Below are 72,089 nucleotides of genomic sequence, written 5' to 3' on the forward strand. Positions count from 1 at the left end.
ACATCAACAGATTGGCTATTCGCAGTAGATCCCATCATGGAGACGATCATAACATCATAGGACTGTCATACCACTAAGAACCATGGCCCAGCCAAGTTGACACACAACCTTAACTTTCACACCTTGTAACGTGTGGTATTTTATGTGTACTGTTTTATTCTGAATACACATTTATCACACTATATCTTACTGGGGCATTTTGGTATTTTAAATATTCATCATGTATCTATTTATGCTTTTTTTTGCTAATTTGTGATATATATATGTCATAAATATCACAAAAATATGTGTGTGTGTGTGTATATATATATATATATATATTTTTTTTTTTCCCCAATGTTTAAACACTCACTACTAAATGAAAGTTTGGCAGTTTAAACCCACAAGCCATTATGGGGAGAAAAGACCTGGCCTTCTGCACCCATAAAGATTACAGCCTAGGCCACCTTTGGGGCATTTCTATCCTGTCTTATAAGTTGCTATAAGTCTCAATTGACTGGAGGACACATAAAAAAACAAAAATTCTTTACTGGTAGATATTTTATTGTCTCCAACAGAACATTGTCTGACATTCTTGCTTTGGACATGTCATCAGGAAATACCAGTTTCTGGAGTTGGACATTATATTTGGTGAATTAGAGGACTACCTGGAATGAGGGAAGCCCTTCATGAGATGGAATAACACTGTGGCTACAACAATGGATGCAAACATCCCAAAGATTATGAGGATAGCACAGGGCCAGGCAATGTTTTGTTCTGTTTTCTGTAAGGTCACCGTATGTTGTATTCAAATCAATGGCATATAACAACAACATTTTGAGATGGACTTCATTCATGTCAGATGACTCTGTTGGGGTTCCTCCTCACTGTTGTGTGTGTCAATAATTTGTTTCTTTTACTGCTGAGTATTATCTCATGTATGGGTTTATTACAATTTGCTTAAAAATGTACCCATAGAAGGACATTTTAGATTGTTACCAGTTTTTACCTGTTACAAATAATGTTTCTGTGAACATTTTTTTTCTTTCTTTTTTTAATTGTGATTCAGGTGAAAGTTTACAGAGAGAACTAGGTTTTCATTAAACGGTTAATACTCAGATTGTTTTGTGACTTTGGTTGACAACACTGCAAAGTGTCAGCACTTTTCTTCACCCTAGGTTTTCTGTTTCCATTTGCCAGTTTTCCCATCCCTTCCTGCCTTCTCATCTTTGATTTTGGGCTAGTGTGCCTGTCAGTCTTAAATACATGATTAAACTATGAATTACATCCTTCAAGTGGGCCGTTCTGGCCCTCAGAGACCTGTTGAAGCTTTGGCTGAAGGACAAACCTCAGGAGCGACTCCAGTGCTAAGTTAAGAGGGTGTCCAGGGGCCATACTCAGGGCGTTTCTCCAGTCTCTGTGAGACCAGCAAGCCTGTGCTGTTTTTGTGCACATGTGTGAATTTGAATTTTATTCTACATTTTTCTCCTACTCTTTCTGAGACTTTTTATTGTGATGCCTGTCAGACAGTTGGTGGTGTGAACCGGGTACTTTCTAGTATTTCTCAGCTTAGTCTGGTGGAGGTTGTACTAATTGCGTTCCATTAGTCCTTTGGACTAATCTTTTCCTTGTGTCTTTGGTCTTCTTCATTCTCCATTGCTCCAGTCAGGATGGGTTCTGTAAATGTATCTTAGATTTTCACTCTCATGTTTTTAAGACCCTAGTCTCTACTCACCACAGTTAGTGTAAAACATTCTCTTTATAGACTGTTATGCCAATTGAGCTACATGTCCCCTGAGATCATGGTTTTCTGCCTCAGCAGAGTAGTTCAGTCTCTCAGGGCATTTGGATGTCTGTGAAGCTTCTATGGCTTTCCCCTTGTCAAGTGGCGAGGACTTCCCCAGTATACTGTCTTACACTTCACCAAAGTTACCACTTGTCTACTAACTTGTGTAAGGGTTCTTGTATGACCATAGGTTTCATTTCTCTGGGGTAAATATCTAAGTGTGAGTAGTTTTAATTTTGACAAATTCCTATTTATTGATTTGTACTTTCCAGCAATGTATTTGCATGTACCAATAATTCAGGAGATTTCATTGTTGAGTGGTACTCATTTTCTTGGATAAACCACAATTTATTTATTAATTCTCAAGTAGATGAACACTTGGATTGATTCTAGTTTTTGACTATTACAAATAAAGCTGCAATGCACATTTGTACACACATCTTCATAAGGAAAAATACTGTCATGTCTCTGGTTAGATATATATGAACGGAATGGCTAAATTTCATGGTAAACCTGTGATTAGCCTTCTAAGACCCTCATCTTTAAAACAAATTCTTTTTTAAAGTATTTATGTCATTTTAATTACCCACTAGCAGTATATGAATGGTCTAGTTCCTCCACACGCTTACCAACTACCTGGCATTCTAATAGATGTGAAGAGGTATGTCATTAATGTTTTAACTTGAAATTTATTAATTAAGAAAGATGCTCAGCATTTTCATATACTTACTTGCCAGCTGCATATTTTCTTTGGATAAGTTCTTGTTTGTTTATTTTTATGACTATTTTTGTAGACTGTTTCTTTCTTTTTTTTTTCAGTTTTGAGAACTCTGTGTTTATTATAGAAACAGCTCATTTATTAGATGTATTATTGGAAAATATTTTCTCCCAAAATATAACTTGTTTTTACACAAGTGTCTTTTGAAAAGCAGAAGTTTTAAAATTTGATGTGGTCAAACTCTTCATGTATTTTGCTTTTCCTGTTTGTCTTAGACGTCTGTGCTGGTATAACAGAAATGCCACAAGTGGATGCCTTTAACACACAGAAGTTTATTTCTCACCATTTACCCTTTGGCTTCACGTGAATTCCGGGTCATCTCACAGTTTAGGAAGCTAGAAATTCAAATTTGGGATGCCAGCTCCAGGGGAAGCTTTTCTTTCTCTGTTGGCTCTGGGGGAAGGTCCTTTTCATCAACTTTCCCCTGATCTAAGGACTTCTCAGCCTGGACCCTGGGTCCAAAGGACGTGCTCCATTAGTGGAGGTTTTTTCTTGGTGACATGAGGTCCTACTCCTTTCTGCTCCTTTTACTCTTTTATATCTTAAAAGAGATTTACTCAAAATACATCCTAATCCTGTAGATTGAGTCCTTTCTCATTAACATAGCTGTCTCTCACACTGCCTCATTAACATCTTAGAGGTTAGGATTTACAACACATGGAATAATCACATCAGATCACAAAATGTTGGACAAGGACACTACACTGGGAATCCTGGCCAAGCCAAGTTGAATCATATTTTGGGTGGACACAATTTAATCCATTACCAGCGTTTTATCTATGAAATCTCCAAATGTGTTTATATAGTAAAAGCAAACCCATTTAAAATTAAAACACACATTTTTTTTTAATTGACCACTAACCTGAAAGGAAATTCACAAATGCTACGTTAACTTTTTAATATACAGCTCTATTGTAGACTCTATTAGATTTTATACACAAAAAAAATCCTGTCCTTTATTAATAAAAAGAGCTTTACCTCTTTCTTTCCAATCTGAATGCTTTCTATTTGTTTATTTATTGCCTTATTGTGTTTTCTAGAATATCTGCTAAAATGACAGATTTGGTAAGGGTAGATTTCCAAGTTGTGTTCCTGGTCTTTCTGAGAATTTATTCAGTCTTTTTTACCCTGTGTGATGGTAGCTGTTGGTTAATCATGGGTGCCCTCTATCAGTTTGAGGAAGTTCCGTGTCAATATTGTTACTACTTGTGGTTAGGTGCCCACTGAGTCATTTCTAATTCATAGCAGCCCTGTGTACAACACAATGAAACACTGCCCAGTACTGCACTATTCTCTTAATCATTGTTATGCTTGAGCCTATCCTTGGAGCCACTGTATCAGTCCATGTCTTGATGGCCTTCATTTTTTACTGAACCCTGACTTTGTTGTTGTTGTTGTTAGGTGCCTTTGAGTTGGTTCTGACTCATAGAGACCCTATGTACAACAGAAAAAAACACCGCCTGGTCTTGCACCATCCTCACAATAGTTGTTATGCTTGAGCCCATTGTTGTAGCCACTGTGTCAATCCATCTCATTGAGGGCCTTCCATTTTTTCCATTGACCCTCTAGTTTACCAAGCATGATGTCCTTCTCCAGGGACTGATCCTTCCTGAAAACATGTCCAAAGTATATTAGATGAAGCTTCACAATGTTTGCTTGCAAGGAGCCTTCTGCTTGTACTTCTTCAAGACAAATTTGTTCGTTCTTGTGGTAGTGCAAGGTATATTCAATATTTTCCCGCAATACCACAATTTAAAGCAATCAAAGGCATCGATTTGTCTTTGGTCTTCCTTATTTATTGTCCAGCTTTCACATGTATAAGAGGTGATTGAAAACAGAATGGATTGGGCCATACACACCTTAGTACTTAGTGTGACATCTTAGCTTTTCAACACTTTAAAGAGATCTTTTGCCTCCGATTTGCTCAATGCAAAGCATCCTTTGATTTCTTGACTGTTGTTTCCATGCGTGTTGATTGTGAATCCAAGTAAAATGAAATCCTTGACAACTTCAATCTTTTTTCTGTTTATCATGATGTTGCTTATTGGTCCAGTTAAAAGGATTTTTATTTTCTTTATGTTGAAGTGTGGTTCATATAGAAGGCTGTGGTCTTTGCTCTCTATCAAGGAGGGTTTCGTGTCCTCTTCATTTTCAGCAAGCAAGATTGTGCCATCTGCATAATTCACATTGTTAATGTGTCTTTCTCCCATCCTAAGGCCCTGTTCTCCTTCATGTAATCCAGCCTCTTGGATTATTTGCTCATCATATAGATTGAAAAAGTATGGTGAAAGGATACAACCTTGAAACACACTTTTCCTCACTTTAAACCATTCAGTATACCCTTTTTCTGTTCCAACTACTGCCTCTTGGTCTAAGTACATGTTTCTTATGAGAACAATTAAGTGTTCTGGAATTTTTTATTTGTCTCAATGTTATTCATTATTTTTTATGATCCACACAGTCTAATGCCTTTGTGTCATCAATAATACACAGGTAAACATCTTTCTGTTATTCTCTACTTTCATGGATAATCCATCTTATATAAGCAATGATATTCCTCATCCCATGTTCTCTTCTGAAGCCAGGTTGAAAATCTGACAATTCTTGTTGATGCACTTCTGTGACCACTTTTGAATGATCTTCAGCAAAATTTTATTTGTGTGTGATATTAGCGATTCTGTTAGATAATTTCCACAATCTGTTGGATCACATTTAACAATAATTTGGTTAAAATTTTATCACAATATTTGGACTTTGAAAATGCTTTTCGACATCTGTCTATGTTGCTTTGTTTGCATTTCTAATAAGTGTTAATGGTGAATGTCATTACCTGGTTTTTAAAAATCAACCATGCATTCTTAGAGCACGCCTAATTTGGTTTACATGTTTCAAGAAACAATTTAAATTTTTTAAATGTTTTTCACATATGTGCTCTGTTGTTCCCTCTTTTCTAAGGCTTTTGTCTACCTTTGATATCAGAGTAAGGCTATCTTGGTATAGAAAATGGAAATATATCCTCCTCTTCAGTGTTCTAGAAAAGTTTGTGGAGAACTAAACATATAATAGAATTTCCCTATCAAGCCATTTGGACTTGATTGGGGATCGTATTTTAAATTTAAATTTCCATTTTGATATTCCTTTTATCAGTGATTTTTTTTTTCTTATGTGTTTTCCAGTCTCTATATACATGGAAACATCATACCCCTCCTTGTATGGTCCTGACCTAAAACCCAGATTGATTTTTTTTTTAAGTAGGAAACATTAGTGTATTTAGAATTTATTTTTTCTCATTACTTTTTTTTTGAGTATTAAAAGAATAAAAATAAGAAAATATGCATGGAAAATTTGGAAGGAATATGGAGCAACGATGTCCAGAAATTATAACAAATATGTAAAATGCTACATATCACAGCTCACTCACTACAAAATGCACCATAATCCAAATTTGGGATTATCTCTTCTTGCTTCTTCCAAGTAGAAGAATCAAAACGATGAATTCAAACTATAATATACTGCACACTCATATCAACCAAATTTGAGAAAATTCTGCCAAGCCAAAATAAGGTAAGAAACCTAACTCATCATACAATAGACCTCTTATGCAAGGATACATAAACAATTAGATAATGACTGCTAGAGAAGAGTAATTATTACTTCCTAGAGAGATAACGATAACAATCTATGAGACAAAAGTATGCAATTAGGAACTAATATCGATCCAGTAGAGAAAAAGAAGAAAAAACCTGGAAACTTCCATGGTTGATATCAATAAATTTATCTTAATTAGTATATCCACTGATACAGAGAAAATGGGTTGATCTAGGCAAACCAGACACCTACCTGATCCAGGTGAATATAATACCTTTATTTTGTTACTGCTTACATTACTATTATAATATAAAATAATAAAAATAATAACAAAGTAAACAGACTGTAATGGATCATATATGAAAGCAAAGACACTGATGATGAAAGTGAGGGGTTTCAAGGTTTAGAAAGTAGATATTTGAGGAAATCCAGAAGACTGAGTACTTCAACTCATTCCACAGCACTGAGCCTTCTTGAAATTAGGATTAGTCACCGGAGCAGATGATGAGCACCAAAACAGGTGTGTTCATGCACACATACACACACACACAAACACTTGTTTGTGTCTATCACATCATCCCTATCCCAATCAGCATATTCACTCTTCTTCTTTTTATTTTAATCTATCACACCCCAACACATTCTAATATGCTGCACAATGTCTTCATTATTATACATATAACGCATCTGTCCTGCAAAAGGAAGGCATCATTTTCTGTTGTCTTATTTATTAATTTATTTATAGCTTTTGTTAGACTGGAAACCTTGGTAGTGTAGTGGATAAGAGCTATGGCTCCTAACCAAAAGGTTACTAGCTTGAATCCACCAGGCGCTGCTTGGAAATTCCACGGGGCAGTTCTATTCTGTTGCATAGTGCCACTGAGTCAGAATCAACCCGATGGCAATGGGTTTGGTTTTTCTTGGTTTTCTTTTTAGACTAACTGGTAGAAGGCGATATAGAAATATATGCTGAATTTTTCTGAGCTTTGGTGCTGCTATCTCCTCCAGAGGCACACAGAAAAAAGTTGACATCTTATAATGTAATTTATGTTAATCATATGGTATAGTGAACTTAGGGAAAATATATTGCATAGTTGTCCCAAAGTCCTATGTAAGGCATATTTCATGTCTTTATTCCTCAGACTATAGATCAAGGGATTCAACACAGGCAGAACTAAACTGTAAAATATGGAAGCCACTTTATCAGTGTCAAAGGAATGACTGGTCTTAGGCTGGTGGTGCATAAAGATCAAAGTCCCATAGAACATACCACCACTGTCAGGTGGGACCCACAAGTGGATAAAGCCTTGTGCCTGCCCTCAGCTGAGTTCATCCTGAAAATGGCTACAGAAATGAGCAGGTAAGAAACAAGAACTATTAGGAGGGATGAAATTAAATCAAAAGATTTGCTAAGATGAGAATGATGAATTCCATTTCATGAGTGTTTGGATAAAGCAAAGATAATAAGGGAATGTTGCCACGGTAAAAATGACTAATGACTTTGCAGTTTTTACCAGGTTCTCAGGTATTGCCTGGTGTGGCCATGGTCACATGAAAGGGATGAAGGTGAAAGCAGAAGCCTTATTTGGTTGGCCAAGCAAAGGAGTATACTGGGACTCAAGTTGCCAAACAATAGCTGAAAAAACTTTTATTAGGGCAAATATTGAGGATGGGCCTGGCGGGAAGGAGCAAGATCATTGATTGGTCTGGCCCAAAGAAGCATTTCTGGCGTGGTTTTGTTATCTGCCCTTACTCAGTCCAAAAGGAGAGTCTCTCAAACCAGATTTTAGGCTTGGACCCCTTGTTCTGAAAGTCTTCCACCATTCTTGGGCCATTAAAGTTTGGTTCTGTCCAGAGGGAGAAAAGTTCTGAGTTCAACCAGAGAATGGGTTGATGGTGCTGCTCATGTCAGGTGGGTGAGGTCTGGTCTTAACTTCTTCTGTGGTATGTGACCTCAGCCTCTCATTTTGTTTTTTACTTTGGGCCGGAAGATGGCCAATTCCCTAACAATTATCTGAAGAATCCAGTTAGAAGGGGAGGTGGTTCATGCTATCCTACTTACAAGGAGCTTGGGGGTTGGTAACGGTGCCCAGAGGCTGTTGGCCTCATAGGCACCAAAGATAAATTAAAAATCTTTATGGTGACCAGAAGAGGAACAAATGTGCTGTAGAGATAGGGAATTGCCACCAGCACCCAACACATCCTTTAAGATATGATGACTGCGTGGAGCAGAGGGTTACAAGTGGCCACATAGGGGTCTTAGGACATTGCTGACAGAATGAAAACTTCATTAGTTATGAACATAATAAAACTAGCTAGCTGTGGGGCACAAAATAATAGGAGATTGTGTTTTCTTCCACAACAAAATTTACTAACATTTAGGTCCCCAGCTGTTGAGATCAGTGATGGCCAGGTTCCCGAAAAAAAAGTACACGGACATTTGTAGATTAGAACCTGTCTTGGTGAGGATAATCGTGCCCTACTTTCCCACCACTGAGATCATGTAGATGATGAGGAATAGCCCAAACCCGGGGAGGTCTGTAATTCCCATCAGAATGAATTCATTCAGCACTGTTAGACTGTGTTTGTCCATCTAGGTCTTTCAGGAAACCTATTCTGGATAGAGACATCAGCATAGTCAATAGTTTTTAAGTAGTATCATATGTTAGATATTTAGTATACAAAGCTAGTATGAAAAACATAAATTCAAACTTTTCTTTTTAGGATATTTGAATGTATGCCCACCTCCTACAATTTTTGCACATACATATACATATATTATATACTAATAGATGAAACATAAATGAATAAACAGTTAAACGTTCAGGTGTTAGGTACATGGATATTTATTGTTGTTGTTAGCTGCATTCGAGTCAGTTCCAACCCATAGCTACCCTATGCACAACAGAATGGAACACTGCCTGGTCCTGCACCATCCTCACAATTGTTGCTATGCTTGAACGCATTTTTGAGGTCACTGTGTCAGTTCATCCTGTTGAGGGTCTTCCTGTTTTTCTCTGAACCTCTACTTTACAAATCACGATGACTGATCCCTCCTGATAACAGGTCCAAATTATGTGAGACGTAGTGCCTCCGTCCTTGCTTTTAAGGTACATTCTGGTTATACTTCTTCCAAGACAGATCTGTTCGTTTTTTTTGGCAGTCCGTGATATATTCAGTCTTCTTCTCCAAAACCACAATGCAAAGGCATCGATTCTTCTTCCGTCTTCCTTATTCATTGTCCAGCTTTGGCATGCATATGATGCAATTGAAAACACCATGATTTGGGTCAGACAGACATTAGTCTTCAAGGTGATATCATTGCTTTTCCACAGTGTAAAGAGGCCTTTTGCAGCCAATTTGCCCAACACAATTGTCTTTTGATTTCTTGACTGCTGTTTCCGTGACTTGATTTTGGATCCAAGTAAAATGAAATCTTTGATAATCTCAACCTTTTCTCCATTTATTATGATGTTGCTTATCAGTCTAGTTGTGAGGATTTTTGTTTTCTTTATGTTGAGGTGTAATCTATACTGAAGACTATGGTCTCTGATCTTCATCAATAAGTGCTTCAAGTCCTCTTCACATTCAGCAAGGAAGGTTGTGTCATCTGCATGTTGCAAGTTGTTCATAAGTCTTCCTCCAATCCTGATGCCCCGTTCTTCTTCATATAGTCCAGATTCTCAGATTATTTGCTCAGCATAGAGATTGAATAGTTATGGTGAAAGGATATAACACTGATGCTCGTTTCCTGACTTTAAACCATGCAGTATTCTGTTGTACTGTTTGAACGACTGCCTCATGATCCTTGCACAGATTCCTCATGAGCACAATTAAGCGTTCTGAAATTGCCATTTTCTGCAATGTTATCTATAATTTGGTATGATCCACACGATCGAATGCCTTAGCATAGTCAATAAAACACATGTTAACATCTTTCTGGTATTCTCTGCTTTCAGCCAGGATCCATCTAACATCAGGAATATCTCTGGCTCCTAGTCCTCTTCTAAATCTGGCTTGGATTTCTGGCAGTTTCTTGTCTATATACTGTTGTAGCTGTTTTTGAATGATCTTCAGCAAAATTTTTCTTACATGTGATATTAATGATATTGTTGGGTAGTTTCTGCTTTCAGTTGGATCACCTTTCTTGGGAATAGGCATAAAAAAGGACCTCTTCCAGTTGGTTGGCCAGGAGGCTGTCTTCCAAATTTCTTGGCATAGATGAGTGAGTACTTGAAGCACTACATCCATTTGGTATTTTGTCAATTCCTGGAGCCTTGTTTTTCAGCAGCGCTTTCAGTAAAGCTTGGACTTCTTCCTTCAGCACCATCGGATCCTGATCAGATGTTACCTCCTGAAATGGTTGAACGTTGACCAGTTCTTTTGGTATAGTGACTCTGTGTGTTCCTTCCATCTTTTTTTGATGTTTCCTGGTCATGTAATATATTTCCTGTAGAGCTTTAGTATTGCAACTTGAGGCTTGAATTTTTTCTTCAGTTCTTTCAGCTTGAGAAATTCTGAGCATGTTCTTCCCTTTTGGATTTCCATTTCCAGGTCTTTGCACATGTCATCATAATACTTTACTTTGTCTTCTCCAGCTACCCCTTGAAGTCTTCTGTTCAGCTCTTTTGCTTCATCATTTCTTCCTTTTGCTTTAGCTACTCAACGTTCAAGAGTAAGTTTCATAGTCTCATCTGACATCTATTTATGTCTTTTCTTTCCCTCCTGTCTTTTTAGTGACCCCTTGCTTGCTTTATTTATGATGCCCTTGGTGTTATTCCATAACTCATCTGGCCTTTGGTAATTTGTACTGAAGGTGTCAAATCTATTCTTCCTATATTCTCTAGATTCAGGTGGGATATACTCAAGGTCACATTTTGGCCTTGTCCTGACTGATGATATTGAGCTTTTTGCCCTCTCTTTCCACAGATGTATTAGATTTGGTTCCTGTACATTCCATCCGGCGATGTCCATGTGTATAGTTGCCATTTATGTTGATGAAAAATGTTACTTTCAATGAAGAAGTCATTGGGCTTGCAAAATTTTCGCATGTGATCTCTGGCATCGTTTCAATCACCAAGGCCATACTTTCCAACTACCATTCCTTCTTCTTTGTTTCCAACTTTTACATTCCAATCACCCGTAATTATCAGTGCATCCCGATTGCAAGTTTGATCAAGGTCAGACTGCAGAAGTTGGTAAAAATCTTCAATTTTACATCTTCGGCCTTAGCGGTTGGTTCATAAATTTGAATAATAGTTGTATTAACTGTTTTTCCTTGTAGGCAGATGGGTATTATCCTATCACTGACAGAGTTGTAGGGCAGGATGGATCTGGAAATGTTCTTTTTGGAGATGAATGCAAGGCCATTCCTTTTCAAGTTGTCATTCCCGGCATAGTAGACCATATGACTGTCTGATTCAAAATAGCCAATACCAGTCCAATTCAGCTCACTAATGCCTAGGATATCGATGCTTATGTGTTCCATTTCGTTTTTGATGATTTCCAATTTCCCTGGGTTCACACTTCATATATTCCACATTCCTATTATTAATGGATGCTTGCAGCTGTTTCTTCAATTTTTTCAGTCCTGACACACCAGCAAATGAAAGTCCCAAAAGCTTGATTCCAGCCACGTGATTAAGGTTGACTCTACTCTGAGGAGTCACCTCTTCCCAGCTGTATTTTGTGTGCCTTCTCACCTGAGGCACTCATCTTCCAGCACTATATTAGACAATGTTCCACTGCTATTCATAAGGTTTTCACTGGCTAATTCTTTCCAGAAATAGAACACTGGGTCCTTCTTCCTCATCTGCCTTAGTCTGGAAACTCAGCTGAAACCTGTCCGCCATGGATGACCCTGCTGGTATTTGAATACCAGTGGCATAGTTACCAGCATCACAGCAAGACACAAGACCCCACAGTATGACAAATTGTACTCTTCTTAAAACTTTTGTCTTTTCTGTATACCTAAAAAAATACATGGATGCATTTTGAGCCCTCTTCTTTGAAAGATTGTCTTATGAATACTCGTGATTATAGATGGTCCAGAATGGAACAGCCAACATACTGGACAGATTTTGGATAGCTATTATCATGAATTGAATTGTGTCCCCTCAAAATATCCGTCAACTTGGCTAGGTCATGATTCCCAGTATTGTATGAAAAAAAAAAAAATGATTATCTACCATTTCATCATCTGATGTGATTTCTCTGTATTGTAAATCCTATTGCTATTATGTAATAAGTTGAATTAAAAAAAGAAAACAAGATTGATTAGCAGCAGCTACAGTGATGAGATCTACAAGATTAGTGTCTTAAGCCAATCTCTTTGGTAATGTAAAAGAGAGAAGTGGGCAGAGAGATACAGGGACCTCATACCAACAGGAAAGCAGCCCCAGGAGCAGAGCAAGTCCTTTGGACCTGAGGTTCCTGGGCTGAGATGCTCTCCGACCAAGAGTAGACTGAGGACAAGGACATTGCTCCAGAGCTGATAGAAAGAGAAAGTCTTCCCCTGAAGCCGGTACTCTGAATTTGGACTTTTAGCCTACAGGACTGTGAGAGAATATATTTCTCTTTGTTAAAGCCATTCATTTGTCTTATTTCTGTTATAGCAGCACTAAACAACCAAGCCTGATATGTAATTTCATACGTACATGTAGATATACAGATAGAAAGAGAGAGAGAGATAGTTGATCACAACGGGGTTTATTTGTCTTTATACATGAAAACATCCCTAAAGCTATATTTATATAGATAAAGCCTCTGCTATACCTCCATTTGTAATGTATACAAAGTGGTACTTTGGGCAAATAACATAAATTACTTGAATCTGTTTATTCCCACCTGAAAAATCATATTCCAACACTTTCTGGCAGCGTTATTAGGAAGTGTAATGAGAAGTAAATGCTCGAATGTGTTTATGATACATAAAAATAACAGTAGTGTGTCCCTAGTATTGTTTGTCTCCCTCTCTACCTACCTACCTACATGTCTGTCTGTGTCTCTCTCTCTCCATCTGTGTATCTATCCATCATGTATATGTGTATCATCACCATCATCTATCTTTTTTTGGACGTTGACAGTAATTACTTAAAATGATTTTTTTGATTTTGTTAATTGTTTTCATCTTCAAGATATTTATAGTTAAATTCTTCTAGTCTTGATTTAAGTTCTTTGTCACCATTTTCATGATGAATAGGTTCATCATGCCACTATCCTTGTAACTGATCCAGCCCCACATTCTGTGACACCAGTTCTATGACTAAAGTGTCCAAAAGTGCCATTCCCTAGCTTACTTTCTTTGTTGTCCTACTTAAAATATTTTCTCCTTCAACTGAAACAAATCAGATACACATATTTTTTTTCTCGTACAGAAGCTTAGGATATATGAAGAAATCTGAACAAATAGTGAAATGTCGATCTCATAAAGACACTCCATTATTAAAAAAAAATCCTCTACATTTTATGAAAAAAAAAGTTTCAAATGTCACTATATGACACAATAGCATAGGAGAAAGGGGAAACATGCTGATGATGACATATATGTAAATTAATGGAAGTTAGTAAAATCTGCCTGAACATGAAGCATCTTCCATTAAACATTGGAACTTCCATGTGACAGGGTATTTCACAAATGGATTTAAGTATAATTTTTAAAAATTGCATCTGAATATACCACAGATATTTTAAAAATACAATAGGCCTATCATCTATCTATCTGTCTGTTTGTCTATCTATCTATCTCTCATCTATCTATCATCTATCTATCTGGCATATGTCTATTCCTGAACCCTATGAGCAGAGCAGTCTCTGAGTAAACTGTTAGCAAATAAATGCAGAAATTAAATTTCATAGCATTAATGATAAAAAAAATTTTTTTTTTTTTTAATGATAAAAGTGAATACGTGAAGTCCACATTTATCTCATATAAAACATATTAGGAATAATGGTGGAAAGCGGACAGAATTGAATAAAAACTAGGGCCTTGAAAACGTCACTAAAACACTCTCAATATTAGTAAAACACAGTATTGCATAGAAATTGTTACCTTTACCTGTATTGAATCTGTTTGACATCCCATGTGATTCTTAGCATAGCATAGTGGGAGTAATTTATAGCTTTCTCTCAGTGTTTAAGGCTCTCCCTGAGGAGATACCAAGCAATGTGTTATATCTAAAGCACTTGAAAACTTAACATATTTAATATGTCTGTTAATTTTCTAAAAAAAAAATTGTATTCACCAGTGATCAAGCTTCTTTTAGGTAAATTCATTCTTTTATTCTCAGTTAACTTTCAATTTTTCCCACCCAGTGATCTGGATAAAAATATTTTACCTTTAGGACAGATCACTCAATATTCCCCCATTTCCATAACGTTGTCATATGGAATAGTTAGTAAATTTCATATTATTATATACTGTTTCTTTGTGTTTTTTGTATATTTTCACTTTTTTATTATTATTATGCTTTAGGTGAAAGTTTACGCTTAAGTTAGTTTCTCATACAAAATTTATACACATATTGTTATGTGACCCTAGTTGCTATAAATATGATGAGAATGCACACTCTCCCTTTCCACCCCAGATTTCCCGTGTCCATTCCACCATGTCTTATCCCTTTCTGCCTTCTCATCTCGCCTCTGGACAGGAGCTGCCCATTTAGTCTCGTGTAAGTTTTTTTTTTTTTTTTTATCTACGTGAACTAAGAAGCACACTCTTTTACGAGTATTGTTTTACGTTTTAGTCCAGTCTGATCTGTCTGAAGTGTTGGCTTCAGGAATAGTTTTAGTTCTGGGTTAACAGGGAGCTTGGGGCCATGTCTTCTGGGGTTCCTCTACTCTCAGTCAGACCATTAAGTCTGGTCTTTTTTCATGAATTTGAGTTCTGCACCTCATTTTTCTTCTACCCCGTCAGGAACTCTCTGCTGTGTTCCCCACCAGGGCGGTCTTTCGCAGTAGCTGGACACTGTCTAGTTCTTCTGGTCTCAGGCCGATGGAGTCTGTGCTTTATGTGGCCCATTTTGTCTCTTAGGCTAATATTTTCCTTGTGTCTTTGGTGTTCTTCATTCTCCTTTGCTCCAGGTTGGTTGGGACCAACTGATGCATCTTCAATAGGCATTTGTAAGTTTTTAAGACCTGAGATGCCGCTCACCAAAGTGGGATGCAGGACATTTTCTTAATAATTTTTGTTATGCCTGTTGACTTAGAAGTCCCCCTAAACCACGGTCCTTAGACACCCACGCCTGCTATTCTGTCCCTTTAAGTGTTTGCTTGTGTTCAGGAAACTTCTTAGTGTCTGGTTTAGTACAGTTGTGTTGACTTCCCCCGTATTGTGTGTTGTCCTTCCCTTCATCTATGATAATTCCTGTCTACTACATACTGAATTCTTCTGTCCCTCTCCCCCCACCCTTGGAACCATGAAAGAATGTTTTCTTCTGTGTTTAAACCTTGAGTTCTTATAAAAGTGGTCTCATACAAGATTTGTCCTTTTACACCTGATTAATTTCACTCAGCATAATGCCTTCCAGATCCATCCATGTTGTACGATATTTCAAGGATTCATCATTGTTCTTTATTTTTGTGTAGTATTCCATGGAAACCCTGGTGGTGTTGTATGAATATAGAATAATTTCTTAATCCATTCATCGTTGATGGGCACCAAGGTTGTTTCCATCTTTTTGCTATGGTAAACAGTGCTGCAGTGAACTGCAATGGGTGTGCATATGTCTATTCTTCTGATGGCTCTTATTTCTCTAGAATATATTTTGAAGATCGTAATTGCTGGTGGGTTATGATACTTCTATATCTAGATTTTTAAGGAGGCACCAAATCCATTCCCAGTCTCTCCACAACCTCTCCAACACTTATAATTTTGTGTTTTTTGGATTAATACTACCCTTGTTGGGGTGAAAGATATCATTGTAGTGTTGATTTGTGAGCATTTCCTCATGTATCTGTTAGCCACCTGAATATTTTCTTTGGTGAAGTGCTTGCTCATATCTTTTGTCCATTTTTTAAATTGGGTTATTTACCTTTTTGTTGTTGAAGTTTTGCATTATCTTCCAGGTTTTAGAGATTAGACCCTGTTCAGATATATCATACCACAATTTTTTTTTTTTTTTCAATCTGTAGGATCTTTTTACTCTTTTAGTGAAGTCTTTAGATGAGCTTAAGGTTTTATTTTTAGGAGCTCCCAGTTATGTAGTTTCTCTTCTAGTGTTTGTGCACTGTTAGCAATGTTTCATATACTGTTTATGCCATTTATTAGGGCCGCTAGAATTGTCCCCATTTTTTTTATTCATGATCTTTATCATTTTAGATTTTTATTTAGGTCTTTGATTTATTTTGAGTTTTTTTTTTTTTTTTACTTGATGTGAGGTATGGACCTTGTTTCATTTTTTTTGAAGGAGGATATCCAGTTATGCCAGCACCATTTGTTTAAGAAGCTCTCTTTTCTCCATTTAATACACTTTGGGCCCTTGTGAAATATCAGCTGCTCATGGTGGATAAATTTATGTCTGGATTCTCAATTCTGTTCTATCGTTCTATGTATCTGTTGTTGTACCAGTACTAGGATGTTTTGACTACAGTGGCAGTACAATAGGTTTTAAAATCACTTAGTGTGAGTCCTCCCACTTTGTTCTTCTTCTCCAGTATTACCTTACTTATTCAGGCCCTCTTCCCTTTCCACATGAAGTTGTGATTTGTTTCTCCATCTCAGTAAAAAATGCCATTGGAATTTGAATGGATTTCATTTAATCTGTAGATCACTTTGGGTAGAATTGATATTTTCACAACGTTGAGTCTTCTTATTCATGAGCAAGGTATATTTTTCTACCTATGTAGATCTTTTTTTGCAATAGTGTCTTGTAAGTTTCTTAGTATAGGTCTTTTATATCTATGGTTAGATTTATTCCTAAAGTATTTTATCTTCTTGGGGGCTATTGGAAATGGTATTGATTTGGTGACTTCCTCTTCAAAGTTTTCTTTGTTGGTGTCAGGAATCCAAGTGGTTTTTGCATGTTTATCTCATATCTTGACACTTCACTTAAATCTTCTTTTAGTTCCAGTAGTATTCTTGTCGATTTCTTTGGGGTTTTCTGTGTATAAGATCGTATCATCTGAAAATAGGAATATTTTTACTTCATCCTTTCCAATCTGGATGCCCTTTATTTCTTTTTCTTGCCTAATTGCTCTGGCTAGGACCTCCAACACAATGTTGAATAAGCATGGTGATAAAGTGCCTCCTTGTCTGGTTCCTGTTCTCAAGAGGAATGCTTTCACACTCTCTCCTTTTAGGATGATGTTAGCTGTTATTATGTTGAGGAATATCCTTTCTATCCCTATTTTGTAGAGAGTTTTTTATTATGAATGGATGTTGGACTTTGTCTAATGCCTTTTCAGCATCAATTGATAAGATTATTTGATTCTTATCTTTTGTTTTATTTTTGTTATGGATTACATTGACTGTTGTTCTAATGCTGTTTTAATGTTCTAATCCCTGCATACCTAATATGAATCCCACTTGGTAATGGTGAATTATTTTTTTGATACATTGTTAAATTCCATTAGCTAGAATTTTGTTGAGAATTTTTGCATATATGTTCATGAGGGATATTGGTCTGTAATTTTCTTTTTTTGTAGAGTCTTTACCTGGTTTTGGTACCAGGTTTGTGCTAACTTCATAGAACAGGTTTGCGAGTGCTCCATCCTTCTCTATTCTCCCCAATACCTTTAGCAGTATTGGTGATAACTCCTCACTGAAATTTTGGTAGCACTCTCCAGAGAAGCCGTCAGAGCTAGGACTTTTTTTTGGTCAGGAGGTTTTTTAATTGCCTCTTCCATCTCTTCTTTTGTTATAGGCTTATTTAATTTTTCTACCTCTGTTTGTGTTAGATTTTTTTTGGTTTGTGTTAGTTTAGGTAGATAGTGTTTTCCTAGAAATTTGTCCATTTCCCCTAGATTTTTGGTGGCACAGTTTTTCATGGTTTTCTGATATAATTCTTTTAATTTCAGTTGCCTGTATTTTAATATCTTCATCTCATTTCTTATTTGAGTTGTTTGTTTCCTCTTCTGTTGCTCTTTTGGCAGTTTGGCCAATGGCTTATCGGTTCTCTTGATGTTTTCGAAGAACCAGATTTTGTTCTTGTTAACTCTTCCAATTGTTCTTCTATTCTATTTTTCATTTATTTCTGCTCCAATTTTTATTATTTCCTTTTTTTTGGTTTACATGGTCTCCTTTTGGTGATCTCTTTCTATCTGTTAATATTGTACGGTTAATATTTTGTTTTTGTCCTTTTTTTCTCTTTTTAGTTGTATGCACTTATTGCTATCAATTGACCTCTAAGCACTGCTTTCGCTGTGGACCAAGATTCTGGTAGGATGTGTTTTCATTCTCATTTGATTCTGTGAATTTCTTTATTCCTTCCTTAATTTATTCTGTAGCTCAGTAGTTTTTAGCAAGGTGTTGTTCAGTTTCCATGCATTTGATTTTTTTTTCCTTGCTTTTTCTGTTATTGATTTCTACTTTTATGGCTTTATGGTCAGAAAAGATGCTTTGTAATACTTAAATGTTTTGGATTTTGTTAAGGCTTGCTTTGTGGCCTAATACGTGCTGTATTCTGGAGAATGTTCCATGTGTGTTGAAAAAGAAAATATACTTGGCTGCTGTCGGGTGGAATGTTCTCTATATGTCTATGAGATCAAGTTGGTTGATTATGGCACTTAGATCTTCTCTGTCTTTATTGAGCTTTTTCTGGGTGTTCTGTCCTTCACCACTATTATTGTGGAGCTGTCTATTTCTCTTTCAATGCTGCTAGAGTTTGTTTTATGTGTTCTGGAGCCCTGTTGTTGAGTGCATAACTATTTATTATGGTTATGTCCTCCTTGTGTATTGACCCTTTAATCATTATATAGTATCCTTCCTTATCCTTTGTGGTGGATTTTGCTTCAAAATCTATTTTGTCAAAAATTAATGGTGCCACTCCTCCTCTTTTTTGATTATTGTTTGATTGATTTGTTTTTCTTATTCTTTGAATTTTAGTTTGAGTCTTTGTATCTAAGGTGTGTCTCTTGTAGGCAGCATATAGACAGATCATGTATTTTTTTTATCCATTCTGCCACTTTCTGTCTCTTTATTGGTGCATTTAGTACATTTACAGGTCAGTCAGTCACCAGGTGTGAAATGCAGGCTCTCACCTATAGTTCTAGCTGTGCAGGGGTGATTGGAGTAGCACAGGTATCTGCCTGCAGTAGGGGGTCATATGCTGGGTAAGGCAGGGGTCTGACAGCAGTCCTTGACTGCCTGGATAGAAGGCAAGCCCCAGTTCCCTAGAGTGCATAGGTAGGTGGGTTTTGCATTTGGACTTTGGGCCCCTCATACTGTTGGCTGTAAGGACTGGGAGGCAATACTTATTCTCAGATCCCTGTTGCAGGTGGCTAGGTGATGTGGGTGGAGCCACCAGCCCTCAGGCCCCTGATGTGGGTAGATGAGAACCCTGGTTAATGGGCAGGGTGGTATCGAATGTCACAAATCTCTTACTGTTCCTAAGCTGTTGCAGCTGAATATAGGCTTCAGGTGTATGCCCTGTTGTACTATGCTAATGAGTGTCTATGCTGTTAAAATGGGTCCACACAGGTCTAGGCAGTGGTGAAAGGTATTCAAAGTCCTTGGACCCCTTATGCCGGTGCCTAGGCAAAGAGACTGTGCTGCTGTGAGTTCCCAGCTTTGGCGAGCTGGCAGGTTATTTTTTCTGTGTTTATTAATTCCCACTCCAGAGCCAGCAGAATGGTTCGGGGTGCTTTCTGGGTCATACTTTCAGTCCAAGGGGCTCAGCAATCACTGAAACCAGACCAGGAACCAGAACAGAGAAGGGAGGAGGTAAGTAAATGGAAGAGTGGGATGTTTCAAGGAAAGGAAGGGATTTTGACTTGCACGGTAGATTTGATGCCCAACCTCCACAACTGCGTGTAGTGCTTTTGTCTCTCCTCATTGTATCATCTAGAAATTCTTTTCCCAAACATGTAATGAAACATTCAATAAGTAAATGCATCACTCAAATGGTAGCTCAAGAACAAGTTTTAATTTATTTAAAAAAAGAAACAGAAAAAGAAAAAAAAAAATGTCCAGTATTGGGACCTGATGTCTTTCACTGGTTCAGTAGCTCAGGAAAATCAAAGTTAATATATTTGGCAATCCCTTGTCCTTAAATTAAATTCCCCCAAAACTGAAGTTCAGGTAGCAAGAAAGTCCAGGAAGCAGATGATGATGGGGAATAAATCTTCTCACAGACCTCATTTTTTAAGGAAGTAACTTCAATCCTATTTTCATTTTTAAAAGGTGGCTAAACTTCTCAAGGCAAAAGTCCACAAATCATTTCTTAAAATGGGAACTTCCTTGTTTATTTTTAACATCTTTCTTACTATACCGGAAAAAAAAAAAAAAGAAAACCAAACCCATGTTGTCCAGTTGATTCTGACTCCTAACAACCTGCAGGACAGACTAGGACCGCTCCCTGGGGTTTCTAAAGAGATGCTGGTGGGTTCGAACTGCTGACCTTTGCCTTAGCAGCGAGCCGGAGCCACTGTGTCACCGTGGCTACTGTTCTTTACTACTTTATAATTCTTTATATCTCCTATCAGACATTTATTATAAACCTTCCAGACTATGCCCTGCATCCACATTGCGATGGTTTTCCATTATTTAGTTTGAACAAATCATGTATACACATGAATGGGTTACCTTGGTGTATCAGTTTATTAATTCATTGTCTCGATTGAATTTATTTTCTCTTCCAGACATTGTCCTAGGCATTCTCTATTTTGTGAATCCCACTGCTATTTCTCTTCTTGTAATCTGATACTCTCTGTCATCTCAGGGATGACATCATTAAAACAGAAAATTGACATTAAGAAGTTATTTACATTAGCTGTTATGAACCTGGAACCTGGAGCTAGACCATGTTTGAAACTTGATTTTAATGCTTAAGACCACTGTGAACTTGGTCTATTTATTTATCCTTTGGGAGTTAAACTTGGGAAATTTATTTACCATCTCTGAACCTCCATTTTATCATCTAAAATATGTAAATATTAATAGAACCTGCCTCACAGATCTGTTGTGAAAATTAATTAAATCTTGAAGAATTACTATCATATACCAGTCAATAAGTATGAGATATTATTACATGGATGTGCTCATTGTTGCTGTAGAAATCCCTGGACCACTCATAGTGACTTTTCTCATCCAGTGAACCAGAGACTCAAGTGGAAGTGTAGAAAGTCACCTTTATTTCCTTGTGCAAGGGAAGAAACAGTTGGGGCTGATGTTGCCAAGAATGCTCAGTGAGAGTGAGGCAAAAGGTTACTTTCAAGGGGTTTACAAGTAGGAAGTACATACAAGTTAGAACAGCAACATTATTAATCAAACTGCTTAGGGCAATGTGGTTGAAATGGAGCTTCATGCATCCTATGTTCAGAATATGGCAGTTAAGCTCCAACAAAGATGGAGAATTTACTATTTATCAGATTTAAAAGGTTATCCTGAATGTCAACATGGCACCTAAACCAGTTTCTGCCAGTTTTCTCGAGTTTGGCCCGCAGTTAAAGAGAGGAGAACCAGGATTTTATTGTACAGCTACACAGCATAACAAGTAAAGGAACCAGGATTCTAATGTAAAGCTAAGGGTGGTGCCAAGCAAGCTGCTAGAGGCAGTGGAAGTTTCTGCAGCCTGGGAAGCTCTGTCTTATCATGATCATCTTCACCTTCTAACTAGTTCAACTTTTTTAAAAAATATTCATGCTCATATGACAATATAACATGCAACTTTTTTATATCCCAATGAACTATTTTTATTCAAATTTCATTGGCTACGTGAGGGATTTTATTTCATGAGTTTGAGCCATGAAAATATTTAGACTCTAGTAACTTCAATAAAATCCTAGAAATTTGAAAGAGAAAAAATAATGATAAACATAAATAAGTGGAAAAATTTGAGGAGTAACATGGAGCAACTATTTCCATGAGGCAAGTTAACTGTATCCTTACCATATAACAGACCTCAACAGAATTAGAAATATATTATGGTGCAAACCATACGAGTATCTCATTTTACTTCTCACAAGTAAGGTAAACAAAATCAATGAAAATATACTGCATGATAAATATTGAAGAAATATTAGGAAAACAAAAACAAGGAAAGACAGGCAACAAATTTTATTCATCATAGCATATCCTGTTACCCAAGGAAATAATTGAACAAACATTTTTTAAAAACTTTTCATATAGATAAGGAAAGCTAACAACTCCTGAAAAAAAAATGATAATTATTAAATAAGACTAACTAGTGGGGAAGGAATTCCAAACCTGGGAGCAACTATGGATGACCTCAAGAAATTTATCTTAATTGGTGTGTATTCTGATCATGGCAAAATGCATTGATTTAAAACAAACTCAGACGCAGAAGTGAACCTTTGGTTTGCTAAATAGTCAGCTAGGTGGAGTTAACAGATTTACATTGGAAAGTAAAGGCATTAATAAGCAAAGAATGGAGCTCCAAGTTCTGGAAGGGAGCATTTGAGCAAATTTAGATAACTGAGTAATTCAAATACTCACACTAGACTGAGACTCATTGCAACCTGGCCAAATCTAATACCCCCCTCAGATACTATGAAGGCTAAAACAGAAGGCAAGAGCTTACACACACAAATACACAAACGCAAGTACTGACAATGCAAAGTTTATTCTAATAGTTGAAAAAAAAAAACACCAGAATCATTTTAACTCTGCTTCTGTACCTAGTATTTTTCCCACTCCCACTCAGCATATCCACTGTCTTTGCCTCTTTGCATGGTTCCCAACACATTCTCCTGGAGCCCTGGTGATGCACTGGGTAAGAGTTTGGCTACTAACCAAAAGGTCAGCAGTTCTAATCTACCAGCCACTCCTTGGAAACCCTATGGAGCAGTTCAGCTGTCCTATAGGGTTGCTATCAAACAGACTTGGCTCAATGACAAAGGATTTTGTTTTTTAGCAAATCCTCAAAAAAAAAAAACCCACAAATTCACTGTTGTCCAGTAGATTCTGACTCAGTGATACTATAGTACAGAGGAAAACTGCCCTATAAGGTTTCCAAGGCTGTAAATCTTTATGGAAGCTAACTGCCACATATTTCTCCCAGGGATTGGCTGCTGGGTTTGAATCATCAACTTTTCAGTTAACAGCTGAGCACTTTAATCACTGTGCCACCATGTCCCCAACACATTCTTCTCTACTATCAAATTTACTTAATTATTACATTTGTGATCCATCTCTTCAGTTCAAGGAAAGCAAAGATTTTAACTCTTGTTCATCAATGCTTTTAGAAGAGTGACTGACACATAGGAGGATATTTATAAATATATATGGAATATATTTGTGCTTGCTGTACCCTATGGAGCACACAGATAAGGTCTGAAGCCCATGATGTAATTTATAGGAACCATGTTATGCATCGAACTGTAGAAAGTATATTGCATATTTTTTTCCATGTCGTCTGTACAGCATATTTTACATCTTTGTTTCTCAAACTATAAATCAAGGGATTCAACACGGGGATCACCAGGGTGTAAAATATGGAAACCACTGTATCAGTTTCAAAGGAATGACTAGACTTGGGCTGAACATACATAAAGATTAAAGTCCCATAGAACACGACCACCACGGTTAGGTGGGAGCCACAGGTGGAGAAGGCCTTGTGCCTGCCCTCACCTGACTTCATCTTGAGAATGGCGACAAAAACAAGCAGGTAAGAAATAAGAACGATTAGAAGGGATGAAATCAAATCAAAAGAAGCTGAGATGAGAATGATCAATTCAATGTCATGTGTGTTCGAGCAGAGCAAAGATAATAAGGGGATACAGTCACAGTAGAAAAGACTGATGACATTGTAGCCACCGAAGGATAAATTAAAAATCTTTATGGTGATAAGAAAAGAAACAAATGCACTATAAAGATAAAGGATTGCCACCAGCACCTGACACACCCTTTGTGACATGATGACTGTGTAGAGCAGAGGGTGACAGATGGCCACATAACGATCATAAGACATTGCTGACAGAATGAGTAATTCATTAATGATGAACATGAGAAGAAAAGCTAGCTGTACAGCACAAAAATAATAGGAGATTTTATTTTCATCTACAACAAAATTTACCAACATTTTGGGTCCCACAGCTGTCGAATAACCAAGATCAGTGATAGCCAGGTGTCTGAGAAAAAAGTACATGGGAGTTTGTAGCCTGGAGTCCATCTTGGTGAGGATGATGATGCCCCAGTTGCCCACCACTGAGATCATGTAGATGATGAGGAACAGCCCGAACAATGGTGCCTGTAGCTCTGGGCGGTCTGTGATTCCCGTCAGAATGAATTCATTCATGACTGTTAGATTATGTTTGCCCATCTAGGTCTATCAGGAAACCTATTCTGGATAGAGACAACAGCATAGTCAACAGGTTTTGTGTAGTATCATCTGGTAGATTTTTAGTATTCAAAGGCAATATGCTAAATGAATAAGATAAATCCAAACTTTCCAGTATAGATATTTGAAAGTATACCCATCTCCCACGAATAAAGCATAGATACATAAAGATAGAGACAGAGAGAGAATGAAATAGGGAGAGAAAGAGAAATCTAGCTTGTTAGCAATTGGGGAATCTTTCCTCCCCAAAGAACATTTGTCAATGTCTGCAACATTTTGGATGTCACAACTAGGAGAAGGGAACTATAGCTATCTATTGGAAGCGTGGGATGTTTCTAAACATTCTACTATATACAGGGTAACTCCACACAATGACAAAATTTCCAGCCCAAAATGTCACCAGGACAGAAGACAGCAAACCCTGATATACATATAGATATTGATGTACACGTAGATGTAGATAGAGACACAGATAAAGATATAAGTGTAGATGTAGGTGTAGGTATAGGTATACATGTTTGTGTACGTGAACTCGTAGGCATATGTGTGCTTGTAGATGTATATGTACATCTATATGCACACATATGTGAACATGCTCATGCTCAGGGACATACACGCACACATACCTAGATGGGATCCCTGGTAGAGCAGTGGTTAAGAGCTTGGCTGCTGAGCAAAAAGTTGGCTTTTCGAATCTACCAGCCATTCCTTGGAGACCCTATGGGGGAAGTTCTACTTTGTTTTATAAGGTTTTGATAAGTAAGAATCAATTTGATGGCAATTTTTTTTTTGATATATACATGTTGATAAATGAAGCAAGAAGTTTTTAAAAATTTAAAAAATTAGGTGTTAAGCATATGATTATTTACTAAATGTTTTTTGTCATTTATTTAATGACAATCATTAAATGACATTTACAAATTATAATATGTATGTTAATTACATTATAAAAATTTTAAAGTGGAAATTTTCAGAATGTGTGGAAACATTTAATATGCCTTACTTCAAACCTAGTCCAATAAAAGCCTTTGTAGATGGTACAGACTGAAACAACACACTTGACAGGTATTGAACACAAGGAGAATCTAATAGATCGTGGTGGGGCTTATTGGTCTTCTTTATACAGGGGAATATCCAAGGTGGTAAACATATGTAGATATAGTCACTGTTACACCTCCACTTGTGGCTTATAGAGTAAAATACCTTAATCTATCCACACCTGTGAAATGACCATTTCCTTTCAAGATTGTTGAAAAAAATAAAACAGGGTTAAATGTTTCAATGTGTTTAAGGTATCAAGACAAAACTCTCAAAAATCAAATATACAGAGTTTTTGTTGTTTTTAAAATGATGGCAATAAGTTATCTGAAAGGAGTTTACGTATGCATGTGTAAATCCTTCTAGCGTGATCTATGTCAGGCTATGATGATGAGTAGGTTGAGTGCTGTGTTATCCATGTAACTGAGCTCAGCTCTTCCCTCTACCCTCCTCAACTCCCTGAATAAAATGGGACCATCTGTGTGCCAATCTTCTGTGTTATATATTTTCTACTTTACTTAAAACATTTTAATATAAGTTGATGAACTGCTAACCTAAAGGTCAACAGCTCGAAACCACCAGCTGCTCCGTGGGAGAAAGATGTGACAGTCTGCTTCCACAGAGATTTACAGCCTTGGAAACCCTTTGATGTCACTATTGAGTCAGGATCACCTTAAAGGCAGTGTGTTTTAACATAAATTTACTTAAAATATGTCTCATTATAACTAAGATATAATAAACCATTTGTAACAAATCAGATATATTTTCTTATGAAAAAATTTACAACAGTGAGAGGAAATTTGAGAAAATGGAGAGAAAGTGAGGTCACAGTCACTGATTTTATAAAATGGAGCTTCATTTAAAAATTCCATCTGGATAAAGAAATCCTCTAGTCTGAACTATTATATAGTACATAATGCATGTAAATATAAGTATATTTAAATTAAAATGTATATACATATCCCTAATAAAATAGATAAAAAAAAAAAAATGCCAGAGAAGGATGAGGATGGCAGTTTAAGGTAAAAGAATAAATGATTTGAAATGATACTACTTACAATGAAAATAGTAGGACCAGCGGCCTCTGAGTCAGGAATAATCAAGCAAATAGAAAAATACAATAGTCATATTATACAGGGGGAATACACTATCTCATAAAAAACATTGCTGATAAAGTTGTGACCCTACATCCACACAATGCCTCTGTCAGAAAAGCAACTATTGGTGTTTTCACGACTAGATGAAGGAGAATGAAGAAAACAGAAGACTTAAGGAAGTAATTAGTCCAAAGAACTAATGGCCCACTTGAATCCCAACCTCTTCTAACCTGAAACCAGAAGAACTAGATGGTACATGGGTACCATTACTGACCACTCTGACTAAGATCACAATAGAAGGCTCGGGGCAGAATGGGTAAAAATATAGAACAGAATTCAAATCAAACAGCAACCGAAAAAGGACCAGGCTTACCGGTTGTAAAGAGGCTACAGAAACCCCTAAGACTATTGCCCTGAGACAGTTTTCTAACGTGAAACTATAGACAGTTCTGGAGGCCAGCTTTCAGCCCAATAACAGACGGGGCAAATAAATTAAACATCTGTGAAGAATCTACCCCTTAGAAAAATCACCTATAGGAGATCAAAAGGACAAGAAGTTGCGGAGGGGCAAGGAAGCCTGCCTAATGAACACGGGGAAGCCAGGGAGGAAATTAGGAGAGTGCTGACACATTTTGATTAGAAAATTAATTTGCTATGTAAACTTTCACCTAAAACATAATATATATATATGTATTTTTTTTTTTAAGAGAAGTACTGACTTGAGTATCAGTAGATATTACAATTAGGTAATCAACTATCTTCAATGAATGTAATAAAAGCAATATAAATCTTGTTTAGTTGCAATGATGAAAGGCTGAAGAAAAAAGTACTTATATTGGTAAGTACCAATTTTCCTATAAGGTAAGGGAAGATAAGAGGACATCCTCTCGACAGCTTTGGAGTTCCATGAAGAGCACCAAGTTATTTTCCATAGTTTACTATCTTTGTTGAGTATCTAATGTATTTTATAAAACTATTCTCTTTGAGAAAATTATATCTTCCTTCTGCCACATTCCACCGGAAATTGATGAATATATTATATATTATGCTATCATCATAAAAGTGGGTACTTAAAAGTTTCCTAAACTCCAAAAACTGCTTTTCACATCTCATCAAGAGGTGTGAGGTGGACATTTATTTGTTTCCTCATCAAGAGATTAGTAAAGTGCACATTCCCACAGTTATTTAAATATGCATTAAATAGTAAATTACACTTGCGAGGGACATAAGAAGAGCCTAGAGTCAGCTTTTAACTAAGGATTCTGAAGAACACCAATACTAGAGACTGAATATCTGCAGCTGCATAATTCTGCTACTGTATTTTTTAATACTACATACGCTTCCTTTACTTTACATTTGAGCTCTATTATTCACATAATTAGGTCACCTGGATGGCACAAACAGTTAAGCACTCAGGTAGGAACTGAGAGCTTGGTGGACTGACTGAGTCCACTGAGAGGAGCCTTGGAAGAAAGAAAGATCTACCTCTGAAAGGTCGCAACCATTGAAAAACCTCGGATCACTGCTCTCGGATACACATGGGGTAAGTTTTGAGACAAAATTGACTCCAGGACTTTTTCTTTTCTCTTTGTTTTTTTATTCATATAATTATTTATATGAAGTAAAAATATTATTTACCCATGAAATGGTAATTTTTCAAAGATGCTTATGAGCAGTTAGCCTCTGAAACAAACTGTGAATATTTGAAAAAAAAAAATAACGTGACAGAAAAAGGGGAGAGATCCTAGTCTCAGGCAGTATAGAAAAGTAGAATGCACAGAGAACTGAATCAGAAATCCTAATATTTTGCAATGAGTTTGCCAATGAACAAAGGTGGGACCCTGCAAGTGTCATTGGAACATTCTGGATATTGGTAAAATATGGAAATACACTAACCTTTTTACCCGTAATGAAGTCTCTGCCTTGACTCCCCCATGTGCTTCTTAACATGGCATAATGAGGACAATTTATGGAATTTTTTCCCCCTTAGAGATTCTCCCTTAGGAGATGCCAAGCAATTTGCTGATTGTCCCCAAACCATACGAAAGCTTAACAGAATATCTAGGGGGTTGTTTGTTAATTGTCCAGGTCAATTTGTATTCATCGGTGGGCAAGTATTCATTCACCTAGTGTGTATGCATGTCTGTATTTACCATTTCATACATTTTTATATTTTACTCTTTGCTAACTTTGAAAGTTTTTATTTTTTTATTTTTAAAAATAAGAACCTTCAATTTTTACTACACAAGGATCTGGATTAAAATATTGTATCTATAAAACAGAACTATCAATATTCCCGATTTCTACAGTGGTCTCTTCAAATGGATGACAAAATAAAAAAAAAAAAGAAGCACTTAAACACTTTCTTATTACATTGTTTAGAAGACTTAAATGAAATAAAAGAAATGCATTGTGCATACGTGAGGCATCACTTCCTTGTTTGCTGTTGTGATTGTTGCTGTTATCGCTGTCATTCAGGGTTTTTTGTCTGTTTGTTAATCTGGTTTCTGATCTAAGGAACAGAAATGTTACCCTTGCTTCTCATTTCATGATCAGCTGCCATCATCAGCTTGTTTAGGTTTTTTGCTTATTTTACTTTCCTTTATTATATTTCATATTTTTCCATTCTGTCCAATCCTCATTCCAAAACGTCTTTCTCATCTTCATACATTTTTGATTGTGTTTGACATATGCTCTACTATATATCAATATACCCTTGTGTCTTAGGCTGGGTTCTCTAGAGAAACAAAACCAGTAAAGCATGTAAGTATATAGAGTGAGACTTATACCAAGGAAATGGCCCACGTGGCCATAAAGGCTGGAATGTCCCACGTTTGTGGGTCAGGATAGAGGCTTCTCCTGATTCATGCAGCTGCAGGGGCTGGTTAACCCAAATCTGCAGGTCCGAAAGCAGGGCTCTTGTTCACAGGCTGAGAAGATCGAAAAATCCAGAGATTGGCTGGCAAGACTGCAGGCAACCTGCTGGTTCAATTCCCAAAAATTGGAGGTCAGACAGGCAGGATTCAGCTGTAGGATCCAGGGGAGCAAAAGCCAATGAAATTTGCCAGAATGTCTACTTATATTCAACGAGGCCACACGTCAAAGGAAGCTCCCTTTGAACTGATTGGTTACTCCCATCAGATCCCATCATGGAGGTGACCACATTATATCAAACCTCATTGTGGAAGTGATCACAACATCACATGACTACCAAACCACTGAGAATCATGCCCCAGCCAAGTTGACACACAACCGTAACCATCATACTTTGTGAAATGTGATAGTTTGTATGTAATGTCTTATTACGAATATATATTTATTCTGCTATAAATCTTTTGATGCATTTTGTTATTTTAAATATTTGTAATGTATCCATTTGTCACATTTTTTTCTGCTTATTTGTGATATATAATAGAGTGTGTGTGTGTGTATATATATATAATTTTTTCCCCAGTGTTTAAACACTCCCTGCTAAACGAAAGTTTGGCAGTTTGAACTCAAAAGCCATTCCGGGAGAAAGGACCTGGCCATCTACACCCATAAAGATTACAGCCTAAGCAACCAAACTGGGCATTTCTGCTCTGTCCTGTATGTCACTATGAGTCACAATCTACTCAACGGCACCTAACAAAGCAACAATTCTTTAATGGTAGATATTTTGCTACCTCCAACAGAATATTGTCCGACTTTCTCACTCTTGGCATGTCATTAGGAAAGACCATATTCTGGAGTAGGACATCATATTTGGTGAAGTAGAGGGCTAATAAGGCTGAGATGGACTGACACAGTGGCTACAACAATGGACTCAAGCATAGTAATGGTTGTGAGAATAGCTCAGGGCTAGGCAATATTTTGCTCTGTTTTCCGTAAGGTCGCCATAAGTTGGAGTCAACTCAATGGCAGACAACAACAACAGCCTTTTGAGATAAACTTTTTTCAGTTCACATGACTCTATTGTGGTCCATCCGCAATGTCGTGTGCATCAAAAAAAAATTTGTTCCATTAAATGTTGAGTGTTTTTTGTGTATGGATTTACCACACTTTGCTTAAAAATTTACTCATGGAAGGACATTTTGGGTTGTTTCCAGTTTTTAGGTATAAATAATGTTTCTATGAACTTTTTTTTTCTTCCTTTTTTATTGTGATTTAGGTGAAAGTTTATAGAGTAAATTAGTTTCTCATTAAACGGTTAATACACAAATTGTTTTCTGACATTGGCTGCCAATACTGTAATATGTCAGCATGCTTCCCTTCTTCACCCTAGGTTCTCTGTTTCCATTCATCCAATTTTTCCTGTCCATTCCTGCCTGCTCATCTTTGCTTTTGAGCTGGTGTCCCCATTAGTCATGTATACATGACTGAAATATGAATTACATCCCTCAAGTGTGTTTTTCTGTCCTTATAGACCTGTTTAATCTTTGGCTGAAGGGTGAACCTCAGGAGTGACTTCAGTGCTGAATTAAAAGGGTGTCCACAGGCCGTACTTCTGTTGTTTATCTAGTCTCTATCAGACCAGCAAGCCTGGTCCTTGCATGGGTGTGTGTGAATTTGAATTTTATTTTACATTTCTCTTCCACTCTGTCTAGGACCCTCTATTTTGATCCCTGTAAGAACATTTGGTGGTGGTAACCTGACACTGTCTACTTGTTCTTGGCTCAGTCTGGTGGTAGTTGTCGTCCATTATACCTTCGGACTAATCTCTCCCTTGTGTTTTTGGTCATTTTGTTCTCCTTTGCTCCTGCCAGGATGTGACCAGTAGATGTATCTTAGATGGTGGTTCATGGGCTTTTAGCACCCTAGCCTCTATTCACAGCAGTTGAAGGAAGAACATTTTCTTTATAGACTATATTATGCCAATTGAGCTAGATGTCCCCTGAGATCAGGGTCCTCAGCCCTCATCACAGTATTTCAATGCCTCACGACATTTAGTTGTGTCTGTGAAGTTTCTATGACTTTGCCCTAGCCAAGTTGTGATGACTTCCCCAGTATTATTTACTGTCTTATACTTCACCAAAGTTATCACTTATCTAATTTGTGTAATGGTTATTATATGAATATGGATTTTATTTCTCTAGGATAAATATCTAAGTGTAAGTAGTTTTAATTTTGACGAAGTCCAATTTATCAATTTGTACTTTCATCGATATATTTGCACGTACCAGTAATTCAATAGTTTTTATCGATGAGTGGTATTCATTTTCTTGGATATGCCACAATTTGTTCCTTCTCAAATAGATGTACAGTTGGGTAGATTCTAGTTTTTGACTATTACAAATAAAGTTGCTATGGACATGTGTACACTTGTCTTTATAAGGAAAAGTGCTGCCATTTTTCTTGGGTAGATGTATATGAGTAAAATGGCTAGATTTTATGGTAAAACTTTGACTAGCTTTTTAAGACCCTGATGTTTAAAGTAAATTATTTTTAAAAGTATTTATCCCATTTTAATTTTCCTCTAGCAGTTTATGAGTGTTCTGGTTTCTCCACATACTTACCAACTACCTGATATTCTAATAGATATAAAACGTTATGTCATTAATGTTTTAACGTCAAGTTCATTCATTAATAATGATGCTGAGTATCTTTATATGCTTATTTGCCAGGTGCTTCTTTTCTTTGGGTAAGTTATTGTTCATTTTTAAGACGATTTTTGAAGACTTTTTTCTTTTTTTTAGTTTTGAGAACTCTGCATATATTATGGACAGAAGTCATTTATGAGATATATTATTGGAAAATAATTTCTCCCAGAAATTAACTTGTTTTTATACAAGTGTATTCTGAAGAGCAGGTTTTAATATTTGATGTGGTCAAACTTTTTATGGATTTTGCTTTTTGGTTTGTCTTAGTTGTCTGTGCTGGTATAACAGAAATACCACAAGCAAATGCCTTTAACAAACAGAAGTTTATTCTCCCACCATTCACCCTTTACTGCAGAGTCAATTCTGGCTCATCTCACAGGTTGGAAGCTAGAAATTCAAATTCAGGTTGCCAGCTCCTGGGAAAGGTTGTCTTTCTCTGTTGGTTCTGGAGAAGATCCTTGTCATCAAGCTTCCCTTAATTTAGGAACTTCTCAGCTCCTGGACCCTGGGTGCTAATGCTCTGCTCTACTCTCAGTGATTGTTTCTTGGTGGCATGAGGTCCCACTCCTTTCTGCTCATTTCACTCAAAAGATATTCACTTAAAATATATCCAAATCCTGTAGATTGAGTCCATTCTCATTAACATAGCTGCCTCTAATCCTGCCTCATTAACATCATAGAGTTTAGGATTTACAACACATAGAATAATCATATCAGATCACAAAATGTTGGGCAAGGACACCATGCTAGGAATCCTGGCCTAGCCAAGGTGAAACATATTTTGGGGGGACACAATTCAATCCTTTACCAGTGTTATATCTATGAAATCCCCAAATGTATCTATATAGGAAATGCAAACCCACTTTAAATTCAGACTTTTTTTTTTTAATTCACCAATAGCCTAAAAGCAAATTCACAAAGAAATGCTAAATTAACTTTTTAATACTATAATTCTATCATAGGCTCTATTAGATTTTATGCATAAAAATCATGTCATCTGTCAATAAAAAGTTTCACCTCTTCTTTTCCAATCTGAATGATTTCTATTTATTTATTTTTTGTTGCTTTACCATGTTTTCTAGAACATCCACTAAAATGTCTGATAGATTTGGTAAGGGTAGATTTACATGTCATATTCCTGGTCTTTCTGCAAATTTATTCAATGTTTCATACCATGTGTGATGGTAGCTGTAGATCGATCATGGGTGCCCTCTATCAATCTGAGGAAGTTTCATGTTAATATTGTTGTTAGTTGTGGTTAGATGCCCATCTAGGTGACTCCAATTCATAGCGACCCAATGTTCAACAGAATGAAACACTGCCAGGTCCTGCACTATCTTCACTATCATTGTTAAGCTTGAGCCCTTTCTTGGAGCCACTGTGTCAGCCAATCTCATTGATGGTCTTCCTTGTTTTCACTGAACCCCGACTTTGTTGTTGTTGTTGTTAGGTGCCTTTGAGTTGGTTTTGACTCATAGCAACCCTATGTTTAACAGAAAGAAACACCACCTGGTCCTGCGTCCTCCTCACAATTGTTCTGTGATTGAGCCCGTTGTTGCAGCCACTGTGTCAATCCATCTCGTCGAGGGTCTATCATTTTTTCGTTGACCCTCTACTTTACCAAGAATGATGTCCTTCTCCGGGGACTGATCCTTCCTGATAACATGTCCAAAGTACATTAGACGAAGTCTCACCATCTTTGCTTGCAAGGAGCATCCTGGTTGTACTTCTTCAAGACAGATTTGTTAATTCTTGTGGCAGTCCAAATTATATTCAGTATTCTCCCACAATACCACAATTCAAAGAAATTCAAAGGCATCAGTTCTTCTTTGGTCTTCCAAATTCTTTGTCCACCTTTCACATGCATATGAGGTGATTGAAAACACCATGGGTTGTGCCAGGCACACCTTAGTTCCTAAAGTGACATTTTTGCTCTTCAACACTTTAAAGAGATCTTTTGTATCCGACTTGCTCAATGCAAAATGTCCTTTGATTTCTCGACTGTTGCTTCCATGGATGTTGATGGTGAATCCAAGTAAAACGAAATCCTTGACAAGTTTAATCTTTTCTCTGTTTATCATGATGTTGCTTATTGGTCTAGTTATGAGCATTTTTGTTTTGTTTATGTTGAAGTGTAATTCACACTGAAGGCTGTGGTCTTTGATCTTCATCAATAAGTACTTCACATCCTCTTCACTTTCAGCAAGGAAGATTATGCCATCTGCATAACACATGTTATTAATGTGTCTTCCTTCAATCCTATAAAAAAAATCCTATGCCCTGTTCTTATTCATGTAATCCAGTTTCTTGGATTATTTACTCACTATATAGATTTTTTTTATATATAGATTGCAAAAGTATGGTGAAAGGATACAACCCTCACATATATCTTTCTTCACTTTAAACTGTGCAGTATATCCTTTTTCTGTTTGAACCACTGCCTCTTGATCTGAGTACATGTTTCTCATGAGCACAATCATGTGTTCTAGATTTCTTATTTGTCTCAGTGTTATTCATTATTTGTTATGATCCACATAGCCTAATGGCTTTGCATAATCAGTAAAACACATGTAAACATCTTTCTGTTATTCTCTGCCTTTACCCATAATCCATCTGACATGAGCAATGGTATCCCCCATTTCATGTCCTCTTCTGAAACCAGGTTGAAAATCTTGCAGTTCCTTGTTGATGCACCGCTACAACCACTTTTGAATGACCTTCAGCAAAATTTTATTTGTGTGTGATATTAGTGATTCTGTTAGATAATTTCCACATCTGTTGGATTACCTTTAATATTAATTTGGTTAAAATTTGATCACAATATTGGGACTTTGAAAATGTTTTCTTACATTAATTTATATGGTTTTGTTTTTATTTCTAATTAATTTTAATGGTTAATGTCATTAATTGGTTTTTAAAAACCAATGATGTGTTCTTGGCACACACCTAATTTGGTGTATTATCTTCTTTACATGTTTCAAGGCACAATTTCTTAAAATTTTTAAAATAGTTTTCACATATATGTTCTGTTATTTACCTTTTTTTAATGCCTTTGTCTACGTTTGATATCAGAGTAAAGCTATCCTCTATAGAAAATGGAAACATACCCTCCTCTTCAGTTTTCTGGGAGAGTTTGTGAAGAATTGGCTAATTCTTTTTGCCTGAATATCTAATAGAATTTCCCAGTGAAGCCATTTGGACTTGATTCGGGATGGGGGGTATCTTAAATTTAGATTTTGGTTTTGATATTCCCTTTTTCCAATTTTTTTTTCTTATTTTTCTGTCTGTATATAATGGAAACATCATATGCCTCCTTGTATGGCCTTACCTTAACAAAACTGAATTTTTTTGAATAGACTACTGTACCTAAAATTTATTTATTTTTTCTCATTACAAGCTTTTTGAGTACTGAAAGGGTAAAAATAAGAAAGTATGCATGGAAAATTTGGAGGAAATATGGAGCAACTATGTCCAGAAATCACAACAAATACATAAAATGCTACATATTCAGCTCACTTACTACAAATACACCATAATCAAAACTATGGGATTATCTCCTTTTCTTCTTCCGAGTAGAAAAATCAAAATGGTGAATTCAAGTGATAGATCCTAATCAAAATATAGTGCACACTCTTATCAACCAAATATGAGAAAATTCAGCGAAATGAAAATAAGGCAACAAACCTAACTCATCAAACAATAGACCTCTTATGCAAGGGTACCTAAACAATTAGAAAATGACTTCTAAACAAGAGTGATTATTGTTTTCTAGAGAGATAAGAATAACAATCTATGAGACTAAAGCATGTAATAGGAAGTAATACCAATCCAGTAGAGAAAAAAATGAAAACACCTGGAAACTTCCATGCTGACATCAATAAGTTTATCTTAATTGATATATCCACTGATACAGAAAAAATGGGTTGATTTAGGAAAATCACATACTGATCCGATCCGGGTGAATATAATAACTTTATTTTGTTACTGTTTACATTACTATTACAATATAATACTACTAATAAAGATAATGACAAAGTAAAGATTTTTTTCTTTTTTAAAGAGACTGTAAGGGATCATATGATAGCTAAGGCACTGATGATTAAAGAGGGATTTCAAGGTTTAGAAACTGGACATTTGAGCAAATTCAGAAGACTGAGTACTTCAACTCGTCCCACAGCACTGAGCCTTCTTGCAATTAGAATGAGTCAACTCAGGGCAGAGGATGAGCACTAAAACAGAAGGTCTGTGGATGGACACATACACACACACACATACATGCACACTTGCACACTTTCTACAATTTTTTCTACTAGATGAGTATAACACCAGGTTCTTTGAACTCTTTCTGTGTCTACTAAAACATCCCTATCCCAATCAGTATTCTTCTTTTTTCACTTTAATCTGTCACGTCCTAACACATTCTAATATACAGTACAATGTCTTAATTATTATATTTATACTGCATCTCTCCTTCATAAGGAAGACAACTTTTTTTTTTTATTAATTTATTTATAGCTCTTATCAGAGTAGAAAACCTGGTGGGTTAGTGGTTAAGGCCTATAGCTGCTAGCCAAAAGGTTAGCAGCTTGAATCCACCAGGCGTGCCTTAGAAACGATGAGGCAGTTCTACTCTGTCCTAGAGGGTCACCATAAGCTGGAATCAACTCAACACCAACAGGTTTGTTTTTTGATTTTCTTATTAGACTGATAGAATGCAATTGTTTTAACCATCTAGTGCTGCTATAACAGAAATACCACAAGCGGATGGCTTTAACAAAGAGAAATTTATTTCTTCACGGGAAAGTAGCTGAAAAGTACAAATTTAAGCTGTCAGCTCCAGGGAGGGGAAGGCTTTCTCTCTTTTTTGGCTCTGGAAGAAGGTACTTATCCTCAATCTTCCCATAGTCAAGAAGCTTCTCAGGCACAGGGACCTCGGGTTCAAAGGACATTCTCTGCTGCTGGTGCTGCTTCCTTGGTGGTATGAGGTCCCCAACTCTTTGCTTGCTTCCCTTTCCTTTTATCTCTTGAGAGATATAAGGTGGTGCAGGCCACATCCTAGAGAAACTCCCATTACCTTGGATCAAGGAGATACCCTGACTAAGGGTGCTGTTACAATCCCACCCTTATCCTCTCAACATAAAATTACAATTAAAAAATGTAGGACAACCACACGATACTGGAATTATGGCCTCACCAAGTTGATTCACACATTTTTGGGGGGACATAATTCAATCCATGACAGCAATATAGAAATATACGTTGAACTTTTCCATGCTTTTGTGCTTGCTATCCCCTCTGGAGGCACATAGAAAAAAGTTTACAGCCTATAATGTGATTTATATCAAACATATGGTTTAGTGAACTTAGAGAAAATATGTTGCATAGTTGTCTCAAAGTCCTATGTAAGGAATATTTCACATCTTTATTCCTCAGACTATAGATCACAGGATTTAACATGGGGATAACTAGAGTGTAAAATATGGAAGCCACTTTATCAGTGTCAAAGGAATGAGAGGACTTGGGTTGCATGTACATAAAGATCAAAGTCCCATAGAACACTACCACCACTGTCAGGTGGAATCCATAAGTGGAGAAAGCCTTGTGCCTTCCCTCAACTGAGTTCATCCTGAGAATGGCTACAGGAATAACCATGTAAGAGACAAGAACTATTAGGAGGGTTGAAATCAAATCAAAAGCTGCTAAGATGATAGTGATCAATTGCATTTCATAAGTGTTTAGACAGAGCAAGGATAATAAAGGGATACTGTCACAGTAAAAATGACTAAAGACATTGTGGATGTTACTGGGTTCTCAGGTCTTGCTTGGCATGGCCATAGAGATACAAAAGGGATGAAGATGAAAGAAACCTCATTTGGTTGACCAAGCAAAGGAGCGCACTGCGACTCATGCTACCAAGATGCCTCCCTGAAACATAACAGAAACAACTTTTATTTGGAGCAAAAATTGAGGATGCGTCCTGGTGGGAAGGAGCAAGATCATGGATTGGTCTCGCCCAAAAAGGCATTCCTGGTGTGGTTTTCACCATTGCGCTAGCTCAGTCCAAAAGGCAGTTCTCTCAAACCGGATTTTAGGCTCAGAATCTTTATTCTGAAAGTCTTCTTCCTTTCTTGGGCCACTACACTTTGGTTCCATCCTGAGGGAGAAAAGCTCCGGTTCAACCACAGGAAAAGTTGATGGTTCTGCTCATGTCAGTGGGCCGTATCTGGTCTTAACTTGTTCTGTGGTATGTGTCTCCCATCTCCAGGGTTTTTGCTTTTTTTTTTTTTTTTACTTTGGGCAGGAAGTTGGCCAATTCCCTAAAAAAATATCTGGAGAAACTAGTTTGAAGGGGAGGTGGCTCATGTTATCCTACTTACGAGGTAGTTGGGAGTTGGTAAGGGTGCCCAGAGGCTGTTGGCCTCATAGGCACAGAAGGATAAGTTAAAAATCTTTATGGTGACTAGAAAAGAAAGAAATATGCTGTGGAGATAAGGGATTGCCACCAGCACCCAACACATTTTTTATAATATGGTGACTCTCTAGAGCAGAGGGTTACAGATGGTCACACAGCAGTCGTAGGACATTGCTAACAGAATGAAAACTTCCCTAGTTATGAACATAATAAAGAAAGCTAGCTGTGGGGCACAAAATAATAGGAGACTGTGTTTTCTTCCACAGCAAAATTTACGAACATTTTGGGTTCTCAGCTGTTGAATAACCAAGGTCAGTGATAGCAAGGTTTCTGAGAAAAGAGTACATGGGTGTTTGTACATTAGAGTCTGTCTTGGTAAGGATAATCCTGCCCATCTTTCCCACCACTGAGATCATGTAGATGATGGGGAATTGCCCCCAAAAAGGAGCCTGTAGCTCAGAGCAGTCTGTGAAAACACCAGGTGCTTGGAAATCTTCCTGTATCTATTACAGTTTCACTATCCCACTGAAGATATTCAATTTTCTTTTCTTTTTTTAAATCTAACACCCCCCATCACATTCTAATATACTATCGAGTTTCTTAATTATGCTTATAATGCATCACTCCTGCTCAAGGAAGGCAATGCTTTGTACTGTTTCACTTATTAATCTACTTACAGCTCTTAGTAGAGTGACAGGTAGAAGGCAATATAGAAATATATGTTGAACTTATCTGTGCGTTTTGTGCTTGCTATTCCCTCTGGAGGCACACAGAAAAAGTTTAAAACCGAAATGTAAATTACATGAATCATATGTTAGAGTGAACTTTGAGAAAATATATTGCATAATCGTCCTAAAGCCCTATGTAAGGCATATTTTACATCTCTATTCCTCAAACTGTAGATCAAGGGATTCAACATGGGGATCACCAGGGTGTAAAATATGGAAGCCATTTTATCAGTGCCAAAGGAATGACTGGACTTGGGCTGCAGATACATAAAGATTAAAGTCCCATAGAACACTACCACCACAGTCAGGTGGGATCCACAGGTGGAGAAGGCCTTGTGCCTGCCCTCAGCTGAGTTCAGTCTGAGAATGGATACAATTATGACTATGTAAGAAACAAGAACTATTAGGAGGGATGAAATCAGATCAAAAACAGATAAGATGAAAATGCCCAATTTGATCTCATGTGTGTCTGAGCAGAGCAAGGATAACAAGGGGAGAATATCACAGTAGAAATGCCTGATGATATTGTGGCCACAGAAGGATAAATTAAAAATCTTTATGGTGACCAGAAAAGAAACAAATGTGCTATAGAGATAAGGGATTGCCACCAGCACAGAACACACCCCTCGCGACATGATGATGGTGTAGCACAAAGGGTTACAGATAGCCACGTAGCGGTCGTAGGACATTGCTGACAGAATAAACAATTCAGTAGTTATGAATATAGAAAAGAAAACTTGCTGTATAGCACAAAAATAATACGAGATTGTATTTTCATCCACAACAAAATTGACTAGCATTTTGGGTCCCACGATTGTTGAATAACCAAGATCAGTGATAGCCAGGTGTCTGAGAAAAAAGTACATAGGAGTTTGTAGCTTGGAGTCCATCTTGGTGAGGATGATGATGCCCAAGTTGCCCACCACTGAGATCAGGTAGATGATGAGGAACAGCCCGAACAATGGAGCCTGCAGATCAGGGCGGTCTGTGATTCCCAACAGAATGAATTCATGCAGCACTGTTAGATTGTGTTTGTCCATCTTGGTCTATCAGGAAACCTGTTCTGAATGGAGACATCAGCATCATCAATGGCTTTTATGCAATATCATCTGGTCAGTTTTTAGTCTACAAAACCAGCATGAATAGTATAAATCCAAACATTCTATTTTAGGATATTTGAATACATATCCAACTGACACAAATTTGACACACGCATATACATGTTAGATTGATGGATACATTGGTAGATAGATGAAACAAAAATGAATGATATGTTAAATCTTTAGGTGTTAGGTGCATGGATATTTATTATACTGTTCTTAAAACTTTTATCTTTTTCACATACCTAAAAAATACACAGATACATTTTGAATCCTGTCCTTCAAAATACTATCTTACGAAAACTGATATATATATATAGATGGTCCAGAATGGAACAATCAACGTACTAGACAAGTTTTCAATAGATACATAATTGAACACAGAGGAAATTATGTGTCTTTATACAAGAAAACATCCCCAGAAATATATGTACATTGATCCAACCTCTGCTATACGTCCATTTGTAATGCATGCGATGTGGTGCTTTGGGCAAATAACGTAAGTTATGTGAATCTTTTTATCCCCATCTGAAAAATCATATTCTATCTCTTTTTTGCAGGGTTGTTAGGGAAGATAAATGAGAGTTAAAGGCTTCAATGTGTCTAGGATACTTGAAAATAATTCAAAAATAGTGTGTCTAGACTATTTGTCTACCTATTCATCTTTCTGTCTGTCTGTATATCTATCATCTTTCATCATCATCTTCTGTCTTTGTTTGATGTTGACAGTAGTTACTTGGAATTATTATTTTTTGTTGTTGTGAATTGTTTTGATTTTAAGATATTTATAGGTATATTGTTCTGGACTGTGACTTAAGATCTTTGTCACCATTTTCATGATGAATAGGTTCATTAAAATGTTATCCTTGTAACTGACCCCAGCCTTATATTCCATAACACCTATTTAATGACTAAAGTGTCATTCTTTAGATTACTTTATTTTCTAGTCTAATTAAAATACTTTCATTTCTAGTTGGACATTCATATTGTAACTGACACATTCTATGTTTTTTGTAAGAAACCAGGTACACATATTTTTTTTCATGGAGAAACGTAAGATACATGAGGAAATCTGAACAAATATTGAAAACTTAATGCCATAAACTTCCGCTTGTAAAAAAATATCGTCTACTTTCATGAAAAAGAAAGTTTAAAAAAAATCACAACATGATACAGTAGCATAGGAGAAGAAGAAAATATACTGATGATGACACCTATGGGAATTCCTGGAAGTTATTCAAAAATTTTTGAACATGAAACATGCTCTGTTTAACATTGGAACTCCAATGTGGGATGATATATCTTGGATAAATTTAAGTATAATCTTTAAAAAATCTATCTGGATGTACCACAGAGATTTTAAAAATAAAAGAATAGCCCTGCAGGTTAATTTACCAAAATCATAGGTTTAAAACTCTGTGATCATCACTGCCTCATAAGAATATGTGTGTATCTACCCCTCCATCTATCTCTCTATCTCTCTAACTCTCTATTTCTCTCTCTCTCTACCTACCTATCTACCTATAAATCTATCCATCTGTCTGTCTACATATCTATTTTCTATCTGGCCTGTATCTATTCCGGAAAACTATGAGTAGTGCAGTCTCTGAGTAAATTATTAGTCAACAAATTCAGACATTAAATTTCATACCATTAAATTACAAAAGTGAATAAATGAAGTGCATTTTTATCTCATATAAAACATATCAAGAATAATGGTGGAAAGCAGACTGAATTGAATTAAAATTATTAATATTTTTCTGTGGCTTTGCTATCAAATAAAAATGAGGCTGTTAAACGGTGACTAAAATATTGTAATTGTTAGTAAAACATACTAATGCATCAAAAAATTCTACCTTTTACCTGTAATGAATCTGTTTGGACACCTTGAGCATATTCCACCTGAGTTTAGAGGTCATCTCAAGAATAGATTTGACACATTGAACACTAATGACTAAAGATTAGACAAGTTTGTAATGACATCAACCATCATAGATGAAGAATGCAACATGGCATAAAGGAAACAATATATACTTTTCTCTCAGTCGTTGAGCATCTCCCTGGGGAGATATCAAGCAATATGTTAATTACATCTGAAGCACCTGAAAGGTTAATGAAATGTGTAGGATATTTGTAATTTTTCTAAACAAATTGTATTCACCAGAAAGTAAATCTCTTTTAGATATATTTATTCATTTATTCTCAGTTAAGTTTCAATTTGTCCATCCAAGGACCTAGAGTAAAATATTTTACCTTTAGGTCAGACCATACTCAATACGCCCCCATTTGCTTAACGTTCTAAAATGGAACTAAAATAGTACATTTCATAAATATAACGCATGGTTTCTTTATGTTTTTCTTTTTCCTATATTTTCACTATTTTTTTTTACCTTGGGAACAGGTATTAGTCACTTCGACAGCTCCTATTATTACAAGTTTTCTGTTTAAGCCTTCTCTCATTTTATTTTATTAGATTAACATATTCTATTTTATTGGCATGACTCAACATGAGAAGAAACAGCTGCATATATTCATTAATAATTGGAAAGTGGAACGTACAGAGTATGAATCTCAGGAAACTGGAAGTTGAAAAAATGAAATGCATAAAGATCAATAACCTAGGCATTAATAGAGATTTGTCAATTCCCTCAGCTGCCCCTGCTTGATGGTAACTTTCTCTAATAGAGAAATTATATGCAGGTACTATTTGACACATGGTTGGAGGGACCAATTCCTGGAGGAGGACATCATGGTTGCTATACTAGAGGGTCGGGAAAAATAGGAAGTCCCTCAGTGAGATGGATTGACACAGCGTCTGCCACAACGGGCTCAAACATAGCAAGGATTGTGAGGTGGTGCAGGACACGGCACTCTTTTCTTCTGTTGTTCATGGGGTTTCTGTGATTAGAACTCACCCGATGACACCTCACAAAAAGAAGTATTAAGATCACTGGGGATCATTCAATATTTTAGTGAATCACAGGTTAGTTCTTATTCTAATTTCAATAATATTTAACTTGTACACTCAAGCTCCTCAGTATTTTCTTAACATTCTCTCTCTCTCCGTCTGTGTTATTTTCAGAAGCCCCTTCAATGAAAACCTATATAGATAGATCAGGCATTTTTTTTTTCCCTTTTGGGTTGATGGATATTCCTGAATTGCGTATTGATCCTTTTGATCTGCATGATTACTTTGGTGGGAAGCTCTTGGATGTTTATGGTAATCATGGCAATATCCAATAAACTGGAAATTTTGGTTCTTTCACATTTTTGGCATGTGCTGGCACATTGTGGCCCATACCCATAACCACAGGACCACTTCATGCTTGATGTCTGGCCCTGCTGATCCCTGGCAGTGTCCTTCCATGCTGTAATTGATGGATGGCTGCATGGTAGGGGCCATCTGCACTCACCGTCCATTCTATGATGGTACCTGCATCTGCATGATCTCTTCATCAAAAGAAATTTGTGTTTGTGGTTTGCACAAGTTTCTTCTCAGCAAGAGAATGGGACAGTCACACATATAGAGAAAAGAATGTGTTAATGACTTTCCTTGTATAGAGAAGGTTAGAGGCTGGAGAAAGGGATGGTTCTCCCCTTACCTGAGACGCCCAGACTGACACAGTTTGTTTTGACAGGCTGTCTTTTTCAGGCTCAGGACAGAGTGGGCTGCTCTGATATCCACTGGAAACTGTACAGTTCCCCCCCTGCTCCACACACACCTTCATTATAACCAGTGGCTCAGGTGGGAGACTTTCTCCCAGTACTCTTCAATTAGAGGCTTTACAGATTGGCACCATGGGCCACTGGGCACCCCATATTCTTTCTTTCCTCTGGGAAAGAACTTAGGACTTCTCTCTTCCAATGCCCATTTGCTTTGCACTAGGCACTCTGGTCTCAGCTTAACGGGGTTCAGGGACTCCCAACTCCCTCTCTCTTCAGGGTCCCTCCTCTTCTTGAGCTGCCAGGAAACCAGTCATTTCCCTACAAAGTGGTGTCCAGGAATGCAACCTGTCTCTTCTGATCGGTGAATTTTCTCTTTTCCTCTTCCTGATCCTGATAGGAATATACTTGGTAGGCAAGCTCGAAAAGACAAGATCCCCATCTCAACATCTTCCTCAAGTTTTTGCAGTTTTCTCTGTATATCCTGGGTGCTCTGTCTAATAAAAATCGTATTCAGGATGTGAGCATTTTAAAGACTCTCAGAGTCTGTGTCTGAGAACCATCTAAATGCTTCATACACACACAATACACGCTCACACATCCTAGTTAGTTTTACCAACCTAATAACTGATACCTAGAGCCTTTTACACCCTCAAGGGTCAATTCCTGCCCCTTCTTGGGACTCTAAAGGCCTTACCTAGGAATTATCCTGTTATTTGCCAAATAACTCCATATATCTAGAGCCTTTCTTGCCCTTAATGGTTAATTCCTCCTGCTTCCTGCACCTCTTCTAAGGTTTTATGTAGACACTTACCATATAGCCCAGGTGCATTTCGTATCTCCCAAGAAGTCATTGTTGGGTCCCAGGCGAATCATCTACCAGGGCCACTGGAAGGTCTCTAGGAGAAATCTCCTGGTAGCACCAGATGTTGGGGTGGCCTGTTGTCCTATCCACCTCTGGAACTGGGAAGATGACTACTGGCTGGCTCACCAGAAATGTTGCTGGCTGGAAACTTCAGGCTCTGCTCGGCGCAACTCATCTCAGCCAATAAACAATAGGCCAAAGTAGAAGAGTGGGAGAGTCGAAAGATGTCTTTATGTCACTGTGCAAGGATGAGAAACAGCTGGGGCTGCTTCTGCCAAGACTGCTCAGACAGGCCGAGGGGAAACATTACTTATAAGGGGTTTACAAGCTGGACGCTCATACAAGCTACATCAGCAACATTATTAACCACATTTCTCAGCTGCAATAAGGTTTACATATAACTTCATGCATCACATCTTCAGAATATGGTAGTTAAACTACAACCAGAGCCATGGTATTATGATATATGAGAACTAAAAGGTTGTCTTGAATGTCAACATGTTGTCTCAACTTGTTTTTAGCAGTTTCCTCTAATTTCGGGAAGCGGTTAAGGAGAGGGGAACCATGATTTTAATGTGAAGCTTTGCAGCATGCCAAGCAAAGGAACAAGGATTCTACTGTAAAGCTAGGGGTGTGTCAAGCAAGCTGCTCAAGGAAGTGGAATCTTCCTCAGCCTGGGGAGCTCTGTCTTATCATGACCACCTTCACCTTCTAAATGCTTCAAACTTTCAAAAATATTTATGCTCACATGACAATGTAACATGCATCTTTTTCTTATATTCCAATGAACTATTTTATTCAAATTTCATTGGCTACACAGGGGATTCTCTTTCACAATCTTGAACGATGAAAATAATTTAGATTCTAGGTGCTTTAATAAAACTCTAGAAATGTTGGAAAAAAGAATACATGAAAAATTTTAAGGAGCAACCTGGAGCAGCTTTATCCATAAGGCAAGACAGCTGTATCCGTGCCAGATACTAGACTTTCCTTTAATTAGATATATAGCACAGTATAAAACATTGAATTATCTCTTTTTGCCTCTCATAACTAGGGTGAACAAAAGTCAATGATAATATACAGCCTAATAAATATTAGCCAAAGTTTAGGAAAGTCAAACCTATGAAACATAATATCATTTTACCCAAAGAACTACACCAAAAAAAAATTGAATGAATATTTTAAAAAAGTTTTTCATATAGATGAGAAAAGATAAAACCCATGAAACAAAAACAAACAAAAGATAATTATTAAATAAGAACAACTAGTGAGGAAGGAATTCCAAACCTGGGAGCAATTCTGGATGACATCGAGAAATTTATCTTAATTGGCGCATAGATCAGAATATACATTCATTAAGATAAACTTCTTGAGGTTATCCAGAGTTGCTCCCAGGTTTGGGATTCCTTCCCCACCCTCTAGGCAAAATGGGTTGATTACAACAAAGTCAGATACAGAGCTGAACTTGTAGATTGCTAAATTGAAAGGTATGTTGAGCTAACAGATTGATATGTGAAATTAAATGCATTAATAAGAAAAGAATGGAACCCCAAAGTCCAGAATGGGGACATTTGAGCAAATTTAGATAACTTGAGTACTTCAAATCATCACACTACCCTGCGACTCCTTGCAACCTGGCCCAAATCTAATACTCCCCTCAGAAACTATGAAGACTGAAACACAAGGCAAGTGCTTACACAAACACACATACACAAATGACAGAATTGACACTGCAAAGTTTATTTTAATAGAAGAAAAAACACCAGAGTCATTGTAGCTCCACTTTTGTAATTAGTGCCTTTTCCCACTTCCACTCAGCATATCCACTCTCCTTTCATGACTTCATGGTTCCCAACACATTCTCCTGGAGGTCTGGTGGTGCACTGGTTAAGAAATTGGCTGCGAACCAAAAGGTCAGCGTCTCAAATCCATCGGCTGCTTCTTGGAAACCCTATGGAACAGTTCTACCCTGTCCATTAAGTTTTCTATGACTCAGAATTGACTCAATGACAAAAGGTTTTGTTTTCTAATACATTCTCATAAAAAAAAACAAATGCACTGCTCTTGAGTAGATTCCAACCCCCAGCAATACTTTACGACAAAGTAGAATGCATGCATAGGGATTCCAAGGCTGTAAATCTGTGTGGAAGATGACTGCTACGTCTTTCTCCCATGAAGTGGCTATTGGGTTTGAACTGGCGATCTTTCAGTTAGCAGCAGAGCAGTTTAGCCACTGCAGCACCAGGGCCCCAACATGTTATTCTACACTATAACATTTGCGTAGTTATTAAGCTTGTGATCGATTTCATTTCTGCAAGGAAGGCAAAGGTTTTTACTCTTTAGTTTCCTCTTTTGTTCATCAGTGCATTTAGAAGAGTGACTGGCACATAAAAGTAAATTTATTAATATGTGTGGAACGTATTTTTGTTCACCATACCTTAGAGAGACACACAGACAAGGTTTGAAGCCCATGATATAATTTATAAGAACCATATGATAAGTTAAGTGGTAGAAAAGATATTGCTTAATTTATTCCATGTTCTTTGAATGGCATGTTTTACATCTTTGTTCCTCAAGCTATATATCAAGGGATTCAACACTGGAATAACCAGGGTGTAAAATATGGAAGCCACTTTATCAGTTTCCTAGGAATGACTGGACTCGGGATGCACGTATGTAAAGATTAAAGTCCCGTGGAACACGACCACCACGGTCAGATGGGATCCACAAGTGGAGAAGGCCTTGTGCCTCCCCTCAGCTGAGTTTATCCTGAGAATGGCTACAAAAACAAGCAGATAAGATACAAGAACTATTAGAAGGGATGAAATCAAATCAATAGATGCTGCGATGAGAATGATCAATTCAATTTCATGTGTGTTTGAGCAGAGCAAAGATACTAAGGGGAGACAGTCACAGTAGAAAAGACTGATGACATTGTAGCCACAGAAGGATAAATCAAAAATCCTTATGGTGATAAGAGAAATAAATGCACTATAAAGATAAACGATTGCCACCAAAGCCCGACAAACCTTTTGTGACAAAATGACTGTGTAGAGCAGAGGGTGACAGATGCCCACATAGTGGTCATAAGACATTGCTACAGAATAAATAATTCACTAATGATGAACAAGAGGAAGAAAGCTAACTGTATAGCACAAAAATAATAGGAGATTGTCTTTTCATCTACAACAAAATTTACCAAAGTTTTGGGTGCCACGGTTGTTGAATAGCCAACATCAGTGATAGCCAGGTGTCTAAGAAAAAAAGTACATGGGAGTTTGTAGCCTGGAGTCCATCTTGGTGAGAATGATGATGCCCGAGTTGCCCACCACTGAGACAAATGTAGATGATGAGGAACAGCCCAAACAATGGTGCCTGCAGCTCTGGGCGGTCTGTGATTCCCGTAACAATGAACTCATTCAGCACTGTTAGATTGTGTTTGTCCATCTAGGTCTATCAGGAAACCTATTGTGGATAGAGACATCAGCAGAGTCAACAAGGTTTATGTAGCATCCTCTGGTGGATTTTTAGTATACAAAGGCAATATGCTAAATGAATAAGATAAATCCAAAGTTTGCAGTATAGATATATGAAAGTAAACCCACCTCCCACAAATAAAGCATAGACACACAAAGATAGAGAGAGAGAGAAACATGGGGAGAGAAAGGGAAATCTACCTTGTTATCAGTGGGGGAAAATTTGCTCCCCAAAGAACATTTGTGAATGTTTGAGACATTTTGGATGTCACACTAGGAGAAGAGCACTACTTGTATCTAAAGGAAGCCTGGGATGTTGCTAAATATTTTACTATATACAGGGTAACTCCCCACAATAAGGAAATTTCCAGTCCAAAATGTCACTGGGGTGGGGGGGGGTGGAGATCAGAAATCCTGTATAGATATAGATACAGATGTAAATGTAGATGTGCATGTAGGCACAGATAAAGGTACAGGCATAGGTGTACATGTATGTTTATGTGTACATGTGCTCATAGGCATGTGTGTACATGTAGATGTGTATGTACATATATATGCACACCCGCTCATGCACACGCTCACCTTCATGCACGTACACATACACACATACACACACAGAGATGGTATCCCTGGCAGAGCAGTGGTTAAGGGCTTGGCTGCTAACCAAAAGGTCAGCTGTTTGGATCTACCAGCTGCTCCTTAGAGACCCGAAGGGGAAGTTCTCCTCTGTTTTAAAGGGTCTCTATGAGTCAGGATCGAATTGATGACAGTAGGCTTGTTTTTTTTTTTTTATATACAGATAAATATATGAAGCAAAAATTTAAAAAATATTATAAATGTTAGGTGTTAGGTATATGAATGTTTACTAAACTTTCTCTTTGTTATGTCTTTAATGACAATCACATAATGGCATTTACAAAATTATAATACATATGTTGATTGTAAAAATTTTAAACTGCAAGAGGGGGTCAAGATGGCTGACTAGGTAGACGCTACCTTGGATCCCTCTTGCAACAAAGACTCAGAAAAACAAGTGAATCGATCATATACATGACAATCTACGAACCCTGACCAACAAACACAGATTTAAACAGTTGACCTGAGTGACAGAGACCAAGAACGAACAACTATGGCGAAGCAGCGACCGCTTTCGGAGACTGGAGGCAGAGTAACAGTCAGGTAACCTTGGCGCCAGGCTTAGGACTGGGCACAGGGGAGCTGAACACAACATCCTGTGACGGAGCAAACAGGGGGAGCAGCCCTACCCCCCAGAACTGACCTCGGAAGGAGGCCCAGCCGGTGCGCGTAGGTGGCACGGTGACACGGCTGGCGGGAAGAGAAGTCCCCGGGATGCAGCAACAGGTTTTGGAGCCGGGAGTGCAGCATCCCAGCCGGGGAACCTTAATGCTGGGCTTTGGACTGGCAGCGGAGGAACTGACCGTGGCTTCTGCGGGTCTGACCCGCGGGGGCAATCTCTACCCAGCCAGCACACACAGGCGATGCGCCCCTCGGGAATCTCAGATAAAACAGTCATCCCAAGCAAGATAAGTAACTTCGTCCATATTCTGGGGTGCTACTCTCTCCTGTTTTTCTGAACCCTCCCCTCCCCTTCCCAGGCAGCTTCACTAACATTGGAATTTCCTGAGCCAGAGGGAGAACTGCTCCACGGGTTTTCTTTTCCTTTTTTTTTTGGTCTTTTCCTAACCCATTCTTCTGGCCTGAGAGAAGCAACCACAAAAAACCCAGGGACCAAAAATCCTTCCCTAAGTGGACTAAAAACACAGAACCAGCTCCAGCCAAGCATATGTGATCCACAGTCTCTGGCTTTCATCCCTACAGGGAACAAGGTAGCTATTATAATGCAAAGGCATTTCTGATAGGGATCTGACTGCATTTTTTTTTTTTTTTAGCCAATTTACTGGAAAGACAAGTTTCCCAGGTCTGATATCTCTAGCCTAGCCTCCCGCCTTAGGGGTCTAAAGAGGGTGAAACCTACCAATCTGTAGAGGTACTTGCATTGGGGCCTAAGGTGCAGCTGCAGAGCCCACCCACCAAGGTGCTTTAGGAATATAGAAACACCTACCTCACTGACACTTGGGGGAAACGTATCAGCATCCTGCACCCCCAGAGTGTGAACCCCAGCTCCTACTAGAATCTGGTGCACACAACTATCACCACTACTTCTCAAGGTGGATAGGTGACAGGGTGCATCACACACTTGATGACCCAAAATCAGATTCTACTCAAGAATAGTGAATGGACTCAGGCATATATATCGGGTTACAGCCCAAACCAGCTGGTAATAGGTCATAAGTAAGTCAAGGGCTACAACAAACAAGACAGCACAATCTAGTAGCCCATCCACATATATTGAAAGAAAACAAAACAAGATAAGAATCAGTGAGCAAATATAGAATAAATCACTACAATATCTTAGTGATGGCTTAGAGACAGCAGTCGATATCAAACCACATAAAGAAGCAGACCATGACTGCTTCTACAATCCCCCAAAGTAAAGAATCAAAATCTTTCCCAAATGAAGATACAATCCTGGAATTATCAGATACACAATATAAAAAACTAATTTACAGAATGCTTCAAGACATCAGGGATGACCTCAGAAATGAAATAAAGCAATCTGCCGAAAAAGCCAAGGAACACACTGATAAAACAGTTGAAGAAACAAAAAGATTATTCAAGAAGATAGTGGGAAAATTAATAAGTTGCAAGAATCCATAGAGAGACAGCATTCAGAAATCCAAAACATTAACAATAAAATTACAGAATTAGACAATGCAATAGGAAGTCGGAGGAGCAGACTTGAGAAATTAGAATGCAGAGTGGGAAATCTGGAGGAACAGGGAATTAACACCAATATAGCTGGAAAAAAATCAGATAAAAGAATCAAAAAAAATGAAGAAACCATAAGAATCATGTGGGACTCTATCAAGAAGGATAACTTGAGTGTGATTGGAATCCCAGAACAGAAAACACAGAGAGAATAGTTGAAGATCTGCTGACAGAAAACTTCCCTGACATCATGAAAGATGAAAGGATATCTATCCAAGATGCTCATCGAACCTCACTTAAGATAGATCCAAAAAGAAAAACACCGAGACATATTATCAACAAAGTTGCCAAAATGAAAGATAAAAAGAAAATTTTAAAAGCAACCAGGGACAAAAAAATGTCTCCTACAAGGGAGAATCAATAAGTTCAGACTACTCAGCAGAAACCATGCAGGCAAGAAGGCAATGGGATGACATATACAGAGCACTGAAGGAGAAAAACTGCCAGCCAAGGATCATATATCCAGCAAAACTCTCTCTCAAATATAAAAGCGAAATTAAGATATTTACAGATAAACACAAGTTTAGAGAATTTGCAAAAACCAAACCAAAGCTACAAGAAATATTAAAGGAAATTGTTTGGTCAGAAAACCAATAGTATGAGATACCAGCACAACACAAGGTCAAGAACAGAACATCCTGATATCAACTCAAATAGGGAAATAACAAAAACAAATTAAGATTAAAAAAAAAAAAAAGCTCAAAATAGGGAATCATTGAAGTCAATATGTAAAAGGTCACAATAATCAAAAAGAGGGACTAAATACAGGTGGCATAGAACTGCCATATGGAGAGGGATACAAGGCGATATAGGACAATACAAGTTAGGTTTTTACTTAGAAAAATAGGGGTAAATATTAAGGTAACCACAAAAAGGTATAACAACTCCATAACTCAAAATAAAAACAAAGAAAAATGTAACGACTCAGCAAACATAAAGTCAAACACTATGAAAATGAGGAACACACAATTCACAACGAAAAAAGTCTCAGCACAAAGAAGTAAGTGGAAAAATGAAATTGTCAACAACACACATAAAAAGGCATCAAAATGACAGCACTACACACATACTTATCTATAATTACGCTGAATGTAAATGGACTAAATGCACCAATAAAGAGACAGAGGGTCTCAGACTGGATAAAGAAACACGATCCGTCTATATGCTGCCTACAAGAGACACACCTTAGACTTAGAGACACAAACAAACTAAAACTCAAAGGATGGAAAAAAATGTATCAAGCAAACAATAAGCAAAAAAGAAGAGGAGTAGCAATATTAATTTCTGACAAAATAGACTTTAAAGTTAAATCTACCACAAAGGATAAAGGACACCACATAATGATAAAAGGGACAATTGACCAGAAAGATATAACCATATTAAATACTTATGCACCCAATGACAGGGCTGCAAGATACATAAATCAAATTTTAACAGAACTGAAAAGCGAGATAGACACCTCCACAATTATAGTAGGAGACTTCAACACACCACTTTCGGAGGACAGGACATCCAGTAAGAAGCTCATTAGAGACATGGAAGACCTAATTACAACAATCAACCAACTTGACCTCATTGACTTATGCATAACTCTCCACCCAACCGCTGCAAATTATACTTTTTTTTTCTAGTGCACATGGAACATTCTCTAGAATAGACCACATATTAGATCATAAAACAAACCTTTGCAGAATCCAAAACATGGAAATATTACAAAGCATCTTCTCAGACCACAAGGCCATAAAAGTGGAAATCAATACCAGAAAAATTAGGGAAAAGAAATCAAATACTTGGAAAATGAACAATACCCTCCTGAAAAAAGACTGGGTTATAAAAGACATTAAGGAGGGAATAAGGAAATTCATAGAACGCAACGAGAATGAAAATACTTCCTATCAAAACCTCTGGGACACAGCAAAAGCAGTGCTCAGAGGCCAATTTATATCGATAAATGCACACATACAAAAAGAAGAAAGAGCCAAAATCAGAGAACTCTCCCTACAACTTGAACAAATAGAAAGTGAGCAACAAAAGAATCCATCAGGCACCAGAAGAAAACAAATAATAAAAATTGGAGCTGAACTAAATGAATTAGAGAACAGAAAAACAACTGAAAGAATTAACAAAGCCAAAAGCTGGTTCTTTGAAAAAAATAACAAAATTGATAAACCATTGTGCAGACTCACTAAAGAAATACAGGAAAGGAAACAAATAACCCAAATAAGAAACGAAATGGGCCACATCACAACAGACCCAACTGAAATTAAAAGAATCGTAGAAGATTATTACTAAAAATTGTACTCTAACAAATTTGCAAACCTAGAAGAAATGGATGAATATCTGGAAAAACACTACCTACCTAAACTAACACATTCAGAAGTAGAACAACTAAATAGACCCATAACAAAAAAAGAGGTTGAAACGGTAATCAAAAAACCCCCAACAAAAAAAAAGCCCTGGCCTGGATGGCTTTACTGCAGAGTTCTACCAAACTTTCAGAGAAGAGTTAACACCACTACTACTGAAGGTATTTCAAAGCATAGAAAATGACGGAATACTACCTAACTCATTCTATGAAGCCACCATTTCCCTGATACCAAAACCAGGTGAAGACATCGCAAAAAAAGAAAATTACAGACCTATATCCCTCATGAACATAGATGCAAAAATCCTCAACAAAATTCTAGCCAATAGAATTCAACAACATATCAGAAAAATAATCCACCATGACCAAGTGGGATTTATACCAGGCATGCAAGGCTGGTTTAATATTAGAAAAAGCATTAATGTAATCCACCATATAAATAAAACAAAAGACAAAAACCACATGATCTTATCAATTGATGCAGAAAAGGCATTTGACAAAGTCCAACACCCATTTATGATAAAAAACTCTCAGCAAAATAGGAATTGAAGGAAAATTCCTCAACATCACTCTAAATCGAGAGAGCCTGAAAGCATTTCCCTTAAGAACAGGAACCAGACAAGGATGCCCTTTATCACCGCTCTTATTCAACATTGTGCTAGAAGTCCTAGCCAGAGCAATTAGGCTAGACAAAGAAATAAAGGGCATCTTCATTGGCAAGGAGGAAGTAATATTATCTCTATTAGCAGATGACATGATCTTATACACAGAAAACCCTAAGGAATCCTCCAGAAAACTACTGAAACTAATAGAAGAGTTTGGCAGAGTCTCAGGTTATAAGATAAACATACAAAAATCACCTGTATTCCTCTACATCAACAAAAAGAACATCGAAGAGGAAATCACCAAATCAATACCATTCACAGTAGCCCCCAAGAAGATAAAATACTTAGGAATAAATCTTACCAAAGATGTAAAAGACCTATACAAAGAAAATTACCAAGTACTACTACAGGAAACTAAAAAGGACCTACTTAAGTGAAAAAACATACCTTGCTCATGGATAGGAAGATTTAACATAGTAAAAATGTCTATTCTACCAAAAGCCATCTATACATACAATGCACTTCTGATCCAAATTCCAATGTCATTTTTAAATGTGATGGAGAAACAAATCAGCAACTTCATATGGAAGGGAAAGAAACCTCGGATAAGTAAAGCATTACTGAGAAAGAAGAAGAAAGTGGGAGACCTCACTCTACCTGATTTCAGAACCTATTATACAGCCACAGTAGTCAAAACAGCCTGGTATTGGTACAACAACAGGCACATAGACCAATGGAACAGAATTGAGAACCCAGATATAAATCCATCCACATATGAGCAGCTAATATTTGACAAAGCCCCAGTGTCAGTTAATTGGGGAAAAGATAGTCTTTTTAACAAATGGTGCTGGCATAACTGGATATCCATTTGCAAAAGAATGAAACAGGACCCATACCTCACACCATGCACAAAAACTAACTCCAAGTGGATCAAAGACCTAACCATAAATACTAAAACGATAAAGATCATGGAATAAAAAATATGGACAACCTTAGGAGCCCTAATACAAGGCATAAACAGAATACAAAACATTACCAAAAATGATGAAGAGAAACCAGATAACTGGGAGCTCCTAAAAATCAAACACCTATGCTCATCTAGAGACTTCTCCAAAAGAGTAAAAAGACCACCGACAGACTGGGAAAGAATTTTCAGCTATGACATCTCCGACCAGCGCCTCATCTCTAAAATCTACATGATTCTGTCAAAACTCAACCACAAAAAGACAAACAACCCAATCAAGAAGTGGGCAAAGGATATGAACACTCACTTCACTAACGAACATATTCAGGCAGCTAACAGATACATGAGAAAATGCTCTTGATCATTAGCTTTTAGAGAAATGCAAATTAAAACTACGATGAGATTCCATCTCACTCCAACAAGGCTGGCATTAATCCAAAAAACTCAAAATAATAAACGTTGGAGAGGCTGCGGAGAGACTGGAACTCTTATACACTGCTGGTGGGAATGTAAAATGGTACAACCACTTTGGAAATCTATCTGGCGTTATCTTAAACAGTTAGAAATAGAACTACCATACTACCCAGAAATCCCACTCCTCAGAATATATCCTAGAGAAATAAGAGCCTTCACACAAACAGATATATGCACACCCTTGTTTATTGCAGCTCTGTTTACAATAGCAAAAAGCGGGAAGCAACCAAGGTGTCCATCAACGGATGAATGGATAAATAAATTGTGGTATATTCACACAATGGAATACTACGCATTGATAAAGAACAGTGAAGAATTGGTGAAACATTTCATAACATGAAGGAACCTGGAAGGCATTATGCTGAGCGAAATTAGTCAGAGGCAAAAGGACAAATATTGTATAAGACCACTGTTATAAGAGCTTGAGAAATAGTATAAACTGAGAAGAACGCATACTTTTGTGGTTACGAGGGGGGGAGGGAGGGAGGGTGGGAGAGGGTTTTTTTACTGATTAATTAGTAGATAAGATCTGCTTTAGGTGAAGGGAAGGACAAAACTCTATACATGGAAGGTCAGCTCAACTGGACTGGACCAAAAGCAAAGAACTTTCAGGGATAAACTGAATGCTTCAAAGGTCAGTGGGGACTACGGCTTAAGGGGACTTCTAAGTCAATTGGCAAAATAATTCTATTATGAATACATTCTGCTTCCCACTTTGAAATGTGGCATCTGGGGTCTTAAATGCTAACAAGCGGCCATCTATGAAGCATCATTTGGTCTCAACCCACCTGGATCAAAGGAGAATGAAGAACACCAAGGTCACACGATAACTACGAGCCCAAGAGACAGAAAGGGCCACATGAACCAGAAACTTACATCATCCTGAGACCAGAAGAACTAGTTGGTACCCGGCCACGATCGATGACTGCCATGACAGGATGCAGAACAGAGAACCCCTGAGGGAGCAGGAGATCAGTGGGATGCAGACCCCAAATTCTCATAAAAAGACCAGACTTAATGGTCTGACTGAGACTAGAGGAATCCCGGCGGTCATGGCCCCCAGCCCTTCTGTTGGCCCAGGACAGGAACCATTCCCAAAGACAACTCATCTGACATGGAAGGGACTGGACAGTGGGTTGGAGAGAGATGCTGATGAAGAGTGAGCTAATTATATCAGGTGGACACTTGAGACTGTGTTGGCATCTCCTGTCTGGAGGAGGTATGGGAGGATAGAGAGAGTTGGAAGCTGGCAAAATTGTCACGAAAGGAGAGACTGGAAGGGCTGACTCATTAGGGGGAGAGCAAGTGGGAGTATGGAGTAAGGTGTATATAAACTCATATGTGACAGTCTGACTTGATTTGTAAACGTTTACTTGAAGCCCAGTAAAAGTTTAAAAAAAAAAATTTAAACTGCAAATTCCCAGAATGTGTGCAAACATTTAATATGCCTCATTTCAAAACATAGTCCAATAAAAGCCCTTGTGCCACAGATGGTGCAGACTGAAACAACATACTTGACAAGAATCAAATACATGTCTTGCCAGGGAAAATCTAATAGATCCTGGTGGGGATTATTCATCTTTATACAGGGGAATATGCAAGGTGGCAGACACATGCAGATACAGTCTCTGTTATACCTCCTCGTTTGACTTATAGAGTAAGATACCTTAATCTCTTTATCCACACTTGTAAAATGACCATTTCCTTTCAGGGTTGTTGAAAACTAAATGAGGATTACATGTTTCAATGTGTTTAAAGTATCAAGACATAACTCTCAAATATGAAATATATAATGTTCTTGCTGTTTTTACAATGATGACAGTAAGTTATCTGAAAGGAGTTTTCTTTACATATGCATATGTAAATCCTTGTAGTGTGACCTAGCTTCTATGGCAGGCAATGAAGATGAGTAGGTTGAGTGCTGTGTTATCCATGTAACTGACCCCAGCCTTTCCTTCCTCCATCTTCAACTCCCGGACTAACTGGACCATCAGTGTGCCAGTCTTCTGGGTCATGTATCTTCTACCTTACTTAAACATTTTAATATATGTTAATCGACTGCTATCCTAAAGTTCAGCAGTTGGAAACCACCAGCCGCTCTGCAGTAGAAACATGTGGCAGTCTGCTTCCATAGAGATTTACAGCTTTGGAAACCCTTTGGGGTCACTGATGAGTCCGGATCACCTTAAAGCTAGTGAGTGTGTTTTAATATAAATTTACTTAAAATATGTCCTAACCTAGGAGTCCTTTCATTATAACTAACATGTAAAAAGTCATTTCTAACAAACTAAATATATTTTCTCATGAAATAATTTACAATACTGAGAGGAAGTTGAGAGAAATTGAGGTCACTGCCATTGATTTTAAAAAGAACTTTCATTAAAAAATTCCATCCAGTTAATGAAATCCTCTAGTCTAAACTATTATATAGTACATAATGCATATAGACATAAGCATTTATACATATCCCTAATAAACCACAGATTAAAAAAAAAAAAATCCAGAAAAGGATGAGGATGGCAGTTTAAGGTAAAAGAATGAATGGTTTGAAATGATGCTACTTACATGAAAATAGCAGTACCAGCAGCCTCTGAGCCAGGAATAATCAAGGAAATAGAAAAATACAACAGTATCATATTAAATAATAAAATGGGAAATATACTATCTCATATAAAATATTGCTGAAAAAGTTGTGACCTACTCTGACAAAATGCCTATGTCAGAAATCAACTGTTGGTCTTTTCCGGACTAGACAAAGCAGAATGAAGAAAACTGAGGACATGAGGAAGCAATTAGTCCAAAGAACTAATGGGCCACTTGAATCCCAACCTCCTGTAACCTGACAACAGAAAACTAGATGGTACCTGGCTGCCACTACTGACCACTCTGACCAGGATTACAATAGAAGGTTTGGGGCAGGATGGGTAAAAAAATGTAGAATAAAATTCAATTTGAACAACAACAACAACAAAAGACCAGATATACTGGTTTGAAAGAGGCTGGAGAAGCCCTTGAGACTATTCCCTTAAGACAGATTCTGACATGAAACTATAGACACTCCTGGAGGCCTGCTTTCAGCTCATAACAGCCAGAGCTGTTAAATAAAAAGACAACATCTGTGAAGGAGGTGCCACTTAGGACAATTAAGTATAGGAGACCAAAAGGGCAAGAAGGAGGGGAGGTACAGGGAAGCCTGACAAATGCAAACAGGGAAGCCAGGGAGGAGATTAGGAGGGTGCTGGCACACATTGTATAAGAATCTTTGATTGGAAAATTCATTTGCTATGTAAACTTTCACCTAAAACACAATAAAATGTTTTCTTTCTTTTTTTTTTTGTTTTAAAGAAGAACTGAATTGAGCATCAGTAGATATTACAATTAGGAAATCAACTCTCTGCAATGAATCCAATAAAACCAACATAAATCTTCTTCAGTTACAATGATGAAAGGCTGAAGTAAAAAAGTTCTTATATTGGTAAGTACTGCTTTTCCTATAAGGTAAGGGAAGGTAAGAGGACTTCTTCTAAACAGCTCTGGAGTTCCATGGAGAGCACAAAGTTATTTTCCATAGTTTACTATCTTTGTTGAGCATTTAATTCTTATTATATAAAACTATATTCTTTGAGAAAATTATATCTTCTTTCTGGTAGATTCCACTGGAAATTGAAGAATATGGTATATAGTACACTATCATCATGAAACTGGCTACTTAGAAGTTTCCTAAACTCCAAAAATTGCTTTTCACATCTCAACAAAAAGGTGAGATGGAAATGTATTTGTTTTCTCATCAAGAGATTAGCAAAAATGCACATTTGCACAGTTATTTGAATATATTTTAAATATTAAATTACATTTGAGAGGGACACAAGAAGAGCCTAGAGCCACAATATAACCAAGAATTTTGAAGGACATCAACATCGGAGACTGAATACTTGCAGCTTCATAATTCTGCTACAGTAATTTTTAATACTGCATATGCGTCCTTTACTTCCATATTTGAGCTCTATTGTTCACATAGGTGGACCACCTGAGTTGAGCAAACACTTAAGCACTCACCTATAAACTGAAAGTCTGGGGATCAAGTCCACTCAGAGATGCCTTGGAAGAACGGAAGACCGACGTCTGAAATGTCGCAACTGTTGAAAAACCTATGGAGCACTATTCTCTGATACACGGGGGGTAATTATGAGGCAAAATTGGCTCCAGGACCCTTTTTTTTTTTCCCCTTTGTTTCTTGTTTATTCATATAATTATTTCTATAATATAAAAAAGTATTTAGGCATTTAATGATAATGTTTCATAGATGCTTATGAGCATTTAGTCTCTGAATCAAAGTGTGAATATTTGGAAAAAAAAAAAAAGAAGCATGACAGAAAAACGTAGAGAAATTCTAGTCTCAGGCACTTGAGAAGTAGAATGCACACAGCACTGACTCAGAAATCCTAATATTTTGCAATGAATTTGCCAGTGAATAGCAGTGGGACCTTGCAAGTGTCACCGAAACATTCTGGATATTACAAAAATATAGAAATAGTCTATCATTTTACCTGTAACGGAGTCTCTGTCTTGACTCCCCCATGTGATTAACATGGCAGAGTGAGATGAATTTATGGAATTTTTTCACCCATGGAAATGCTCCCTGAGGAGATGACAAGCAATTTGTTGATTATTCCTGAACCATTTAAAAGCTTAAAATATCTAGGGGTTGCTTGTTAATTGCCCAGGACAATTTTTATTCATCAGTAAGCAAGTTTGCAATCATATAGTGTGTATACATGCCTGTATTTATCTATTTCACAGTCTTGCCTTTTACTCTTTACTCACTTACCATTTTTACCACACAGGGCTCTGGATTAAAATACCGTACCTATAAAACAGAACTATCAATAGTCCCTGTTTCTATAGGGGCCTCTTCAAATGGGTGACAGAATGAAGGTGTGCTTAAAACCTTTCTTATTGCATTATTTAAAAGACTTAAATGGAACAAAAGTAATGCATTCTGCGTGTGTGAGGTATCACGTCCCAGTTTGCTGTTGTAATTGTTGCTGTTACTGTTATTGTTCATGTTTTTTTTTTGTTTGTTGCTTGGTTTTGTTTTTGACCTCAGAAACAGAAACGTTACCCTTGCTTCTCATTTCATGGTCAGTTGTGATCATCAGACTGCTTAGGCTTTTACTTGTTTGTTTTATTTTCCTTTATTACATTTCAATATTTTATGTTTTTCCATTCTGTCCAATTTTTATCCAAAAACATCTTTCTCACCTTCATACATATCTGGCTGTACTTCATATATACTCTACCGTATCAATATGCCCTTGCATCTTGGGCTGAGTTCTCTAAAGCAGCAAAACCAATAAGCTTAAAAAGGCTCATATAGAGAGAATTATATCAAGGGAATGGCTGTAGAGGCTGGGAGTCACAAGTCGATGGGTCATGATAGAGGCTTCTCCTGATTAACCCAGCTACAGGGGCAGGCTAACCCAATGTCTGCAGGTCAGACAGCAGGGGTCTTGCTCAGCAGCTGAAGACTGAAGAGTCCCAAGACCGACAGGCAAGACTGCAGGCAAACTGCTCATTCAATTCCCATGAACCAGAGGTCAGAGGAACAGGAGCCTGCTGCAGGATTCAAAGTGACAAAAAGCCAACGAACCTTGATGGACTATCTACTTATATTCCATGCAGACCACACACATCAACAGATTGGCTATTCCCAGTAGATCCCATATGCAGATGATCATAACATCATAGGACTGTCATGCCACTAAGAATCATGGCCCAGTGAAGTTGACACACAACCTTAACTTTCACACCTTGTAAAGTGATATTTTATGTGTAATGTTTTATTATGAATATACATCTATCATGGTATATCTTATTGGGGCATTTTGCCATTTTAAGTATTCATAATGTATCCATTTATGCTTTTTTTTGCTTATTTTTGATATATATACATTCATGATATGTATATGACAAATATCACAAAAATATGTATATATATATATATTTTTTTTTTCCAATGATTAAACACCCACTACTAAAGCAAAGTTTGGCAGTTTAATCCCATAAGTTATTATGGGAAAAAAAGACCTGACCATCTACACCCATAAAGGTTACAGCCTAGGCAACTTTTGGGGCATTTCAACACTGTCTTATAAGTCACTATAAGTCTCAATCAGCTTGAAGGCACCTAATAAAATAAAAATTCTTTACTGATAGATATTTTGTTGTCTCCAGCAGAACATTGTCTGACATTCTTGCTTTGTGGATGTCATCAAGAAAGAGCAGTCTCTGGAATCAGACATCATATTTGGTGAAACAGAGGACCAACTGGGATGAGGGAAGCCCTCCATGAGATGGATTAACACAGTGGCTACAACAATGGACTCAAACATACCAAGGATTGTGAAGATAGCAAAGGGCCAGGCAATGTTTTTTCCGTTTTCCATAAGGTCAGCACAAGTTGTAGTCAACTCAATGGCAGAGAACAACAAACTTTTGAGATGGACTTCTTTCACTTCACATGACTCTGTGGAGGTTTCTCCTGGTTGTTGTGTGCATCAATAATTTGTTTCTTTTATTGCTGAGTATTATCTCATGTGTGGATTTTTTACAATTTGCTGAACAATTTACCCATGCACATTTTTTTTCTTTCTTTGTTTAATTGTGATTCAGGTGAAAGATTACAGAGCAAATTTCTTTCTCATTAAATGGTTAGTACTCAAATTGTTCTGTGACTTTGGATGACAGACAATACTGTGAAGTGTCAGCACTTTTCCTTTCTTCACCCTAGGTACTCTGTTTCAGTTCGTCCAGTTTTCCCATCTCTTCCTGCCTTCTTGTCTTTGTTTTTGGGCTAGCCTGCCTATTAGTCTCGAATACGTGATTGAGCTATGAATTATGTCCCTCAAGTGGGCAATTCTGGCCTTGGAGACCTGTTGAATCTTTGGCTAAACGACAAACCTCGGTATTGACTTCAGTGCTAAGTTAAAAGGGTGTCTAGGGGCCATACTCAGGGGGTTTGTCCAGTCTCTGTCAGACCACCAAGCCTGGTGTTTTTGTGTGTGTGAATTTGAATTTTGTTCTACATTTTTCTCCCACTCTCTCTGAGACCCCCTACTGTGATTCCTGTCAGAGCAGTTGGTGGTGTGAACTGGGCACTTTCTAGTATTTCTCAGCTCAGTTTGGTGGGATTTGTAGTAATTGTGGTCCATTAGTCCTTTGGACTAATCTTTTCCTTGTGTCTTTGGTCTTCTTCATTCTCCTTTTGCTCCAGTCAGGATGGGTTCAGTAAATGTATCTTAGATGACCACGCATGCTTCTAAGACCCTGGTCTCTACTCACCACAGTTGAATGTAGAATATTCTTTTTATAGACTGTTATGCCAATTGAGCTAGATGTGCCCTGAGATAATGGTTTCCTGCCCTCGGCATATTAGTTCAGTCTCTCAGGGCTTATGGATGTCTGTGGAGCTTCTGTGACTTTGCCCAGGTCAAGTGGCAAGAACATCCCCAGTATTGTATACTGTCTTACACTTCAACAAAGTTACTACTTGTCTACTAATTTGTGTAAGTGTTCTTGTATGACCCTAGCTTTCATTTCTCAGGGATAAACATCTAAGTGTGAGTAGTTTTAATTTTGACAAAGTCCAATTTATTGATTTGTACTTTTCATCAATGTATTTGCATGTAATGGTAATTCAGTAGATTTTATTGTTGAGTGGTATTCATTTTCTTGGATAGACCACAATTTATTCATTCACAAGTAGATGAACTGTTGGGTCAATTCTAGTTTTTGGTTATTACAAATAATTTGCTATCGATATTTGTACACGTCTTTATAAGGAAAAAATACTGTCATGTCTCTGCTTAGATATATATGAATAGAATGGCTAAATTTCATGGAAAATCTGTGGTTAGCCTTCTGAGACCTAATCTTTAAAACAAATTCTTTTTTCAAGTATTTATACCATTTTCATTTTCCACTAGCAGTTTATGAATGTTCTTGTTTCTCCAACTACCTGATATTCTAATACCTGTAAAGAGATCTGTCATTAATTTTTTCACTTAAATTCATTAATTAAGAATGATGTTGAACTTTTTTATATGTTTATTTGCCAGCTGGGTATTTTCTTTGGATAAATTATTGTTTATTTTTTTGATCATTTTTGTAGACTGTTTCTTTCCTTTTTTTCTTTTTTTTCAGTTTGGTGAACTTTGTGCATATTATGGAAACTACTCATTTATTAGACATATTACTGGAAAATGTTTTCTTCCAAAATATAACTTGTTTTTATACAAGTGTCTTTTGAGAAGCAGAAGTTTTAACATTTGCTGTGGTCAAACTTTTTATGGATTTCGCTTTCCACGTTTGTCTTAGATGTCTGTGCTGGTGTAACAGAAATATTACAAGTAGATTCCTTTAAGAAACAGAAGTTTATTCTCTCATTATTTACACTTTGGCGTAGAGTAGATTCTGAGTCATCTCACACTTTAGAAAGCTAGAAATTCAAATCCAGGATGCCAGATCCAGGGGAAGGTTTTCTTTCTCTGTTGGCTCTGGGGGAAAGTCCTTGTCATCAACTTTCTCCTGATCTAGGAACTTCTCAGCTCTTGGACCCCGTGTCCAAAGGAAGTGCTCCATTACTGGTGATTCTTTCTTGGTGGCATGAGATCCTACTCCTTTCTGCTCCTTTCACTTTTCTATCTCAAAGAGATTCACTCCAAATACATCCTAATCCTGTAGATTGAGTCCTTTCTCATTAACAGGGCTGCTACTAATCCTGCCTCATTAACATCAGAGAGGCTAAGATTTAAAACACATGGAATAATCACATCAGATTAAAAAATATTGGACAAGAAACCTATACTGGGAATCCTGGCCTAGCCAAGTTGAAACATATTTTGGGGGAACACAATTCAATCCATTACCAGTGTTATATCTATGAAATCCCCAAATCTATATAGCAAAGGTAAATCCACTTTAAATTCAGACAGGCTTTTTTTTTTTTTAATTCACCTCTAACCTGAAACAAAATTCGCAAAGAAATGCTAAGTTAACTTTTTAATACTGTAACTCTATTGTAGAATCTATTAAATTTTATACATAAAAAATCATGCCATCTATCAATAAAAAGAATTTTACCTCTTCCTTTCCAATCTGAATGCTTCCTATTTATGTATTTATTATTTTTTTAATCAATAAAAAGAATTTTACGTCTTCCTTTCCAATCTGAATGTTTCCTATTTATTTATTTTTTATTGCCTTATCCTGTTTTCTAGAACACCCACTAAAATGTCTGATAGATTTGGGAAGGGTAAATTTACATATTGCGTTCCTGATCTTCCTGAGAGTTTATTCAATGTTTCATAGCATGTGTGATGGTAGCTGTAGGTTGATCATGAGGGCCCTCTATTAGTCTGAGGAATTTCCATGTTAATATTGTTGTTAGCTGTGGTGAGGTGCCCACGGAGTTGGTTCCAATTTACAAAATGAAATACTGCCTGGGCCTGTACTATTCTCACAATCGTTGTTATGCTTGTGCCCATCCTTGGAGCCACTGTGTCAGTCCATCTTGTTGATGGTCTTCATTTTATTTGCTGACCCCCTACTTTCTTCTTGTTATTGTTTTATGCCTTCGACTTGGTTTGACTCATAACAACCCTGTGTACCACAGAACAAAAACTGCCCTGTCCTGAGCCATCCTTACAATTGTTATTATACTGAGCCCATTGGTGCAGCCACTGTGTCAATCCATCTCGTTGAAGGTCTTGCTCTTTTCCATTGACCCTGTACTTTAACAAGCATGATGTCTTCTCCAGGGACTGAATGCTCCTGATAAGAAGTCCAAAGTATGTGAGACATAGTGTCTCCATCCTTGCTTTGGAAAAGCATTCTGGTTATACTTCTTCCAAGACAGATTTGTTCGTTCTTTTGGCAGTCCATGATATATTCAATATTTTTTTTCCAAAACTACAATGCAAAGGCATCAATTCTTTGATCTCCCTTATTCATTGTCCAGCTATCCCATGCTTATGAGGCAATTGAAAACACCATGGCTTGGGTCAAACAGACCTTAATCCTCAAGGTGACTTCCTTGCTTTTCAACACTTTAACAAGGTCTTTGCAGCCAATTTGTCCAGCACAATGCATCTTTTGATTTCTTGACCGCTCTTTCCATGGCTGTTATTTGTGGATCCAAGTGAAATTAAATCCTTAATAATTTCAATGTTTTCTCCATTTATCGTGATGTTGTTTATTCGTCCAGTTGTGAGGATTTTTGTTTTCTTTATGTTGAGATGTAATCTATACTGAAGACTGTGGTCTTTGACCTTCATCAGTAAGTGCTTCAAGGCCTCTTCACTTTCAACAAGCAAGGTTGTGTCATCTGCATATTGCAGGTTGTTAATGACTCTTCCTCTAATCCTGTTGCCCTGTTCTTTTTCATACAGTTCAGCTTCTCGAATTATTTCGTCAGCATACAGATTGAATAGATATGGTGAAGGGATATAACCCTGACACACCTTTCCTGATTTTAAACCATGCAGTATTCCATTGTTCTGTCCGACCTACTGCCTCTTGATCCGTGTATATACTCCTCATGAGCACAATTAAGTGCTATAGAATTCCCATTCTCCACAGTGTTATCCATAATGTGGTATACTCCACACAGTCAAATGCCCTAGCGTAGTCGATAAAACACAGGTAAACATCTTTCTGGTATTCTCTGTTTTCAGCCAGGATCCATCTGACATCAGCAATATCCCTGGTTCCACATCCTCTTCTAAATCTGGCTAGAATTTCTGGCAGTTCCCTGTTGATACACTGCTGTGGCTGTTTTTGAATTATCTTTAGCAAACTTTTACTTGTATGTGATATTAATGATATCTTGCGATAATTTCTGCTTTTGGTTGGATCACCTTTCTTAGGAATAGGCATAAATAAGGATCTCTTCCAATTGGTTGGCCAGGTAACTGTTTTTCAAACTTCTTGGACTAGAAGAGTGAGTACTTCCAGTGCTGCATTCCTTTGTTGAAATATCTCCATTGGTATTTTTTCAATTTCCCGAGCCTTGCTTTTTGCCTGTGCCTGCAGTGCAGCTTGGACTTATTCCTTCAGTGTCTTTGGTTCCTGATTATGTGTTACCTCCCGAAATAGTTGAACGTTGACCATACCTTTTGGTATGCTGACTCTGTGTGTTCCTTTCATCTTTTTTTTTTTTTTTTTTATAATAACTTTTATTAAGCTTCAAGTGAACGTTTACAAATCCAATCAGTCTGTCACATATAAGTTTACATACATCTCACTCCCTACTCCCACTTACTCTCCCCGTCTTGAGTCAGCCCTTTCAGTCTCTCCTTTCTTGACAATTTTGCCGGCTTCCCTCTCTCTCTATCCTCCCATCCCCCCTCCAGACAAGAGTTGCCAACACAATCTCAAGTGTACACCTGATATAATTAGCTCACTCTTCATCAGCGTCTCTCTCCCACCCGCTGACCTGTCCCTTTCATGTCTGATGAGTTGTCTTCAGGGATGGTTCCTGTCCTGTGTCAACAGAAGGTCTGGAGAGCATGGCCGCCGGGATTCCTCCAGTCTCAGTCAGACCATTAAGTTTGGTCTTCTTATGAGAATTTGGGGTCTGCATCCCACTGCTCTCCTGCTCCCTCAGGGGTCCTCTGCTGAGCTCCCTGTCAGGGCAGTCATCGATTGTGGCCGGGCACCAACTAGTTCTTCTGGTCTCAGGATGATGTAGGTCTCTTGTTCATGTGGCCCTTTCTGTCTCTTGGGCTCTTAGTTGTCATGTGGGCTTGGTGTTCTTCATTTTCCTTTGCTCCAGGTGGGTTGAGACCAATTGCTGCATCTTAGATGGCTGCTTGTTAGCATTTAAGACCCCAGACGCCACATTTCAAAGTGGGATGCAGAATGATTTCATAATAGAATTATTTTGCCAATTGACTTAGAAGTCCCCGCAAACCATGTTCCCCAGACCCCCGCGCTTGCTCCGCTGAGCTTTGAAGCATTCATTTTATCCCGGAAACTTCTTTGCTTTTGGTCCAGTCCAATTGAGCTGACCTTCCATGTATTGAGTGTTGTCTTTCCCTTCACCTAAAGCAGTTCTTATCTACTGATTAATCAATAGAAAAACCCTCTCCCACCCTCCCTCCCTCCCCCCCTCGTAACCACAAAAGTATGTGTTCTTCTCAGGTTTACTATTTCTCAAGATCTTATAATAGTGGTCTTATACAGTATTTGTCCTTTTGCCTCTGACTCATTTCGCTCAGCATAATGCCTTCCAGGTTCCTCCATGTTATGAAATGTTTCAGAGATTCGTCACTGTTCTTTATCGATGCGTAGTATTCCATTGTGTGAATATACCACAATTTATTTACCCATTCATCCGTTGATGGACACCTTGGTTGCTTCCAACTTTTTGCTATTGTAAACAGAGCTGCAATAAACATGGGTGTGCATATATCTGTTTGTATGAAGGCTCTTGTATCTCTAGGGTATATTCCGAGGAGTGGGATTTCTGGGTTGTATGGTAGTTCTATTTCTAACTGTTTAAGATAACGCCAGATAGATTTCCAAAGTGGTTGTACCATTTTACATTCCCACCAGCAGTGTATGAGAGTTCCAATCTCTCCGCAGCCTCTCCAACATTTATTATTTTGTGTTTTTTGGATTAATGCCAGCCTTGCTGGTGTGAGATGGAATCTCATCGTAGTTTTAATTTGCATTTCTCTAATGGCTAATGATCGAGAGCATTTTCTCATGTATCTGTTGGCTGCCTGAATATCTTCTTCAGAGAAATGTGTGTTCATATCCTTTGCCCACTTCTTGATTGGGTTGTTTGTCTTTTTGTGGTTGAGTTTTGACAGAATCATGTAGATTTTAGAGATCAGGCGCTGGTCGGAGATGTCATAGCTGAAAATTCTTTCCCAATCTGTAGGTGGTCTTTTTACTCTTTTGGTGAAGTCTTTAGATGAGCATAGGTGTTTGATTTTTAGGAGCTCCCAGTTATCGGGTTTCTCTTCATCATTTTTTGTAATGTTTTGTATTCTGTTTATACCTTGTATTAGGGCTCCTAGGGTTGTCCCAATTTTTTCTTCCATGATCTTTATCGTTTTAGTCTTTATGTTTAGGTCTTTGATCCACTTGGAGTTAGTTTTTGTGCATGGTGTGAGGTATGGGTCCTGTTTCATTTTTTTGCAAATGGATATCCAGTTATGCCAGCACCATTTGTTAAAAAGGCTGTCTTTTCCCCAGTTAATTGACACTGGACCTTTGTCAAATATCAGCTGCTCATACGTGGATGGATCTATGTCTGGGTTCTCAATTCTGTTCCATTGGTCTATGTGTCTGTTGTTGTACCAATACCAGGCTGTTTTGACTACTGTGGCTGTATAATAGGTTCTGAAGTCAGGTAAGGTGAGGCCTCCCACTTTCTTCTTCTTTTTCAGTAGTGCTTTGCTTATCCGGGGCTTCTTTCCCTTCCATATGAAATTGGTGATTTGTTTCTCTATCCCCTTAAAATATGACATTGGAATTTGGATCGGAAGTGCGTTAAATGTATAGATGGCTTTTGGTAGAATAGACATTTTTACTATGTTAAGTCTTCCTATCCATGAGCAAGGTATGTTTTTCCACTTAAGTATGTCCTTTTGAATTTCTTGTAGTAGAGCTTTGTAGTTTTCTTTGTATAGGTCTTTTACATCCTTGGTAAGATTTATTCCTAAGTATCTTATCTTCTTGGGGGCTACCGTGAATGGTATTGATTTGGTTATTTCCTCTTCGGTGTTCTTTTTGTTGATGTAGAGGAATCCAAGTGATTTTTGTATGTTTATTTTATAACCTGAGACTCTGCCAAACTCTTCTATTAGTTTCAGTAGTTTTCTGGAGGATTCCTTAGGGTTTTCTGTGTATATAATCATGTCATCTGCAAATAGTGATAACTTTACTTCTTCCTTGCCAATCCGGATACCTTTTATTTCTTTGTCTAGCCTGATTGCCCTGGCTAAGACTTCCAACACGATGTTGAATAAGAGCGGTGATAAAGGGCATCCTTGTCTGGTTCCCGTTCTCAAGGGAAATGCTTTCAGGTTCTCTCCATTTAGAGTGATATTGGCTGTTGGCTTTGCATAGATGCCCTTTATTATGTTGAGGAATTTTCCTTCAATTCCTATTTTGGTAAGAGTTTTTATCATAAATGGGTGTTGGACTTTGTCAAATGCCTTTTCTGCATCAATTGATAAGATCATGTGGTTTTTGTCTTTTGTTTTATTTATGTGATGGATTACATTAATGGTTTTTCTGATATTAAACCAGCCTTGCATACCTGGTATAAATCCCACTTGATCAGGGTGAATTATTTTTTTGATGTGTTGTTGGATTCTATTGGCTAGAATTTTGTTGAGGATTTTTGCATCAATGTTCATGAGGGATATAGGTCTATAATTTTCTTTTTTTGTAATGTCTTTACCTGGTTTTGGTATCAGGGAGATGGTGGCTTCATAGAATGAGTTGGGTAGTATTCCGTCATTTTCTATGCTTTGGAATACCTTTAGTAGTAGTGGTGTTAACTCTTCTCTGAAAATTTGGTAGAACTCTGCAGTGAAGCCGTCCGGGCCAGGACTTTTTTTTTGTTGGGAGTTTTTTGATTACCGTTTCAATCTCTTTTTTTGTTATGGGTCTATTTAGTTGTTCTGCTTCTGAATGTGTTAGTTTAGGTAGGTAGTGTTTTTCAAGGAATTCATCCATTTCTTCTAGGTTTTCAAATTTGTTAGAGTACAATTTTTCATAATAATCTGAAATGATTCTTTTAATTTCATTTGGTTCTGTTGTGATGTGGTCCTTCTCATTTCTTATTCGGGTTATTTGTTTCCTTTCCTGTATTTCTTTAGTCAGTCTAGCCAATGGTTTATCAATTTTGTTAATTTTTTCAAAGAACCAGCTTTTGGCTTTGTTAATTCTTTCAATTGTTTTTCTGTTCTCTAATTCATTTAGTTCAGCTCTAATTTTTATTATTTGTTTTCTTCTGGTGCCTGATGGATTCTTTTGTTGCTCACTTTCTATTTGTTCAAGTTGTAGGGACAGTTCTCTGATTTTGGCTCTTTCTTCTTTTTGTATGTGTGCATTTATTGATATAAATTGACCTCTGAGCACTGCTTTTGCTGTGTCCCAGAGGTTTTGATAGGAAGTATTTTCATTCTCGTTGCTTTCTATGAATTTCCTTATTCCCTCCTTGATGTCTTCTATAACCCAGTCTTTTTTCAGGAGGGTATTGTTCATTTTCCAAGTATTTGATTTCTTTTCCCTCGTTCTTCTGTTATTGATCTCTAGTTTTATTGCCTTGTGGTCTGAGAAGATGCTTTGTAATATTTCGATGTTTTGGACTCTGCAAAGGTTTGTTTTATGACCTAATATGTGGTCTATTCTAGAGAATGTTCCATGTGCGCTAGAAAAAAAAGTATATTTTGCAGCAGTTGGGTGGAGAGTTCTGTATAAGTCAATGAGGTCAAGTTGGTTGATTGTTGTAATTAGATCTTCCGTGTCTCTGTTGAGCTTCTTACTGGATGTCCTGTCCTTCTCCGAAAGGGGTGTGTTGAAGTCTCCTACTATAATTGTGGAGGTATCTATCTCGCTTTTCAGTTCTGTTAAAATTTGATTTATATATCTTGCAGCCCTGTCATTGGGTGCGTAAATATTTAATATGGTTATGTCTTCCTGATCAATTGTCCCTTTTATCATTATATAGTGTCCTTCTTTATCCTTTGTGGTGGATTTAAGTCTAAAGTCTATTTTGTCAGAAATTAATATTGCTACTCCTCTTCTTTTTTGCTTATTGTTTGCTTGATATACTTTTTTCCATCCTTTGAGTTTTAGTTTGTTTGTGTCTCTAAGTCTAAGGTGTGTCTCTTGTAGGCAGCATATAGATGGATCGTGTTTCTTTATCCAGTCTGTGACTCTCTGTCTCTTTATTGGTGCATTTAGTCCATTTACATTCAGGGTAATTATAGATAAATAAGTTTTTAGTGCTGTCATTTTGATGCCTTTTTATGTGTGTTGTTGACAATTTCATTTTTCCACATACTTTTTTGTGCTGAGGCGTTTTTCTTAGTAAATTGTGAGATCCTCACTTTCATAGTGTTTGACTTTATGTTAGTTGAGTCGTTACGTTTTTCTTGGTTTTTGTCTTGAGTTATAGAGTTGTTATACCTTTTTGTGGTTACCTCATTATATACCCCTATTTTTCTAAGTAAAAACCTAACTTGTATTGTTCTATATCGCCTT

At 37.4% G+C, this 72,089-nt stretch overlaps 2 protein-coding genes across 2 annotated transcripts; both read right to left on the minus strand.

Moving 5' to 3' along the window:
• Window positions 1-23,599: 23,599 nt before the first annotated feature.
• Window positions 23,600-24,568, minus strand: LOC126080436 (olfactory receptor 8K3-like). Its single transcript, XM_049891654.1, has one exon. It carries the CDS (start codon window positions 24,566-24,568, stop codon window positions 23,600-23,602), a length of 969 nt encoding a protein of 322 aa, XP_049747611.1.
• Window positions 24,569-39,526: 14,958 nt separating this feature from the next.
• On the minus strand, window positions 39,527-40,480 carry LOC126080437 (olfactory receptor 8K3-like). The gene has a single exon (XM_049891655.1). The coding sequence runs from the start codon at window positions 40,478-40,480 to the stop codon at window positions 39,527-39,529; it is 954 nt and encodes a 317-aa protein (XP_049747612.1).
• Window positions 40,481-72,089: the final 31,609 nt, after the last annotated feature.

This window comes from Elephas maximus, chromosome 7 (genome assembly GCF_024166365.1).
Source record: "Elephas maximus indicus isolate mEleMax1 chromosome 7, mEleMax1 primary haplotype, whole genome shotgun sequence".
Taxonomy (NCBI): Eukaryota; Metazoa; Chordata; class Mammalia; order Proboscidea; family Elephantidae; genus Elephas; species Elephas maximus.

What these genes read in the sequence shown, in the direction of transcription:
- LOC126080437 (XM_049891655.1), bottom strand. Translation starts at nt 40,480, where the DNA reads ATGGACAAACACAATCTAACAGTGCTGCATGAATTCATTCTGTTGGGA.
- LOC126080436 (XM_049891654.1), bottom strand. Translation starts at nt 24,568, where the DNA reads ATGGGCAAACATAATCTAACAGTCATGAATGAATTCATTCTGACGGGA.